The sequence below is a fragment of the Carcharodon carcharias genome, chromosome 27 (genome assembly GCF_017639515.1).
Source record: "Carcharodon carcharias isolate sCarCar2 chromosome 27, sCarCar2.pri, whole genome shotgun sequence".
Classification (NCBI taxonomy): domain Eukaryota; kingdom Metazoa; phylum Chordata; class Chondrichthyes; order Lamniformes; family Lamnidae; genus Carcharodon; species Carcharodon carcharias.
Genome location: NC_054493.1, coordinates 18,363,022 through 18,433,963, shown reverse-complemented (window position 1 = coordinate 18,433,963; position 70,942 = coordinate 18,363,022). Strand labels below are relative to the sequence as shown.

Below are 70,942 nucleotides of genomic sequence, written 5' to 3'. Positions count from 1 at the left end.
GAAAGTACTTGCTGTGATTATCCAGGGATGTTCTTCTGTATTTTACTCTATCTCCAACCAGGGATGATCACCCAGGTGACAATAGATCACTCAAATGTTATTGCTTGTTGTTTCCTGTGTCCCAGGTGTTGTTCAATATTGATTTAAGCTTCAGAGAAAACCGTGAAATTGTATGGCCAAAACCACTCAGAATCACTGGAGGATAATGTACGCCTGTGTGAGTGTGAATGTGGGTCTCTGTGTTTGAGTGTGTGGTTGTCTGTTATGGGTATATGTGTGCCTGTGTGCAGGTTTCTGTGTATGGGTGTCTGTGAGCGTATGTGCTGTTTCTTATTAACTGTAAAACAAACCTTCCCCTCTCTGAGCAGACAATGTTGGTTCTCCTAGAATCTCATTGAATGATTTGAATGGTACCATTCAGAGATTCTTCATCCAGAGTGAAGCTATAGGCTGACCATCTGCTGTGTAAAACCTGACATCTACACAACCAGGCCCCATTTCTCCTGGAACAACACAAGCTGACTGCTACTTTCCAGATCCCTTCCTTTCCCCTCACTATCATCCTCAGATAGTTCACAAATTCTTTGTGTACATCATCCTCCAACTCATCTATGGTCTCCACTTTACTTTAAAGACTTCCATCGCTCTTACCAACAGTTAGCAATGGGATAGCTGCTAACACAGAAATCAGTTCTGAAATACTGTCACTCTGATTTTAAGGCTTGCCGTAGGAGTACATGGAACCAGATCTTCCCACCTCACACCAATACATATTCCCATCTGAGTTCAACATTTTAATGCGATTGTCCAATCTAGGAAACAAGTTCTGAAGAAGAGTCACATGGACTCGAAACATTAACTCTGTCTTTCTCTCCACAGATGCTGTCAGGCCTGCTGAGTTTTTCTAGCAATTTTTGTTTTTGTTAAGGAAACATATATCATTTAACCCCTTTAAACCTGATTGAGCACCCACACTCCATGCACACAAACTACAAGAGATTGTCTTTGAGACCAGTTGTTGCTGTATATATATGAACAGTATGAACCTTCTCCCTAACCTGTCCTAACCCTTCTGTTGTTCGTTTATTGAAAACAAGGACACTCCTTGTTCTAAAGGTGACATTCCCTGTTTGCCCAGTTATTCCTTGAAGTCAGCCCTTGAATTAGTTCTGCATTGTTTCATCATGTTCCCACAGTTTACTAACAAATGCTTGCTCCACACCCACAGGGTTTCATCTGTTTAAAGCCACAAACAGGAAGGTCCAGTTTTCTCCTGGAGTTTGAGACAAATCAGCATCCAAAATGATGCAGAGTCTCAGCCAATGAGGTTGATCCGGGCTCAGCCCCGCCCCTCATTCATTCCGATTGGTCGGAGGACCAGCCGTTCACTCTCTCGCACGCGGCCCTCCAGCCCCGCCCCCTCTACCTATTGGTCCGGAGCTGCTGCCAATCAGCCGAGCAGTGTGAGCTAGAGCATGCGCACTGCCGATGATGGTGATGATTAACTGAGATGGCTGTATGGAAATTCTCAGCCGGTGAGTTATCGCCGGTTGGGTCATGAAGGAGGGAAGGAACCGGCGGGTGGGTTGGGAGGATTCACAAACACCTTATATAGGCTGCAAGTCCCCAATATGAAGCTCCTGTGTGGTATCTGAACTGGCTACAACTGCTCGGGCTTTTCCCCGAGACAGGCCCCGGTTAACGGCCGCCACCTTTATCGGGCACAATGTTGCAGCCGGGCGCCTGCGGAGACAATGACAGCCCCGCCCCTCATTCACTCCGATTGGTTGGAGGACCAGGCTGTCTCGCTCGGGCCTCCATCCCCTCTTCCTATTGGTCCGGTCCTCCCGTCAATCACTCCCCGGGCATTGTGAGCTGGAATAACCGTTATGAATAATTATTAGCTCCTGGTTTGCAGCTGCGGGGCTTCTCCCTCCCGGAAACTGGCCCAGGTTAACGGCCGCCATCCTGGGTCAGCGAGTGGAGGATGGTTCACATCAGAGGATGGGGGAGGGGCGACAATAAATAAGAGGTTACGCTTTGGGCTCAAATCTGATCTGTGCGAAGGAAGGAAACTCTGGGAGGTGGGCGGGGAGGATTCAGAAACACCCACTGAAGGCCCCAAATCCCCAATAAGAACCTGCTGGTCCTGCGTCTGCAGCTCGGGGTCTTCTTGCTTTCCGGTGACGCAACAAAGAGTGGGCGGGGCTTCAGGGTCCCGGTGACCAGGAGAGAAAATGATCGATTCATTGATGATATTCTCACTCTCCACACACACTTGAGAACAGAACCCAGCCAGAGTACAGAGAGGGATAAAACTGGGAGTGAGGAAAGGAATGGTGTGATGTGTTTGGGAGGATGACGAACTCTCATGGAGAAAATTAAGGGACAGCCTGCCATGGGAGTCCATACGAGTCAATGGTGGGATGCTGCCAGAGTTGGTGGGGCGAGGGTGGGGGTAATGGGGGAAATAGCTGCCGGAGATGTTCGAACACAGAAGCAGTAGACGATAGGGTACTGTAAGGGGTGCGACCAGAAAGATCCAATTTACAGGACAAACAGTGTTCCGGCACCAGGACAGTTGACTCTCAAATACGGAACAATGTTGTAAAATACTGTACAGTTGGTCACTCTGGGTTTTGGATTCCAGCACGGGGAGGAGGAAGACTGTGTAGTGTGAGGATTTACTGCTTTGCAGGAACAAGAGGATAGCATGTTCCATAGAAACTAGGTTTGTCTGTTCAGAATTTCCATCCTGTATTTGCACTGATGAGTTTTGTAAACTCCTTTTCCAGGGTATTAGAACGGGTGGAGTTACATTCAGGAAGCTCAAACCTAACATCACAGCATGGCCTGACAGTCACTCAGGACCTGAATAACATAAGCGTTTCAATGTGGAAGGAGAAATGTTTGTCTGTTCTGTCTGTGGGGAAATGTTTCAAACATTATGTGACTGGAAAATCACCAAGACACATACACCTGAGTGAGAGAGTTCCAGTGAATTGACTGTGGAAAGAGCTTTAACCAGTTACACAGCCTGAGGAAACATCAGATCATTCACAGTAGGGAGAAACTGTGCACCTGTTGTATATGTGGACAAGGATCAACCGATTGTCCAACTTGGAGAGACACAAAAAATACCGGTACCATGGAGAAACCGTGGAAATGTGAGGACTGTGGTAAAGGATTCACCTATTTATCCCGGTTGGAAATCCATCGACGCATTCACACTGGGGAGAAGCCGTTCAGCTGTTCTGTGTGTGGGAAGGGATTCACTCAGTCATCCGGCCTTCGGTCACACCAGCGAGTTCACACTGAGAAGAAACCGTTCAGCTGCACAACCTGTGGAGAAAGGTTCAAGTCTTCATCCATCCTCAATGAACACCAGCGGATTCACACGGGTGGGAGACCATTCACTTGCTTTGTGTGTGGGAAGGGATTCACTCAGGTATTTGCCCTCCAGTCACATCACCAAATGCACACGAAGGAGAATCCATTCAGCTGTACTTCCTGTGGAAAGAGTTTCAGGCAGTCAACTGACCTCAGTGAGCATCAACGCACTCACGTTGGGGAGAAGCCATTCTCCTGCTCCTTGTGTGGGAAGGGATTCTGTTGGTCATCTCAACTGCTGACACATCAGCGAGTTCACACTGGGGAGAGGCCATTCACCTGCTCCTTGTGTGGGGCGGGATTCACTCAGTCACAACACCTGCTGAGACACGAGCGGGTTCACAAGTGACTGAAGGAGCTGGGTTCTGCTGCTGTAATTGCTGCTGTGAATCACACCCAGGACTGATAGTCTGACAATATTAGGTTTGTTTCTGCTGATGTTAACAACCCTGGCTGGAGTTTAATATTCTGGAGATGTCACTGACTTTCAGGGTTGCAATGTCCGTTTTTAAAAGCACCATTTGTGGTCTTTCCCCTGAATATAAGAACTCTCCCCAGGAACTAGTTTACAATAACATTTTGGATTTTACTTCAATCCTAAATTGATATTTGATGTAAAATCTACAATTCAGTGTCAGAAAGGTTCCAGTGATTAACATTTCCAGTTATAAAGTGCTGATTAATCCTTGCTGACAATTCTTACTGACTTGCACATTCTGTCAGTGACACCTTCATCATGAAATTAAATTAATAAGGAACATTAAACAAAATAGTAAAACCTTTTACAGGCACATCAATAAAAGCTTCATCAATCAACACTGATACTGGTGAAGTTTGGAAGTCGCTGATTCAGTCATTTCTGACACAGCAGCAGTAACATTTGGTAAAGGTGGAACCCACAACAATGACTGGTTTGAGACCTACTCAGCAGAGATGATATCTGTCATTGAAGCAAAAAGCAAAGCCTACCTGATGCACAACATAAACCCAACAGCTAGAACACTGCATAACTTGAAAGTAGCCAAGATGATTGTGCAAAAAATAGGGAGATATGGTATAAATAAACACTGGATTAGCCTATGTCAAGAAATCTAAATTGCCTGTGACAATGGAAATCTATGTGCTTTGTATGATGGGATCAAAAGAGCGCTTGGTCCGACCATCACCAAAGTTGACCCCTGAAATCACAGATGGTGAAGTACTCACTGACAAAAGTAAACAGATGTCCCACTGGGCTGAACATTAGTGTGAGCTGTACCCCTGTGAAACAGACATCTCCCAGTCTGTTTGACTCTCTCCTGCAGCTTCCCATCATGTTTGAGTTGGATAAAGAACCCACATCATTTGAGCTTGACCAGACCCAATTATTCTTAGCAAGCAGAAAAGCACCTGGCAAGGATGGAATTCCAACCAAACTGCTCAGGTACAGGGAGTCCCAGATTTTGTGAGCACCTCCTACTGTGAAAGGTAGCATCTGTTCCACAGGACATGCATGATGCAGAAGTCATCACAATATACAAAAACAAAGGTGAGAGAGGAGATTGCAACAATTAGAGAGACATCTCACTCCTTAGCCTCACAGGGAAGACCTACAATACAGTCATGCTTAAACACTTTATCTTTTTGCAGACCGAGTGTATCCAGGATGACAGTGCAGTTTCTGTGCTGGCAGATCTACAGTGGAAAAGATCTTCTCCATGCACCAGCTACAAGAGAAGCATACAATTGGGATTTAAAATGCTGCCAGCTTCTGTGCTGAGAAAAGTGAAACGTTATAATTACTGAGTGAAAGTAAACCTTTTAGAGTGAATTATAATTTACTTGTAGAACTGTAAAAGGCACCGAAAAGTTGGATTCCCTAAAGATAAGCTTCAGCCTTTAAGTTATGATCTGGAACTTACAAGCTGTAGGGAGCTCCACTCTCTTTGACTCTTTTTGGTTTAAGAAGGTTGAAGCTTCAATGCTAACTTATTTAGTTTTAATTTTCTTCAGTTATATTACAGTCATTTGCAAAGGCATGTGATAAAAGCTCAACTCACCTTCTCTGGTTCAGAGGTCAGGAACTCCAGTTCGGAAATGCACGTCAGATGACCTGAGATGGAGCACCATTATTTTGGTGTGCCAGGGAGCAGGACACGGGAGGGGGAGAGGGAGAAGTTCCGAAACCAGGGAGAAATCCCCAAAAGTAGTCCCAGGTAAGGGATGAAGATCAGGGACAGGAATAGGTCCCCTTAAATGAGGTAAAGCAAAGGAGCAGATAAACAGGCTCAGAGTTAAATAAGGAGCTGCAGTGAGCAGACTTGTAGTGAAGTGAGCTTGAGAGAAGCCCTGAAGATCTGAGAAGGCAGCTGAAGGTCGGTGACTTGGGTACCTCTTTGAAGCAGTGGTGTTCTGCTTGACAAAGATCTGAAATTGTGCTTGGAATGTGATGCTTGAGCGTACTCAAGAATCCAGGGGAAAGGAATCTCGGGAGAGATTGAAACCTTGTGAGGTGGGACATTATTGAAACTGTCCGAGTGGGAATGACTTTTGGAAAGAATTCCAAGGTGAGATCTTCAGATGTGGAGATTGGAAACCCTCATGAGAAAGACAGTTTCAGTGGGATCGGTTGGCTCACAATGTGACAAATGTCTGGGTGGGTTCTGGAGCAATCCATGGGATCTGCTTTGGTTGTATCTGTCATTGAAAATTCAGAGTGCGTCAAGGAGAGAGGACAGGAATGTTAAGTTCTCTGATAAGAAAAATTGCAAGGCTATCGGGGACAGTAGTTAACTGAATAATCAGTTATCGAACTCAGTAAAGTGATCAGTTTAGCAGAGGTGCTTCTGGAAGGTGGAGTTTAGGGAACTCATTTGTTCACTTTGCAGTTGAACAAGCAATGAGTTTAGAGTGTGTTTTTTGGGTGTCTTGGGGAGAGACACAGGTTGCGTGATAAGCATCAAGTGAATGTTCAGGAATTCACCGGAAGAAAACTGTTTGCAACTGTGCCAGACCCAAGTGAGAAGCTTTTGTGTCAAGCTAGTGGTAACTCTTCACTGGTTTATGTGTCTGTAAATATATTTCTGGGGTAAAGGAAATAGCATCAATCTGAAGTGTCTTTTTTTGTTGGTATTGAGATCTTTCCAACCTTTTTGTCTGGTGTAATATAGTTCATTTTTTTCCTGTTTAGTAATTAGTTTATTTCTTGCATTAGAAGTTCATCAACAGACTCCTGTTGATGAACTTTGCTTCACAGTTTCTTCAAAAAAATTTAGGATCTGTCAAACCAGGATTCACTCTGGGATCTTATTGTCAAGTTTTAACATCAGCTGAGATTGTAACAGTAATCTGAAGAGAGAACAAAAGAGCTGTGAGAAATACCAAAAGAATTGGAGAAAAAATATGGTGTTTGGTTCATTCATCTTTGATCTGAAAAGAAAAGTTATGTAAAGTTGACACAATTGTGCACATTTGAGAACGTTTGCTCCAACTTTCCGCAAACAAGCGAAGACGTTAACTCCTGTCCCACTGAGACAGTTTGAACTGAAGACTTCACCTTTTAAAGATTTGGATTTATCCCACTTGCTACCTTTTAAGACAAAGTGCTTGATAACGGGAGATATGGGAGTTAGGTCTAAACTGAATTGTAAGTATTTCTATCTCTGATGTAAAAACACCATATTATGTGAATATTGAGTTGGACAGTAAAGTTCCTCCAGAGCTCATAAATGAGATAGAATGGTAATTAATGGGATGGTCCACTTCGAGTAAAAGATAGAGAAAATCATACCAACAAATGGAAATTGGAAGAACTCATCCTGGGTATAGGTCAATAAAATAGCTCAATTTTGTATCCACGTACATTTAAGTGGAGGAAAGGAAAGTGTAGATGCGACTAATAAATTGAAAGCCTTTTCTTGGAGATTTTAGTTTCCTTGCTTCTGAACTTTTCAAGGTAACTGCATTTAATTGTCTGGTCAGTATCTGAGGCATTGCACCATGCAGTGGGGAGATAAGTCAAGATCATCAGATACCCTCCTGATCTTTTGTTAAGATTACCTGAAAGTCAAGAATGGCTTGTATCAGACGGCATGTGTGGCATGATATTGGAATACTGGTGTGTGTGTCCCAATGTGATTTGTTACATGTGAAGTAATTAACATGTGGAAATGCATGGTGAACCTGCTCTGTGGAATGAGACCCAGACATGCCCAGGAACTCAACAACACAACAACATAAAGTGATTAATGTGGTTAGTAGAATGAGATTTTTTATGTTATCAGTGCTCCATAGAGAAACAGACTTTAAAACAATCAGGATAGAATTAAACACATTAAATTCACCCTCCTACTGTTAACATTGAGTGGTTCATTGTTACACTGGGTGATCTGCCCCCCATGCAGATAGTGTGAAATACAGGACAACATCCCTGGATAATCACTGCCTCTAATTTCCTCTTGATATTACCGATGAGGCTAATTTCCCCTAATGTTCATGTCTGGTTGATAAAGAGAATTCAAAGACAGATTACAAGGGGAAAGAATACAATGGAAATGTTTGCACTAGTGTGAAGCTTTGAAGCAACAAAAGGAAGAACATTCTTGAGCCTCGAGGTGGGGAATGTAGACAGAGGGAGGCCAGGTGAGGAAGATCTGAATAATTCTAATAACTTTATTAAACATTTCTCAAAGGTATGAAGCTGTAATAGAAGCAGGAGATCCTATTGAGGAAAAGATTAGACAGGAGTAGATCAATGATCTGAAAGGACAGATAATGTATGTTCTCAACACTGAGCCAGAGGGTCAAGGGATGAACTCAATACAAAGACTTCATTAAGTCTTTCAGAAAGAGATGAGGTTTTCAGGCACAAACTGTGAGAAAAGAAATTACATTATCTCTCAGACTCATTTAAAGAGGATTAAATCATTTCCAAGATGAGTCCATTAGATTGATCTTTTACCATTTTAATAAACAAAAACAGAAGATGTTAATATTTGTTATCAAGTTAGCAAGACCTTACTAAAACAAAAATGGTTCAGTACACAAAAGCTTGGGGCTTTTGACCTGGTCTAACTTTGACCAGGGTAACCAGATTAGAACAATGTGCTGATCGCACTCACAACTCTTTCTGATGATTCCTCCCGTGAATATCCAGTAATCTCATTGTCTCAGTATGTAGTCACTTGTGTAATAGAAATAAACATTAAACAACAACCCATTGTTTCCTACTTTCTAAGCTTGTTTGAAGAGGGTCTGGGTACAGATAATTGTGTAAGAACACAATGTATAATTAGCCTTTTAGGGGCCAACATCCTGTTACAATTTGAAATTAATCTAGAGATCTCTGAAAAGCAGTGGATCCATTATCAAATTTATTTCAACATAGAAAGCTGGTAAATGACTGATTGATTCTTTTCCCATGCACACAGCAGGTGACTAGCCTCTCCCATGTGAACTCGCTGGTGTAACAGCAGGCGAGATGACTAAGTGATTCCTTTCCAGCAGACAGGTTAAGTGAATGGCCTCTCCTTTGTGTGAACTTGCTGGTGTAACAGTAGGTTGGATGACTGAGTGAATCTCTTCCAGCAGATGGGGCAGGTGAATGGCCTCCCCTGTGTGAGTTTGCCAATGACTTTCCAGCTTGGATAATTGAGTTCCCGCAGTCCTCATATTTTCACAGATTCTCCATTTTGTAAGTCTTCTTGTGTCTCTCGAAGTTAGATACCCAGTTGAAACCTGGTCCACACACAAAACACATGTACAGTTTCTCTCTGCTTTGAATGGTGTGATGTTGTCCAGGCTGTGAATGGTTAAAGCTCTTTCCACAGCCAGTGCACTGGAACACTCTCACTTGGGTGTGTATCTTGGTGCTTTACTCCTTGTGATGAGAACCAACTCAATGTGCCATCTGCATCATTCCTCTCCTCCACTCCCAGTTTTCTCCCTCCTTCTACTCTGGCTGGGTTCAGTTCTCACTTGTGTGCAGACTGGAAATGAAATCAATGACAATAATTTTTTCTTCTGGTCACTGGGACCCTGAAGCCCCACCCACTCCCTGTTCCCTCACCAAGATGGCCACACATTTGCTGGGCTACTTCCTGAAGCAAGATGAGAGCCATCAACCTGGGCCTGTTCCCGGGAAAAAGCCCCAGAGTGGCAAATGTGGGCCCTGCAGGTTCTTATTCAGGTCTTGCGGCCTTCACCAGGTTTTTCTAAAACCTTGATCCCCTGCATGCCACCAGCTCACCTGCCTGAAGAGTGCATCTGGCACTTGCATGGTTCTGGTCAAAGCAACACAGGGCATGCTTCAGATACTGTCCAGCACTACACCTGCACACTGACTTGTGTGGAGTGAACAGGGCACATTTACTTCTGTGGGGATTGTTGGGCAAAAACCCTGACATTGAAAATCCCAAATAATAAATAATGGTTGATCTGTGATGCCATTAAGATGCACAAATTAATTAAATCAATAAAATTAATTTAAAAAGTCTCACATATTCAAGTTCACTGGAACTCTGACATGAATGAGATGAATAACAGCAGAATCCAACACCTGTAATCACAGATGAACTGGTGTCTCATTTCTTTCCATACATAGGATATTTAAACAGTCTCTCTCCATAAGGAATGTATTGTGAATTAACTACTTTAGTCTTTTAAAGCATTTCTCAAGGTGAGAGAATTTAATGTGCCTGTTCCAATGTGGAATTCACTCAGGGCAGGTACAACACGTGTTAGAAACAGAGTAAAGGTCCCTTTACACTTTCCCCATCAAATATTCCCAAGGTAGGTCCAACAAGTGTTAGAATTAGATAGTGAGCAAAGCTCCCTCTAAATTGTCCCGTCAAACACACCCAGGGCAAGTACAGCCCAGGCTAGCTCCAGATAAAAACTCCCACAATGTGTCACATCAAACAGTGCCACAGAGCAGGTACAGCACAGTTTTAATAAGAGAATAAAACTCTTTCTGCACTGTCCCATCAAACTCTCCCAGCCAATATTGAGCAGGGTTCAGGGAGGTGAGATCCCAGGCACTGCACTGATGTTCTATCCATCTGGTCCTCTCCTTGTCCCTTTAAAGGTGGAGAACTGGGACATCCTGTCTCCAAACACATCCCAGCCTGTTCATACTGAGAATCCCAGTGTGGAAAACTGGGACATCCTGTCTCCAAACACATCCCACCCTGTTCATACCGAGAATCCCAGGGTGGAGAACTGGAACATTCTGTCTGAAAACACATCCCACCCTGTTCATACAGGGGAATCCCAGGGTGGAGAACTGGAATGTGCTGGTATGTGTCCAGGACTAATTACTATTTGCAAGGTGAAGGTACATCAGCAGCAGGAGTTAGTGAAGAAGTTGATGGTAATAACCAGGCAGACTAACTCACCAGGGAAGCTGATCCAGTGGGGATTCCATGGGATCCACCCAAAATACAATCATTGGCACTGTGACCTGACTGAAGAGTTTAAGATTATGAAGGGGTTCAATAATCCAAATAGGGATTTCATGAGAAACTCCTTTACCCAGCAAGTGGTGAGAATGTGGAATTTGCTACCACAGCGAGTGGTTGAGGCGAATAGCGTGAATACATTTAAGCACAAGCTAGATACATAAATGAGGGAGAAAGGAATAAAAGGATATGCTGATGGGGGAAGTGAAGAGAGGTGGGAGGATGCTCATGTGCAGCATAAATACTGACAGACCAGTTGAACTGACCGGCCTGGCCCTGTGCTGTAGAGACAATGGAACAGGAACAAACGTATTTATTTTATATCTCCCTGTAGTGGTAGATACAGAGTCACCAAAGAAATTTGGGCCAGACTTAGCAAGGATCATGGCATTGTGAGCTCACTTAACAGAGTATGGAGCAGCCACAGCATCTTGATTACAACAAACATGTGACTTGTGAAAGCCCTTGTGTGGCCGGTGACAATGTACGAGTGTGAAAGCTGGACTATCAAGAAGAATGAGGAGGCTTGAATGAGAGCATTTGAAATGAAAGGCCTCAGACGGATATTCTGTGTGTCATGGACAGCGAGGAGGACAGACAAGTGGGTGCTCGAGAAAGCTGGTGTTAAGAGGAACTTGTTTGAGGCAGTGATATCAGGGAAGCTCACAGAGTTTGGACACGTGATGCGAACAGGAGGAGAGTGTTTGCAAAAAGAGGTAATGCAAAAACAAACACCTGGAAAATGTGCACAAGGAAGACCCAAGATGGAATAGATGGATAATATCAGAAGGTGGACTGACCTCTCAATGGGACAGGCAGTGGGGGCAGCAGAGAATAGAAATCAGTGGAGAAAGATTATTCATAGTGTGGCAACCCTCGAAACAAAGACAGGTGAAAACAAGATAAGACACCTGTAGGATAGGAAAAACACTATTTACTATCCAGGATAAAATAAATGTACTTCATCTGCCTTTGTTGATCATTTCACTGGAAACGTACACTCCCAGGCTCGAAAAGCATCAGTCCACTGGAAGGAAAATAATGAAACTGGCCAGTCCAGCAGAAAGAAACCCTCTGACCCTCCCACTTCACCAACTGTCAGAAGGAACATGGTTCAGTCCTGGATGTGATTAACAGCAGAATCCAACCCTTGTAATTACATGTGAACTCTGGTGTCTCAGCCAGTGGAATGAATCACTGAATCCCTTCCCACACTCAGAGCAGGCGAATGGTTTCTGCCCGAAGTGAACTTGCCAGTGTTTCAGCAAATTGGAAGACTGAGTGAATCCCTTCCCACACGCAGATCAGGTGAACGGCCTTTCCCTGTGTGAACTCGCTGGTGTGCCAGTAGGATGGATGAATGAGTGAATTCCTTCCCACACACGGAACAGGTGAACGGCCTCTCCCCAGTGTGAACTCTCTGGTGTCTCAGCCAGTGGAATGAATCACTGAATCCCTTCCCACACTCAGAGCAGGCGAATGGTTTCTGCCCGAAGTGAACTTGCCAGTGTTTCAGCAAATTGGAAGACTGAGTGAATCCCTTCCCACACGCAGATCAGGTGAACGGCCTTTCCCTGTGTGAACTCGCTGGTGTGCCAGTAGGATGGATGAATGAGTGAATTCCTTCCCACACACGGAACAGGTGAACGGCCTCTCCCCAGTGTGAACTCTCTGGTGTCTCAGCCAGTGGAATGAATCACTGAATCCCTTCCCACACTCAGAGCAGGCGAATGGTTTCTGCCCGAAGTGAACTTGCCAGTGTTTCAGCAAATTGGAAGACTGAGTGAATCCCTTCCCACACGCAGATCAGGTGAACGGCCTTTCCCTGTGTGAACTCGCTGGTGTGCCAGTAGGATGGATGAATGAGTGAATTCCTTCCCACACACGGAACAGGTGAACGGCCTCTCCCCAGTGTGAACTCTCTGGTGTCTCAGCAGGTGAAATGAATCACTGAATCCCTTCCCACACTCAGAGCAGGCGAATGGTTTCTGCCCGGAGTGAACTCGCCAGTGTTTCAGCAAATTGGAAGACTGAGTGAATCCCTTCCCACACGCAGAGCAGATGAATGGTCTCTCCCCGGTGTGACTGCATCGATGAGTTTCCAGCTCAGACGAGGTTCTGAATCCCTTCCCACAGTCTCCACATTTCCACGGTTTCTCCATGGTGCCGGTGTTCTTGTGTCTCTCCCGATTGGATAAATAGTTGAAGCTTCGTCCACACACACAACACGTGTACAGCGTCTTCCCACTGTGAATGGTGTGATGTTTCTCAGGCAGTGTAACTGGTTAGAGCTCTTTCCATAGTCAGCGCACTAGAACACTCTCACCTGGGTGTGAGACTTGGTGCTGCTCTGGTCAAACTGATGTTAAAATGGTCAATGGTATTCACATCCCAACGAATAAAGTGATGTCAGATCGTGATGTGACATTTGTTTTGCGATTTCTGTCTCCAAATCTCCCCTTCTAATATCCTGTAAAACGAATTTACAGAAAGTCATCATTGTCAGTACGGGATGTAAATTCAGAACAGACAATTCCAGTTTTTATGGATCATTCTTTCCTCTCTCGTTCCCCAAAAGCTGTAAATCTCTGCCCCACACCCTCTCCCTCCATTCTCACTCTGCTTTACCTAAGATACACCCTCTCAATTCTCCAGAAGGTGCTGCTTCAAGCTGATCGACAGATCAATACACACCGCTTTCTGTCCTCAGCACAGAGATCATAACATAAGAAATACGAGCAGGAGTAGGCCATTTGGCCCATCGAGCCTGCTCTTCCATTCAAAAGGATTATGGTTGATCTGATTGTGATCTTAACTCCAATTTCCTGCCTGTCACCCATGACCCTTGACTCTTGTCAATCAAAAGTCTGTATAACTCAGCCTTGAATATATTCAATGACTTGGCCTCCATTACTCTCTGGGGAAGAGAATTCCACAGAATAATGGCCCGCTGATGGAAGAAATTTCTCCTCAATTCCATGTTAAGTGAGAGACCCCTTATTTTGAGGCTTTGCTCCCCTAGTTCTAGAATCCCCCATGAGGGGAAACAGCCTCTTTTCATCGACCCTGTCAACCCCCCTCAGAATCTTATAGGTTTCAGTAAGATCACCTCTCATTCTTCTAAACTCCCATGAGTACAGGCCCAACCTTTCCTCATAAGACAACATCTTCATTCCAGGAACCAGCCTGGTGATCCTTCTCTGAACTGCTCCCAAGTTATTCTTGGGAATAGCTCCCCTTAATTAAGGACACCAAAACTGTACACAGTACTCCATGTATTGTGATCTGAAAGCTATTACAGAGACATAGCTTCAAGGTGGCAAAGGCTGGGACCTGAATATTCATGGGCACATGGTGTTTCAGAAGGACAGGAAGCTAGGAAAAGGTGATGGGTAGATCTGTCAGTTAAGGATGACATTAGTACAACAGAGACAGATGACCTTAGTTCTGGAGATCAAGATGTAGAATCAGATTGGGTAGTGTTAAGAAATAGTAAAGGTAGTGATAATAAATAGTAAAGGTAGGAAGTCACTTGTAGGAGTAGTTTATAAGCCCCCTAACAGTAACCACACTGTAGGACAGGGTGTGTAGAAGGAATAATGGTAGGTATTAATCCAGGTATTTTTATATTTATTTTTGTTTTGGATTTCCAGCATCCGCAGATTTTTGCTTTTAAGAAATAATAGGGGCTTGTGAGAAAGATACGGCAACAATCATGGGTGATTTTAACCTACATGTAGATTGGATGAATCCGAATGGCAAAGTTAACCTGGAAGATGAGTTCGTCGGGTGTTTTCGGAACAATTTCTTAGAGCAGCATGTGCTACAGACAATCAGAAAGCAGGCTATACTGGATCTGGTAATGTGTAATGGGAAGGGATTAATTAATGGCCTCATATTAAAGGTGCCCCAAGGTAGCAGTGATCATAATATGATTGAATTTTGTATTCAGTTCGAGGGAGAGAAGAAAGGGTCTAAGACTAGTGTTTTGAACTTAAATAAGGAAAATTATGAGGGTATGAAGACACAGCTGGCCAAAGCGAACTGGGAAATAAGACTAAGTGTTAAGTCAGTAGAGATGCAGTGGCAGAAATTTAAGGAGATATTTCATAATACTCAGAAAGATTCCATTGAGAAAAAAGACTCTAGGGGAAATATGTACCATACGTGGCTAACTAAGGCAGTTTAAGATAATATCAAATTGAAAGAAAAAGCGTACAATTATGTGAAGATTAGTGGCAGGTTAGAAGATTGGACAGAATATAGAAAAAGCAAAGAATGGATAAAAAATGAGGAAGAATTTAGAGTACAAGAGAAAGCTAGATGGAAATATGGAAGCAAATGTAAGAGTTTCTATGGGTATTCAAAAAGGAAAAGAGTAAGTAAAGTGAACATTGGTCCTCTACAGGACGAGTCTGGGAATTAATAATGGAAAATAAGGAAATAGAAGATGAATTGAACACATATCTTGCATCTTCACTGTAGAGGTGAAAGGAAGGGAGGGACTTAAAACAATTACAATCACCAGGGAAAAAGCACTGAGAAAATTATTAGAACTGAAAGTTGAAAGATCCCTGGGTCCTGATTGTCTTCACCTTCGGGTCCTAAAAGAAGTAGTTGCTCAGACAGTAGATGCATTTGTTTTAATTTTCCAAAATTCCCTAAATTCTGGAATGATCCCAACAGATTGGAAAATTCCTAAGGTAACACCTTCATTCAACACAGAGGGACAGAAAGCAGGAAATTACAGCCCAACAAGCTTAACATGTGTCACTGGGGAAATGCTAGAATCTATCATTAAGGTTATAGTGGGACACTTGGAAAATCTCAGTGCAATCAGGTAGAGTCAACAGGGCTTTGTGAAAGGGAAATTGGCTTGAGGAAGTAACAAGCAATGTGGATAAAGGAGAATCTGTGGATGTGATGTACTAGATTTCCAGGATTGACAAGGTGCCACATCAAAGGTTACTATACAAAATAAGCTCATGGTGTTCGGGATAACATATTAGCATGGATAGGGGATCGATTAGCTAACAGGAAACAGAGAGTTGGCATAAACGGATCATTTTCAGGTTGGCAAAATGTAACGAGTGAAGTGCCACAGGGATCAGTGTTGGGCTTCAACTATCTACAACCTATATTAATGGCTTGGATGATGGGGCTGAATGTATGATTGCTAAATCTGCTGATGACATACAGATAGATAGAGGCACAAGTTGCCAAAAATCATAAGGAGTCTGTAAAGTGATATAGACAGGTTAAGTGAGTGGGCAAAAACTTGGTAGATGGAGTATAATGTAGGAAAATGTGAACCTGTGCACTTTGGCAGGAAGAATAGAAAAGCAGCATATTATATAAACGGAGAGAGACTGCAGAACTCTGAGATGCAGAGGGATCCGGGTGTCCGGTATCTGAATAACAAAATGTTAGTGTGTAGGCACAGCAAGTGATTAGGAAGGCAAATTGAATGTTTTGGTTTGTTGCAAGGGGAATGGAATATAAAAGTTGGGATGTTTTGCCACAGTTGGACAGGTTGTTAGTAAGACCACATCTACAGCACTGTGTACAGTTTTGGTCTCCATATTCAAGAAAGGGGTATAAATGCGTTAGAAGCAGTTCAGAGAAGGTTCACTTGAATGATCCCTGAGATTGGGGTTATTTTACGAGGCAAGGTTGGACAGGCTGGTCCAGTATACATTGGAGATTAGAAGAATGAGAGGTGATCTTATTAAAACATATAAGGTCCTGAGGGGCCTTGACAGGATGGATGCTGAAATGATGTTTACCCTTGTGGGGGAGACTAGAAATAGGGGACATAGCTTAAAACTATTTAAGGCAGAGATGAGATTTTTTTTTCTCTCAAAGGGTCGTGAATCTTTGGAATTTGTTTCCCCAGAGAGCGGTGGAGAATGGGTCTAATCAATATTTTTAAGGTAAAAGTTATATAAACTCTTGACTAACAAGGGGGTGTAAAATTTCAGGGGAAGGCAGAATGTGAACTGGAGGTTACAGTCAGATCAGCCATGATCTTATTGAATGGTGGAGCAGGCTTGAAGGGCCGAATGGCCTATTCCTGCTCCTAATTCCCGCTCACCGAACAATCCCCGTCCACTCCCTCTTCCCTCACCAAGATGGCCGCCCATGTGCCTCGATCCCTGAACAAGCCCCGCCCTCCTCTCTCAAGATGGCGGCCTGTTCCCTGGATTACACGGCCCGTCACCGGTGAGGAAGCTCCGCCTCCCTGATCCGCCCTGACTCGCAATATGGCGGCCAGTAAGCCCGCTACCCGGCCTTGTTATCGCGGGGCCAATGGCCTGTTATTCAGGGCCTGGGGCCTACCCCAGAAGTTGATCCAGTTACCAGTCCAGCCGCGGTTTCCATTCCTACCCTGTGCTCACAAGCTCCTCCCGCCTCCCGAAACGTCCGCTCCTCCTGACTTTGTCACCATGACTGACACTGAGCATGCTCAGAGCGCGCGCACGCACGCACGCACACACACACACACACACACACACACGGCATCTGCGCACTGGACTCCTATAGTCATTGATAGGGGACTTTCTGAAGCGTGGGATGTTGTGGGTAAACACACCACCATTGACAGCTTGAACAGCGGACTGAAAATTAATGTCTCGGTATCCCAAGCGAGATCGGTGCCAAAGGCATAATACAACATAAGCGCCTATAATATGTAGAAAATCGAAAGCCTAGGCCTTCCATACCTGATACCAAGTCTGTTCAATGCACCTCGCCTCCCTCACCAATATCAGATTGGAAAAGGGTCAAAAAAGGTGATCAACAAGGACCAGTTCTCGCAGCACTGCTAATTGGACCTGAGAACAAGTAATTCAATGTCAAAATTTGCAGCTGATACCAAACTAGGGGCGTATATCTAAAACTGAGGAAAAATGTAACATACACGTTACAAAATTTCCAGCCTGGGCAGTGAAGTGGCAAGTGAACATTAACATAGATAAGTTGTGGCGATGCACTTTGATATGAAAAATACAAACATCACCTGCATCTGAGAAAATAAGAAAGTTACTGGTGCAGAAGAGCAAAGCAATCTCTGGATAGAAGTGAACAATTCATTAAAACCATCACTGCAAGTCAGCACATCAATTAAAAATGCTTACAAAAGAGTGGCATTTATTTCTAGAGGTACAGAATTCAGAAATAGTGAAATTATGTTCAATTTGTGATCCTGTGCACAGCTCTGGTTTCTGTTCTACTGAAAGGACAAAGAAGCACAGGTGAAAGTGCAAAATGATATGCAAGGACAAATCTCATAACTGAGATTTTGCAGTTTTTTGAAAGATTGAACAGGTTTGGGCTTTTATCTTTCAAAAAGAGAAGACTTTGAGGTGGTAGAGGTCTTTTAAATTATTAACTTGTAGGAGAATAAAATACTAGGTCCATATGTACAAGATGGTAACTAATAAATCCAACAGGCAAATAAGGAGAAACATCTTTACTCAGAGAATGGTTAGAATGTGAAATTCACTACCACAGGAGGTCGTTGAGGTGAAATAGCTTAGATGTTTTTAAAAGGAAAGGAGATGGTTACATGAGAGAAGAGAATAGAAAGATAAGCTGAAAGACTAAGATGAGGAAGATGGAATGGAAGGAGATTCATGTTGAAGATAATCACCCAGGCTAGTTGAAACAAATGGTCTGTTCCTGGACCCAATATTCCCTGTCCTCACCACCCAGCTTCTGATCAGCATGTTGCACATCCACCACTTGGACTGCACATGCTCAGAGTACAATCCAGTGCTGAGGAATCACATTGGGCTTCTGTAGTCATTGATGAGGCACATTCTCTCACATGGAAAACTATGGGTTGTAACAGTATCATTGAAAACCCAATTGGTGAACAGTAATTTTCACCAACAGATTGAGATGGGACCAAATGGCTTGTAATCCAATGAGGCAGAATTGGATCATTTCTCTGGTCTGTACAGTGTGGCCCAGGAGGTGGATTAATAGTCAGGCCCATGAAACCTCCCTCCACCATAAACTTTGTTACCCTCATTACCAGCTCTATCCCCCTCCCTGACCACAGTCTGAGGCTGAACCAGGCCAATTGCAACCTTAGTTTCCTATTTGACCCTGAGGTGAGGGCTGAGCTACGGACGATATATCCACTCCAACACTAAGATCACCTCCGTCCACCCCTGTAATATCAGTTGTTTCCATCCTGCCTCAGCACATTTGCTGCTGAAATCTTCATCCATGACTTTGTTACATCCAGAATCGACAATTCCAATCTTCTCCTAATTGGTCCCCTATCATCCACCCTGTATAAACTTACCCTCCTTCAATACTCTTCTGTGTGGTCAGCAGTTTAGTAGGAATAGGATCAATCAAGCAGAAGGTGGATCCCATGGACAAGAGGAGCTCTTGAGGGGATAAGGGGAGACAGGAGAGAAACTAAAGAAAGGTGTGAGTTTAGGGCTACAGCTGGGCCGATCTTGAGGCGCAGTTTTTCCTGGTGGGCTAGTGGGAGGGAGGGAAGAGGAAGTGGCAGCTGATCAGATTGTCTCAATCTTAGAGACAAAGAAGCACCATGAGCTCCTCACACTTGTTGGTGAGGAGGAAGAGACAGGGAAGAGGGAGAGACCTTAACAAGGCACTAATTTGTGAGAGAGATCAAAATGACTCATCATACTGTCTGTTAAAGCTGATTTATTTGACTTTTATCCAGAGTATTAACACATATATCAGGGATAGAGTTTATTATCATCAGCAGAAACAGATTCCAAAGCTATTTTTGTTTTGAGACAAGTGATGGAGAAATACCAGGAAGGTCAATACAACATGGAGATTGTTTTAAATAAAAGCAAAATACTATGATTGCTGGGAAACTGAAATAAAACCAGAAAATGGTGAAAAAACTCAGCAGGTCTAGCAGCATCAGTGGAAATAGAAAAACCAAGTTAATGTTTTGCGTCCATACAGATTTCCTTCCCTGAAGGACATTAGTGAACCAAAGACCCAATCTATGGACTGTTAGTTTGAGCCTAAGGAAGACAATCAGAGTGAAGATGTAAAGATGATGGGTGAAGACTTGGACAAAATGAGTAGCTTCAAATACCTGGGGTAACTTGGACAATATCAAGAAGAGAGGACAACGACTGGATACTAAAGAGATACAGATGCTGAGATGGATGTGTGGAGTGACAAGAAAGGACAGGATTAGAAACTAGTACATCAGGGGGTCCGTGAAGATTGTGGAAACATCAAAGAATGTAGCTGGGAAAAGATTGAAATGGTCTGGTCATTTGTCGTGGAGAGAGACAGGAAATGTGGTGAGGTGAGTGATGGACATGGGACTGTCAGGAAGAAGGAGAAGATGAAGGTCTAAGACCAGATGGAAAGATGTGGTGGCCAGAGACAGAAACGCAGTGGGATTGGAAGAGGAATGTGTGAGTGTCAGGAGGAGATAGAGAAGGTGATCAAGCAGCTTTGTGGTGACCCCAAGTAAAATGGGAGGAAGAGGAAGAAGAAAAAACATATCCCTGGATGTGGTTAACAGCAAAATCAAATCACAGTAGTTACTCATGAACTCGCTGATGTCTCAGCAGGTTGGACAAGTCAGTGAATCCCTTCCCACACTCAGAGCAGGTGAATGGCCTCCCCCCAGTGTGAATCCACTGGTGCCTCAGCAGGTTGGCTGACTGAGTGAATCCCTTCCCACATTCAGAGCAGGTGAACGGCCTCTCTCCAGTGTGCGCGCCCTGATGTTTCAGAAGGGTGGATAAATCAGAGAATCCCTTCCCGCACTCAGAGCAGGTGAATGGTCTCTTCCCAGTGTGAATTCGTTGGTGTACAGTAAGGTCAGCTGATCGCCTGAACCCAGTCCCACAGTGAGAGCACTTGAACGGTCTCTCCTCAGTGTGAACATGTTGGTGGGAGATCAATTCCCCGGAACTTTTATAGCACTTCCCACAATCTGGGCATTTAAAAGGTCTTTCATCAGTGTGAACTCGCTGGTGTATAAGCAAGTCAGATGACCGAGTGATTCCCTTCTCACTCTCTGAGCAGGTGAATGGTCTCTCCCCAGTGTGAGTGAGCTTGTGTAAATGCAGGCTGCCGGATGGAGTGAATCCTTTCCCGCACTCGGAGCAGGTGAATATCCTCTCCCCAGTATGAACCTGCCAGTGAGCCAACAGTTTGGATAATTGAATGAATCCCTTCCCACACACAGAACAGGTCAATGGTCTCTCCCCAGTGTGAACTCACTAGTGTGTCATCAGGTGGGATGACCGAGTGAATCCCTTCCCACACACAGAACAGGTGAATGGTCTCTCCCCAGTTTGATCACGCTGGTGTGTCAACAGATAGGATGACTGAGTGAATCCCTTCCCACACTCGGAGCAGGTGAATGGCCTCTCCCCAGTGTGAACTCGCCGGTGTGTCAGCAGGGTGGCTGACCGAGTGAATCCCTTCCCACACCAGAGCAGGTAAATGGTCTCTCCCCAGTGTGAATTCACTGGTGAATCTGCAGGGCAGATGAATGAGTGAATCCCTTCCCACAGTCCTCACATTTCCATGGTTTCTCCCTCATGTGATTGTGCTTGTGTCTCGACAGGCCAGATGATCGGCTGAAGCTTCGTCCACACACAGAACACATGTACGGTTTCTCTCCATTGTGAATGGTGCTTTTCCCTTCCATATTCAAAATGTGATAATATAATATAATATAATAACATAAATTGGGCAACTCCATCAGATCCTGATGTGATGTTTGGTTTCAGTTTCCCTCCCCTTCTAATACCCTGTGAAATTTAAAACAGAAAAAAAAGAGTGACAGAGAACCCACAAAAACACAAAGACAGACTGTGAAATTGTGCTGAATGAATTTATGGGACTTGCAATCGGAAAAAAAGACCATGAAAGCTGAAGGGCTGTCATAAAAACCCAACTGCTTCATTAATGTCCTTCAGGGAAGGGAAACTGTCACCCGGTCTGGACCTAACTGGGACTTTGGACACAATTGGAGGAAAAAGAGAAAGAGCGAGAGAGAGAGAGAGAGAGAGTGCAAGAAAGATAGTGTGAGCAAAAGAGAGAGCACGAACGAGTGTGAGAGCACAAGCACGAGAGGGAGAAAGAGATATAGAAAGAGAGGTAGAGAGAGGGAGAAAGAGAAAGAGAGACAGAGCGAGAGGCAGCGAATGACAGAGAGTCCTTTTATAAATCTACAGTTTGGCCAAAAGGTGACAGAACCTCCCAAACCGTCAAGCTTAACCACCTGGAAGGACCAGGGTAGAAGGTGTATGTGAACACCATCGCCTGCAAGTTCCCCTTCAATTCAGACACCATCCTGACTTGTCTAACATCCACTCCTGGGTGAACAGAAATTTTCTTCAACTAAATACTGGGAACATGACTGCCATTGTCTTCAGTCCCTGCTGCAAACTCCACTCCATAACCACTGACTCCATCCCTCTCCCCAGAAACTGTCTGAAGTTGAACCAGACTGTTCACAAGATTGCTGTCATCTTTTACCCCGAACTGAGCTTCTGACCACCGATCAGCGTCATCACCAAGATCGCCTATTTCCACCTCAGTAACATTGCTTGGCTCTTTCCTAGTCTCAGCTCATCTGCTTCTGAAACTCTCCTCTATTCCTTTGTTACCTCTAGACTTACCCATTCATATCTCTGTAATCTCCTCCAGTCACATAACCCTTTGAGATAACTGCACTCATCTAATTGCAGCATCATGAACATTCCACATTTTAATCATATCAGCAATGGTGGCCATTGTTTCAATTGCCTAGGCCTAAGCTCTGGAATTTCCTTCTTAAACTTCTCCACTTCTTTACCTCATTAACTAAGCTTTTGGTCGCCTGCTCTAATATCACCTTATGTGACTCGGTGTCTAATGTTGCTTTGTAACATTTCAGTGAATGGCTTGGAAAGTTTTATTGTGTTAAAGACACAATATAAATCATTGTCATGGATTTGGACATATATCACCATTCCTTCATCACCATTGGGTGAATAACCTGTAACTACTGACCGAACAGCATTGTGGGAGCACCTTTACCATACCATCTGTAGCGGTTCAAGAAGATCAAACATCATCTTCTCCACAGGTAACTGGGGATTGACAATATCTGCTGCTGGTCTTGTTAGTGTCACCCAAATTCCACAAACTTTTAAAATATGTATATGTAAAATAGATTGAAGCATCTAAAGAAATGCTCGTTCCTAAATGTCCATTTAGCAACCAGTTCTTCCCTGGAATTTTCCTCCCTTGACAGTTTCACAACTAAAATCGTTGGTCCCAACTAGCTTCCAAAGTCCTTGAGGTTAAACCCAGAAGCTTCTCCTCCATCTCCACTCCAGCTCAAATTGATGCAACAAAACAAAGGGAATTGGATAAGATCCTGGAGAGAAAACAAAACTACTGGGCTATGAGGAAAGGGCAGGGGAGTGGGACTAACTGATCTGTACTTGCAGAGAGCCAGCATGGGTACGATGGACTAAATGGCCTCCTTCAGTATTGTAACCATTCAATGATTCTGTGAAAAAGGACCCATTCTGGGGGCCGGGGATCAACCTTTGCACAAACACGCAGCCCATTACCAATCAGTTCTTAACTGGTCTATCTGTGTCTCTAGACTCAGTTCTGAGGGAACGTTTATAGCACTTCCCGCAGTCTGGGCATTCAAAAGGTCTCTCAGCAGTGTGAACTTACAAGGAACATAAAACCTTCTACAAGCATGTAAGGAGAAAAAGATTAGTGAAGACAAATGTAGGTCGCTTACAGGCCAAAATCTGTTGATTGGTAAGGGGATCAAAGGTTACAGGAAGAAGGCGGGAGAATGGGGTCGAGAAACTTATCAGCCATGATTGAATGGCGGAGCAGACTCGATGGGCTGAATGGCCTAATTTCTGTTCCTATATCTTATGGTCTTATGGAAATCGGAGAATTTATAATAGAGAACAAGGATATGGCAGTGCAATTAAACAACTACGCTAGTTCTGTCTTCATGGAGGAAGACACAAATAGCTTCCAAGAAATACTAGGGAACCAAAGGTCTAATGAGAAGGAGGAATTGAAGGAAATTAGCATTACTTAAAAAAAAAATTGCTGGAGAAATTAATGGGACTGAAAGCTGATAAATCCCCAGGGCCTGATAATCTATATCCCAGGGTACTAAAGGAGGTGGCCATGGAAATAGTGGATGCGTTGGTTGTCATCTTCCAAAATTCTGTAGATTCTGGAATAGTCCCAGCAGATTGGAAGGTAGCAAATGTAACCCCACGATTTTAGAAAAAGGAAGGAGGGAAGAAACAGGGAAATACAGACCAGTCAGCCTAACATCTGTGGTAGGGAAGATGCTAGAATTTATTATAAAGGATGTGATAACAGGATATTTAGAAAATATCAACAGGATTAGACAAAGTCAATATGGATTTATGAAAGGGTAATCATGTTTGACAAACCTCCTGGTGTTTTTTGAGGACATGATTAGCAGAAAAGGTAAGGGAGAACCAGTGGATGTGGTGTATTTGGATTTTCAGAAAGGTTAAAGTCCCATGTAAGAGGTTAGTGTGCAAAATTTAAGCACATGGGATTGGGGGTAATATATTGGTATGGATTGAGAAATGGTTAGCAGATAGGAAACAGCAGGAATAAATGGTCTTATTTGGAATAGCAGGCAGTGACAAGTGGGGTACCGCAGGGATCAGTGCTTGGGCCCCAGCTATTTACAGTATATATCAATGATTTGGAGGAGCGAAACAAATATAATATTTCCAAGTTTGCTGACCACACAAAACTAGGTGGAAATGTGAGTGGTGAGGGGGGTGTCAAGAGGCTTCAAGGTGATTTAGACAAGTCGAATGAGTGGGCAAATACAAAGCAGATGCAGTATAACATGGATAAGTGAAGTTATTCACTTTGGTAGGAAAAACAATGGCAGAGTATTACTTAAATGGTGGTACATTGGGAAATGTTGATGTACAAAGGGACCTGGGTGTCCTTGTACACCAATCACTGAAAACAAGCATGCAGGTGCAGCGAGCTGTTAAGGCAAATGGTATGCTGGCCTTCATTGGGAGAGGACTTGAGTACAGGAACAAGGATGTCTTACTGCAGCTATACAGGGCCTTGGTAAGATCACACCTGGAGTATTGTGTGAAGTTTTGTCTCCTTACCTAACAAAGGATATACTTGCCATAGAGGGGGTGCAGCAAAGGTTGACCCGACTGATTCCTGGGATGGCAGGATTGTCATATGAGGACAGGTTGAGCCGACAAAGCCTGTATTTATTGGAGTTTAGAAGAATGAGAGTGGGTCTCATTGAAACGTATAAAATTCTGACAGGGCTGGACAAACTGGATGCCGGGATGACATTTCCTCTGCCTGGGGGCGGGATCTAGATCAAGAGGTCACAATCTCAGGATACGGGGTAGGCCATTTAGGATTGAGATAAGGAGAAACTTTTTCACTCAAAGGGTGGTCAACTGTGAAGCTCCCTATCACAGGGGGCTGTGGTGGCAAAGTCGCTGAATATATTTAAGAAGGAAACGGACAGATTTCTAGACTCTAAAGGCATCAAGGAGTATGGGGTGAGAGTGAGAATATGGCGGGAGATAGAGGATCAGCCATGATCATATTGAATGGCGGAGCAGGCTCCAAAAACTAATGGCCTATTCCTGCTTCCATTTCCTATGTCTCAATGAAGCCTCTCACCTGACAGCTCACAATGCCCTGCTGATTGACGGCAGAACCGGACCAATAGGAAATGTGAGGGCGGGGCTGTCGGCGCGTCGAAGCGGCTGGTCCTCCAACCAATCGGAATGAATAAGGGGCGGGGCTGGGCTGAATGAAGCATGCGCAGTGCGTTTAATGGCGATAGGGGAAAAGCTTCTTTCTCAGATTCGCATTCGGTAAAGGCGAAGAGGGTGGGATGGCGGGGTGGAGCGATGGCGCAAGCCGGCCGGTGGTTGAATAGGCTTCGTAAATGTTATGTAAATCGTAAACCTCGATAAACAACCAACCAATAACCGGGACCGTGACGCTCTTTTGTACAGAGCAGGGCCGCCGCTTTCTCCCAGTCCCAGACCCGGATTAACGGCCGCCATCTTTATTGGGGGCAATTTGCAGCAGGGCGCGTGCGCGGCCTCCATCTTTGTAGGGGGCAATGTTATTGAAATTTTTCCAATGACAAAGTGTGAACAATTGTCCATCAAGCTGCTTCATATTTGAGTTACAATGTCTTATTGATGAGGCAGAACAATGATATATGTCCAAGTCAATGACAATCATTTGTGTTTATATTGTGCCCTAAACAGTATAAAACTTTCCAATGCATTTAACATAAATGTTACAAAGTAACATTTGCCACAGCCATATAAGGAGATATTAGGGCAGGTGACCAAAAGCTTTGTCAAAGAGATAGGTTTTAAGGAATATCTTAAAGGAGGAAAATGACGTGGAGAGGGAGAGAGGTTTAAGAAGGAAATTCCAGAGCTTGTGGCCTAGGCAATGGAAGGAACAGTCACTGATGGCAATTAAAATTGGGAATGCTCAAGAGGTTGGATTTAGATGAGTGCAGAGATCTTGGAGATTGTGTGGCTGGTGGTGGAGATTGTGGAGATAGGAATGATCATAACCATGGAGGAAAACAAGGATGAGAACTTTATCCTTTTGTCTATGACATCTTTGGAAATCTCTTCTTTGCCTCCACCTATCACTGGCCCTCTATCCAGTTCTACCTGTCCCACCCCACTCAACCAGCTTATAATTCACCTCATTTCTATTTCTCCTTAGTTCTGATGAAGAGTCATACGGACTTGAAACATTAACTGTATTCCTCTCCGCAGATGCTGTCAGACCTGCTGAATTTTTCCAGCTATTTTTGTTTTTGTTTGAGAATTTTAAAAGTTGGTGCTTTTTAACTGGGAGCCTTTGTAGGTCAGTGAGCACAGTGGCAGTGGGTGAACAAGACAGTGCGACTAAACACACAAGCAACAAAGCTTTGAATGACCTCAAGATTACGGGGGTGGAGGGGGACGGTTTAATGTTGAAGGTCGACTGGGAGTGTGTTAGGATAGTTTGGCCTTGCAGTAACAAAGGAATCGATAATAGTTTCTGCAGGAGATAAAATGAGACTAAGGTGGAGCCAGGCCATATTACTGAGGTAGAAATAGGCGGCCTTGGTGATGATGTGGATATGTGGTTGGAAGGTCATCTGGGAGTCATATATGACACCATGGTTGTGAACAATCTGGTTCAGCTTCAGAGGAAATTTCTGCGCATCCCATACTTGACGTCAGACAAGTCAAGATGGTGCGTGACTTGGTTGGGAACTTGGAGGTGCTGGTGTTCACATACCCTGGTCTGTCTAGGTGGTTGAATCTGATGGTTTGGGTGATTCTGTCAATGTTCTTGTGAAATTATAGATATCAAATTTTTCTCCTTCACCACCTGCCTCTCCCACCTCTCTTTCTCTCACACACACCCTCTCTCCACCCATAGAACCAGAGTCTTGTTTAGGCCCACACCAGATTCCCACCCTGAAGGACATTAGTGAACCAGCTGAGTTTTTATGACAATCCAGCAGTTTTCATGGTCAATTTTTCCTGGTGCCGGCCCCAAAAATTACCAGATTCATTCAGCTCAATTTCACAACCTGCCTTTGTGTCTTCTGGGTTCTGTCTCACTCTCTTTTCCTGTTTTATATCAATTTCACAGGATATTGGAAGGGAAGGATTTGCAGTCAGGAAGTTGAAACCAAACATCACATTGGGATCTGACAGAGTCACCCAATTTATCATAACCAGAATATCATCGGAATTTGAACATGGAAGGGAAAAGCACCATTCACAGTGGAGAGAAACCGTACACGTGTTCTGTGTGTGGACGAGGCTTCAGCCGATCATCTAACCTATCAAAACACAAATGCAGCCACAACAGGGAGAAACTGTGGAAATGTGGAGACTGTGGGAAGGGATATAATTATCCAGTTCAGCTGGAAAGTCACAGGCGCTCTCACACTGGGGAGAGGCCATTCACCTGCTCTGACTGTGGGATAGGTTTCACTCGATCATGCCACCTGACAAGACACCAACGAGTTCATACTGGGGAGAGGCCGTTCACCTGCTCCGAGTGTGGGAAGGGATTCACTCAGTCATCCAACCTGCTGACACACCGGCGCATTCACACTGACGAGACACGTTTTAAATGTCCAGACTGTGGGAAGTGCTTCAGAAGTTCTGGGGACTTGATGTCCCATCAAAATGTTCACACTGATGAGAGACCGTTCAGGTGCTCTCACTGCGGGACTGGGTTCAGATGGTCATCTCAACTCACTGTACACCAACGACTTCACACTGGAGAGAGACCATTCACCTGCCCCGAGTGTGGGAAGGGATTCACTCGGTCATCCCACCTGGTGACACACCGGCGCATTCACACTGGGGAGACACCGTTTACCTGCTCCGATTGTGGGAAGGGATTCACGCAGTTATCCACCTTGCTGATACATCAGCAAGTTCACACTGGGAAGAGGCCGTTCATCTGCTCCAAGTGCGGGAAGGGATTCACTCGGACATCCGACCTGCTGACACATCAGCAAGTTCACACTGGGGAGTGGCCATTCTCTTGCCACGTGTGTGGGAAGGGATTCACTCGGTCCTCCAGGTTGCTGATACACCAGCGAGGTCACACTGGGGAGAGACCTTTTAAATGCCCAGACTGCGGGAAGTGCTATAAAAGTTCTGGGGTCTTGATGTCCCATCAACGTGTTCACACTGACGAGAGACCGTTCAGGTGCTCTCACTGTGGGACTGGGTTCAGGAGGTCATCTCACCTCACTGAGCACCAGCGAGTTCACACTGGGGAGAGACCATTCACCTGCTCTGAGTGTGGGAAGGGATTCACTCAGTCATCCACCCTGCTTACACACCAGCGAGTTCACAAGTAAGTATAGTGATTAGATTTTGCTGCTAATCACATCCAGGACTAAATTGGGCTCTTTTTCTGCTGATGTTAATAAACTCCAGCCTAGTTATAGGTGTTAATATTCTGGATATAATTAAAATAAATCAGCTTTGTGTTAAACACACAGTGTGCCGAGTGTCTTTAATATCTATAACACAAGTTAATTCCTTTGAAGTGCTCTCCCTTTCCTGTCTCCTCCGTTCTCAAACTCCAACTCACCGGGCTCCTTAGCACCTTCTGAACCCACGACCGCTACCACCTAGAAGGACAAGGCAAGCAGATAGCAGATAGATGGGAACATCATCACCTGGAAGTTCCCCTCCAAGCCACTTACCATCCTGACTTGGAAATATATTGCCATTCCTTCACTGTCGCTGGGTCAAAATCCTGGAACCTCCTCCCTAACAGCACAGTGGGTGTACCTTAAAAAGGCAGCTCACCCTCACCTTCTCAAGGGAAATTAGGGATGAGCAATAAATGCTGGCATCGACTGTGATGCCCACGTCCAATGATTGAATTAGAAAAAAACAAGTGTGAGGAGCTCATGGAGTTTCTTTGTCACTATGGTTAAGACAATCCTATCAACTGCCTCTGCTGCTTTCCTCCCTTCCACTAACACACCAGACTGAACTGCCTCTCAAGCTGCTCCTTCTCCTAGCCCTGAACTCACATATTTCTTATGTTTATCTGCCGTCTCTCCTCATGCCCTCTCAGAGCTCATCTTGTCTATGAGAACCACCTCCTGCTCCATTGACCCTATTCTCACTAATCTGCTGATCTTCCAACTTCCCCATTTTCACTGACATTGTTAATGGTTCTCTCTCTTCAGGTCCTGCCCCTCTGTCCTTCAAATCTGCCATCATCATCCCCTCCTCAATAAAACCAACCCTTGACCACAACATATTTACAAACTTCCACCCCATCTCCAACTTCCTTTTTGCATCCAGTCTTTGTCATTTCCCAAATCCATGCCCATCTTTCCAGGAATTCCATTTTTGAATCCCCCCAATATGATTGTTGCCCCTGTCACAGTGTTGAAGGAGCTCTTAGAATCACAACCTACATTCCATGTCACCAAGATGAACTCTCCCTCCTTGTCCTTCTCAGCCTCTCTGCAGTCATTGTCACCATGAACCAAACCATCCTCCCCCAATACCCCTCCATTGGTGCCCAGCTAGATGGGACATCACACTCCTGATTCCTTTCTTATCAAATTGTAGCCAGAGACTCACCTGCAGTAGCTGTGATTATTTGAATAAAACTGTTACAGACTCACTCACTCAATAGGCGATCAGGTATCACTGCACTTTGATATAAAAATGTTCCATTATCACCCTCACTGGCCTGCATAGGAGGGCTGCTTTGGGGTGCATCAGAGTGCTTCAGCTGGAGTTTGATGAGAGAGGGACTTTTAAGGGTTAATTCGATCTAAAGTATAATCTTTCTTTAATTTAGCAACTAACTAAAAGTTGTTCTTTGGGTTGGGAGAAGTTGAGTTTTAGTCCAGCTTTAAAACAGAGGTTATACAGGCTCTGCTTGCAGCTGTAGCTAGTTAATTAGTTAACTGGCTTAAACGTTTTCAGAAGCTAGATTCAGGCAGCATAAAAGCAAGCCATTGGTAAGAGAGGGACTTTTAAGGATTAATTTCTATCTAAAGTCTAACCATTCTTTAAATTTTTTATTCATTTATGGGATGTGGGAATCGCTGGCTAGGCCAGCATTTATTGCCCATCCCTAGTTGCCCTTGAGAAGGTGGCGGTGAACTGCCTTCTTGAACCACTGTCATCTACATGGTGTAGGTACACCCACAGTTCTGTTAGGGAGGAATTCCAGGATTTTTATCCAGCAACAGTGAAGGAATGGCAACATATTTCCAAGTTAGGATGGTGAGTGGCTTGGAGGGGAACTTCCAGGCGGTGGTGTTCCCCTCTGTCTGCTGCCCTTGTCCTTCTAAGTATTGCTAAAAGTTATTCTTTGGGTTGGGAGAAAGTGACTGTTAGTCCAGCTTTAAAACCAAACTTATACAGGCTCTACTTGCAGCTGCAGCTAGTCCATTAGTTAACTGGCTTATACAGTTAAGTCATGGCAGGGCAGCTCGGCCAAGTGGAATGCTCCTCCTGTGCAATGTGGGAAGTCAGGGACACTTCCAGTCTCCAGGTGACCAAGTATGTAGGAAATGTCTCCAGTTGCAGCTACTCAAAATCCACGTTTCAGAGCTGGAGCTGTGGCTGGAGTCACTGTGGAGACAAAGCAAAGAAGAGATCTTCGTGGATAGCACATACAGCAAGGTGGTCATACCGCAGGTAAAGAGTACACAGGCAGAAAGTGATTGGGTGACTGCCAGACAGAGTAAAAGCATTAGGCAGGTAGTGCAGGGGTCCCTGGGTCCAAGCAAAGGGGATGCAATGGCGTAGTGGTATTGTCGCTGGGCGAATAATCCAGACACCCAGGGTAATGCTCTGGGGACCTGGGTTTGAATCCCGCCATGGAATTTGAATTTGATAAACAATCTAGAATTTAAAAAGTCTAAAAACCATTGTCGATTGTTGTGAAAACCCATTTGGTTCACTAATGTCCCTTTAGGGAAGAAAATCTGTCATCCTTACCTGGTCTGGCCTACATGTGACTCCAGTCCCACAGCAATGTGGTTGACTCTTAAATGTCCTCTGAACAAGGGCAATTAGGGATGGGCAATAAATGTTGACCCAGCCAGCGATGCCCACATCCGATGAATTAATTAAAAGATGTCAGTGGCATCATGAGTGGCTCAGCTGCAAAAGGTGGGGACAGCGCAAAAGAAATATTGACAGGGGATTCAATCATAAGGGGAACAGATAGACTTTTCTGCGGCCACAGACGTGACGCCAGGATGGTATGTTGTCTCCCTGGTGCCAGCATCAAGGATGTCACTGAGTGGCTGCAGGACATTCTGAAGGGATGGGTGAACAGCCAGAGGTCATGGTCCATATAGGTACCGATGATGTAGGGAAAAAGAGGGATGAGGTCCTGAAAGCAGAATATAGGGAGCTAGGAAATAAAAAGCGATTCCCCTGGAATCAGGATTACTCCAAGTGCTACGTGCTAGAAAGATCAGGAAAAGGAGAATATATCAGATTAATTCATGGCTGGAGAGATGGTGCAGGAGGGAGGGATTTAGATTGCTGAGACATTGGAACTGATTCTGGGGAAGATAGGACCTGTACAAGGTAGATGGGTTGCACCCCAGAAGGACTGCAACAAATATCCTCGCTGGGGTGTATGCTAGTACTGTGGGGGAGGGTTTAAACTAGACTGGCAGGGGGATGGGAAACTGAGTGGGGAGACACAAGAGAGGGAAACAAAGATTGGAATGAGAGACAGAAAAGTAGAAAGCAAAAGTGGAAGGCAGAGGAAACAAGGGCTAACAGTAAATAGAGCCACAGTACAAAAAAATGTGTAAAAATGTTAAAAAGTCTAAAGCACAGAACATTCGCAATAAAGTAGATGGATTAACAGTGCAAGTAGATGTAAACGGATACAATATGATTGTGATTACAGAGACATGGCTGCAGGGTGACCAAGGCTGAGAACTGAATGTCCAAGCATACTCGATATTAAGGACAGACAGGAAAAATGGAAAGGAGGTGGTGTGGCATTGTTAGTTAAGGACAAATTCAGTGTGATAATGAGAGAGGAAATTGGCTCAGAAAATCTAGATGTAGAATCAGTCTGGTTGGAGCTAAGAAGGAACAATGGGAAGAAAACATTATTGGGTGTTGTCTGTAGGCTTCCAAACAGTAGTGATCAGGTGGGGGACAGTATTAAACAGGAAATTAGAGATGCATGTAACAAGGGCGCTATGGTATTCAGGGGTGACTTTAAACTGCATATGGATTGGGCAAACCAAATTAGCAATATTACTGTGGTGGATGAATTCCTGGAGTGTACAAGCTTTTTTTTAGATTTGAATGTCGAGGAACCGACTAGGGAACAAGCTATTCTACATTTGGTATTGCGCAATGAAGGAGAGTCATACACGGACTCAAAATGTTAACTCTGTTTCTCTCTCTCCTCAGGCACTGTCAGACCTGCTGAGTTTTTCCAGCATTTCCTGTTTATATTTCAGACACCCAGCATCTGCAGTATTTTGCTTTTACGCTAGCATCATGAGGAAATCTTTTCAGTAACAAGTGGTAAGAATTTGGAATTCACCATCGGATGGATACAGATTCAAGAGTGACCTTCAGAAGGGAATTGGATAAATTCTTGAAAGAGAAATGATGCTGGGATGGAGTAAAGAATGGGGGAATGGGACTAACTGGGTCGCTTGCCGAATTTGTCAGCACAGATTCGATAAGCCAAATGGCCTCTTTCTCTGCTGTGGTTTGATGACATTCTGTCATCTATAATAATGGAACGATTCATAATAAACATATAATAGAATCTCATAGAGCACGGATGGTGGCCATTCAGCCCATTGTGCCTGTCCTGTCTCTGAAAATGTTACCAATCTGTCGCACTCCCCTGCCCTTTTCCAATCGCCCTCCAAATCTTTACTTACTAAGTTGAAATTCAAATCACTTTTCAAAGTTATTAATGAATCTGCTTCTACCAGTCATTCAGACAATGACTTCAGTCTTCCCAATGTTTAATTTGAAGAAATTTCTGCACGTCCACCACCAGATATCAAACAGTCTGATAATTTACCAAGAGTGGAGAAGTCGAGAGAGGTGGTAGTGAGGCAGAGCTGGGAGCTGTCAGTGTAAATGTGAGAACTGACAGGGTTTTCAGACGATGTCATTGTGTGGAGCAGGTTAATGAGAAATAAGAGGAGACTAAGGCTGGATCCTTTGGGGACACCAGAGGTAACTCTGGGATTGGAAAGGGAAGACATTGCAAGTGAGTCTCTGGCTGTGACTAGTTAGAGAAGAATGCAACCAGGAGAGAGCGGCCCCACCCAGCTGGACGACAGGGGAGAGGTGAAGGTGCAGAATGATGTGGTCAAAATTGTCAAAGGCTACAGACAGGTCGAAGACGAGAAGGGAGAGTCACAGTCACACAGGATGTCATTTGTGACTTTGTTAAGAGTTGTTTCAGCACTATGAAGAGGCAAAAACCTGATTGGAGGGATTCAAACATGGAGTTCTGGGAAAAATGGGCACAGATTTGGGAGGTGACAACGTGTTCAAGGACTTTGGAGAGGAAAGGGAGGCTGGAGATGGGGCAATAGTTTGGAAAGACAGTGGGGTCAAGGATTTGTTTTTTGAGAAGAATGTAATGATGGGAAATCTGAAGGAGAGAGGGACAGTACCTGAGAGAGAAAACTATTAATATAGTCAGTGGACATTGGGAAGTTGAGTGATCAGCAGTTAGTGGGAGCAGGGTCGATGGAGCAGGAGGTGGGTTTCATAGGCAAGATGAGCTCTGAGAGGGCATGAGGGGAGATGGGAGGGAAACGACAGAAAGATGTGAGTTCAGGGCTTGGGTAATGGGGAACTTTAGGGAGAGCGAGTAGAAGGGAGGGAAGCAGCAGAGGCAGTTGATTGGATTGTCTCAATCTTAGTGACAAAGAAGCTCCATGAGATCCTCACACTTGGCGGAGGTGAAGATGGAGAGGGGAAAGGGAGAGCCCTTCAAAAGGAACTAACTTGTGTTAGTGATATTAAAAAGATTCAACACACTGTGTCTTTAACACAGAACTAATTTATTTGACTTTTCACCCGATCAGACCCTGCAAGTGGGCTGTAGTTTATAACATCAGCAGAAATAGACCCCAATGAACATGATTCAGTCCAAGATGTGATGAACAGCAAAATCCCATCACTGTCGTTTCTTGTGAATTCGCTGGTGTCTCAGCAGGTGGGGTGAATGAGTGAATCTCTTCCCACACTGGGCACAGGTGAATGGCTTCTCCCCAGTGTGAACCCGCTGGTGTGTCAGCAGGTGGGGTGAATGAGTGAATCTCTTTCCACAAGTGGAGCAGGTGAACGGCCTCTCCCCAGTGTAAATTCGCTGGTGTACAATGAGTTGAGATGATCGCCTGAACCCAGTCCCGCAGTGAGAGCATTTAAATGGTCTCTTGTCTGTGTGAACACACTGATGGTACATCAGCTCCCAGAAACTTTTAAAGCACTTCCCACAGTCTGGGCATTTAAAAGGTCTCTTGTCAGAGTGAACTCGCTGGTGGCTCAATAGGTTGGATGAAAGAGTAAATCCCTTCCCACACGTGGAGCAGGTGAACGGCCTTTCCCTAGTGTGACTGCACCGATGCATTTCCAACTCAGATGGGAATCTGAATCCCTTCCCACAGTCCCCACATTTCCGTGGTTTCTCCCTGGTGTGGCTGCGCTTGTGTCTTGACAGGTCAGATGATTGGTTGAAGCCTCGTCCACACAGAGAACACGTGTACGGTTTCTCTGCGATGTGAACGATGCTTTCTCTTTCCATGTTCAAAATCAAATGATATTCAGGTTATGATAAATCAGGCGAATGTCAGATTCTGCTGTGATGTTTTGTTTCTGTTTCCCGACTGCAAATCCTCCCCTTCTAATCCCCTGTGAAACTGATTTAAAACAGAAAAAAGGGAGTGAGAGAGAACCCACAAAAACAGGTTGTGAAACTGAGCTGAATGAATCTAGTAATTTGTGGGGCCGGCACTAGGAAAAAGTGACCATGAAAACTGCTGGATTGTCATAAAAACCCAACTGGTTCACTAATGTCCTTCAGGGAAGGGAACCTGCCACCCAGTCTGGGCCTATACAAGACACTGGCCTCCATGGGAGGAGAGAGAGAGATGGAAGATGCAGGGGCTGAAGATGTGTTTAATACATCTTCAGCTCAACCAGAACTTTGGCAGAATCTCCCAAACCCTCAACCTCCTCCACCTAGAAGGACGAAGGTAACAGGTGTCAATGAACAAAACAAAAACAAAAACAGAATTACCTGGAAAAACTCAGCAGGTCTGGCAGCATCGGCGGAGAAGAAAAGAGTTGACGTTTCGAGTCCTCATGACCCTTCGACAGAACTTGAGTTCGAGTCCAAGAAAGAGTTGAAATAAAAACCAGCTTATATTTCAACTCTTTCTTGGACTCGAACTCAAGTTCTGTCGAAGGGTCAAGAGGACTCGAAACGTCAACTCTTTTCTTCTCCGCCGATGCTGCCAGACCTGCTGAGTTTTTCCAGGTAATTCTGTTTTTGTTTTGGATTTCCAGCATTCGCAGTTTTTTTGTTTTTAACCCAGGTGTCAATGAACACCTGTCCAACTCACACACCGTCCTGACTTGTCTGACATCCAGTACTGGATGAGCAGAAATTCCCTCCATTTAAACTTTGGGAAGATGAAAGCCATTGTCTCCACTCCCTAACCAGCTCTCTGAGGCTGAACCAGAATATTCACAATCTTGTTGTCATATTTCAGCCCAAACTGAGCTTCTGACTGCAGATCACTAAAACCACCCATTTCCACCTCAGTAACATCGCCCAGCTGTGCCCCTGCCTCAGAGCACAGCCCGGCCCTCATTCCAGCGCTATGGATTCCCGTTCTCATTGACAGGGGACTTTCTGACCCATGGGATTCTGGGTAAACCAGCCGCCATCGAGACCAATCTGTAAAAGGGCATTTTTTTCCCCATTGGTAAAACAGAAGATCCATGGATGAGGGGGGATATTGGACAGGAAGCACAATGAGAGGCTCGGACACTTTATTAAATACTTACAGCAGAAGCACATTAATCTGGTCGGAAATCACTTCCTCACAAGCAGCCAGCGGAGTGGAGCCTCCGAAGATTCCGGTCCCTTTCCCATCAGTATTTACAGGAGCTGGGACACGGAAAAGAGTCTCAGTAAAATCAGGGATTTATTTGTTCGCGATTTTACAATGGGTCTGGGCTCACACTCGATGTTTATGCAGCCTGTGATTCCGTGAGTTTATTTACTCTCCCCCTCCAGACCCTCTGGGCTCTCTGTTGTTGGACTCTCTATTGTTTTTCAATGTCCTCCTGGCCTTGTTGTACCTGATCCAATAAAAACCCTCACACAGGGAACCGCTTTAGACATGTTCTGACTTTTCACCTCAGTCTTATTGTGCTAAATGATCTCATTGACCGTTCTCTTTCTCTCGATCAGTCCATCCACCATTTCTTTTCTGGATTTCACTCCTTCTTGTTGTTCCAGGATTTCATCTCTCTGCCTTTTATTTCTTTTACTGAAGATTCCTGTCCATTGCTGCCTCACAGCCTCGTCCTGTTCCCACATATTCTCCATGTCTAAGTGCTTCCCAGTGGCCGTGCCAGCCGTGGCCCCTATTCCAGCCCAGTCACTGATCCCTCGCTTCCCTCCATCCTTTTTACTGGTGTCACTATCACAGGCATGATCGCAGTGTTTTCCCAAAACTGCCTTAACACAGGGGTCTTGGCTACCAGGTGGTCATAGTCCACCCATCTCTCTCCCTGCATTCTGACTTCTGAAATCCCTGGATAATTCCCTTATCATCCAAACATCAAGGTCCTTGTAGATAGGATGACATAACCGTGGGGACGAGTGTGTGGTATTCAGGGCACATAGTACAGGAACTATTTTAAATCTTGTATCATTCTGTAGGCTTTGTGAGTACGAGTGATGATTAAACCATTTATGGAACCAATTTCGTGTGGCAGGACAGATTGAGGGGGTATCAGTGAAGCATTTGGAGTCTTGGGCTTCATAAATAGAGGTACTGAGTACAAAAACAGGGAAATGCACCAACAGAGAGTTGTTCTGATCGGGAACTCTCTCCCTGAAAAGGTGCTAGAACCTGATTCTATGTTTAGCCTCCACCCACTCGTCCTAGATTCCCCAACCAGTGGAAATAGTTTCTCTCTATCTATCCTGTCAGTTCCAATTAATATCCCAAAAACTTTCATCAAATCAGCTCTTAATCTTATAAATTCCAGGGATTACAACCCTCACAGTGAGGTGATTTATTTTATCAGGAGGAATAGGGAGAGGGAAAATATTATTCATGGCACAGCTCTAAAGAGTGTGCAGGGACAGAGGGACCTGGGGCTTCATGGCTTTGATCTCTGAAGGTGACAGAATGTATTAAGAGAGTGGTTAGCAAAGCCGATTGGATCTTGAGCTTCATAAATAGTGATATTGAGAACAAAAACAAGGAAGTTATGTTGAATTCTTTATGAAGCTCTGGTAAGGCCACAATTTGAGAACTGCATCCAGTTCTGGTCACCTCACTTTAGGGAGGATGTGAAGGTCATTGAGAAGGTGCAGAGGAGCTTTACCAGAATGGTTCCTGCAAAGGAGGTTGAGGGGAAATTGGTAGAGGTGTATGAGATTATGACAGGTTTAGATATGGTGGACAAAGAAAAGCTATTCCCATCAGCTGATCATACAAAGACTCAAGGGCAGAGGTTTAAGATTTTGGGTAAAAGGTGCGGGAGATGTGAGGAAGAATATTTTTACACAGTGAGTGGTAATGAGCTGGAGGTTACTGCCTATGAGGGGGGTGGAAATGGACATGGTAAGTAATTTCAAAAGCAAAGTGGACAGAAGCATGAGGGAAATAAACTTGCAAGGATATGGGGATAGAGCAGGGGAATGAGACTGATTGGATTGCTCTACATAGCTGGCATGGACTCAATGAGCCTAATGGCCTCCTCTGTGCCATAATGACTCTGTGACACTTTTGCGTAATCTCATTCTGTAATTTAACCCTTGGAGCTCAGATCACTCAGGTAAATATGTGCTACACTCCCTCCAAGGCCATTCTATCCTTTCTGATGTTTGTTGCCCAGAACTGAACACTGTTCTTCAGGTGTGCTATAACTAGGGTTTGTGTGTCTCAGTAGTTTTCCAGTCACACCTGAAATCTTCTCAGAAGAGGCCCATCAGCCCATCAAGTCTACACCAATAATGAGAAACACCTGACCTACCTAATCCCATTTACCAGCACTTGGCCCATAGCCTTGAATGTTGGTCAAGATGTCAAGGACCATTGGTCCCTAATGGGCCCTACTCTTTCCCTGGTTATCCTCTTCCCACTGGCATTGAAAAAAAAATTTAGATCCCTGCAGTTAAATCTTTCAGACACCGAATTGTAGATTTTTCACTAAATATCAATTTAAGATTGTAGTAAAAGTTCATAATTTTATTGTCAAGGGGTTTCTACTGAAAGTTTTTGAAATTAAGAGGAAGGATCACAGATGGTGCTTTTAAAAAGGGACACTGCAGTCCTGAAAATCAGTGACATCTCCAGAATATTAAACTCCAGCCAGTTATAGGGTGGTTAATATCAGCAGAAACAAAATATTGCCAGACTATGAATACTAAACAATCTTACAAGCAGCAAGAACAGCAGGATCCAACCCCCGCAGTCACTTATGAACTTGCTGATGTCTCAGGAGGCATCGTGACTGAGTGAATCCCTTCCCACACACCGAGAGTTGAATAACCTCTTCTCAGTGTGAGTGCGTTGGTGGGTCAGCAGATTGAAAGACTTTGCAAATCCCTTCCCACACAGCGAGCAAGTGAACGGCCTCTCCCCAGTGTGAACTCGCTGGTGTGCGGTGAGGTTGGATGATCGACTGAATCCTTTCCCACATACGGAGCATGTGAATGGTCTCTCTGCAGTGTGAGTGCGTTGGTGAGCAGTGAGGTTGGATGACTGCCTGAAACGCTTCCCACAGGAAGTGCAGCTAAATGGCTTCTCCCCAGTGTGAATTCGCTGGTGTCTCAGCAGGTTGGGTAAAACTGTGAATCCCTTCCCACACTCGGAGCAGATGAATGGTCTCTCCCCAGTGTGAACTCGCTGGTGTAAAATGAGGGAGGATGCTTGTCTGAAACTCTTTCCACAGGAAGTGCAACTGAATGGCTTCTCTTCAATGTGAATTCGCTGGTGTGACAGCAGGTGGGATGACCCAGTGAATCCTTTCCCACACACAGAGCAAGTGAACAGCCTCTCTCCAGTGTGAACTCGCTGGTGTGTCAGCAGGTGGAATGACTGAGTAAATCCCTTCCCACACTCGGAGCAGGTGAATGGCCTCTCCCCAGTGTGAGTGCGTTGGTGTACAGTAAGTGCAGAAGAGTGCCTGAACCTCTTTCCACAGGAAGTGCAGCTGAATAGCTTCTCCTCAGTGTGAATACGTTGGTGTGACCAAAGGCCAGATGACTGAGTAAATCCCTCCCCACACACAGAGCAGGTGAATGGCCTTTCCCCTGTGTGACTGTGTCGATGGTTTTCCAGCAGGGATGGATAATTGAATCCTTTCCCACAGTCCTCACATTTCCACGGTTTCTCCATAGTGTGGGTGTCCTTGTGTCTCTCCAGGTTGAATGATCAGTTGAAGCCTTGTCCAGACACAGAACATGTGTATGGTTTCTCCTCACTGTGAACGATGTGATGCTTTTTCAGGCTGTTTAACTGGTTAAAGCTCTTCCCACAGTCAGTTCACTGAGACACTCTCACTCAGGTGTAAGTGTGTGTCTCGGTGTTTTTCCAGTCACACTGAAGTTCAAAATATTTTCCCACAGACACAACAGAGAAACATTTCTCCTTCCACATTCAAAGTCTGAGGATATTCAGGTCCTGGTGAATCGAGTGACTCTGTCAGAAGATGTTTGGTTTGAGTTTCACATCTGCAAATCCTTCCCTTCTAATACCCGGGACAACGAGTTTATAAAAGTCATCACTGTCTGTCCGGGATATAAATTCAGAGCAGACAATTCTAGTTTTAATGGAATATTGTTTTCTCTCTTGTTCCCCCAAAGCTGTAAATCCCCGTCCCACACACTCTCCCTCCTCCCTGGGCTGAAATCCAAACCCATCTCCACCATTTCTTTCCTCCACTCCCAGTTTTCTCCCTCCCTCTCCTCTGCCTGGGTTCAGTTCTCCAGCTCCTGTCTGCAGACTGACAATAAAATCAATGAATTAATCATTTTCCCTCCTGGTCACAGACACTCTCAAGCCCATTCCACCCTCCATTGCATCATCAAGGTGGCCATACATGCGTCTGCTCCCAGATGAACCAAGATGACGGCCGTTAACCTGGGCCTGCTCCTGGGAAGAAGCCCCAGAGCTGCAAACGCAGGACCTGCAGGCTCTTATTGGGGGTTTGGGGTCTCCAATGAGTGTTTCTGAATCCTCCACGCCCACCTCCCAGGGTTTCCTTCCTTCCCAGAGATCAGAGTCCTCACTGATTTCAATTGCTGAACACCCTCTCCCTGGCAGGACTGTACTGAGTTTCCATACATACAAACATTGGAATTAGGAGCAACAATAGGCCATTCGGCCCTTCTAACCTGCTCCACCATTTGATAAGATCATGGCTGATCTGATCGTGGCCTCAACTCTATTTTCCTATTTATCCCCAAGAACCTACGACTCATTTGTCAATCGAGAATCTATATCACTCAGCCTTGAATATATTCAATGACCCAGCCCCCCTGGTCTCAGGGGAAGAGAATTCCACAGCCTATTAACTTGCTGCCAAGGGGGGGGTGTGGTGGCAATGAACGTGGTGAATGATCTCAAAAGGAAATTGGATAAACACTTGAGGGAAATAAATCTGCAAGAATACACGGATAGAGCAGGGAAATGGGATGGGCTGGATTGCTCTGGAGAGCTGGCATGGACTCAATGGGCTGAATGGCCTCCTCTATGCCATAACGTCTCCATGACTCTTTGTGCAATCTCGCCCTGTAACTTAACCCTTGGGGATTGGATATTATTCAGGTAAATCTGTGCTACACTCCCTCCAAGGCCATTCTATCCTTCCTAAGGTTTGTGGCCGAGAGCTGAACACAGTTCTCCAGGTGTGCTCTAACTAGCGTTTGTGTGTCTCAGTGCTTTTCCAGTCACACTGCTTCAGGATCACAGAATAGTTACAGCACAGAAGGAGGCTGTTCGGCCCTTTGTGTCTGTTCTGGCTCCCTAAAGGAGATATCCGCTGTGTGCCACTCCTCTGCCTTCTCCCTGTAGCCCCTCACATTCTTCTTTTTCAAACAATACAATCATTTCCTTTCGAATGCCTCGATGGAATCTGCCTCCATCACAGTCCAAACACTGGCTGTGCGATAAAGTTTTTCTCATATGACCATTGCTTCTTTCCCCAATTCCTTCAATCTGTGTCCTCTGAATCTCCATCCTCCCACCAATGACAGCAGCTTTTCCCTGTTCACTCTGTCCAGGCCCCTCATGACTTTGAATACCTCTATCAAATCTCCTCTCAACCTTCTCTTCTCCAAGGAGAACAGTCCGGACTTCTCTAATTTATATTTGTAACTGGTCCCAGGGATGAGGGACTTCATTCTCATGAATCTTTTCTGCACTCTCTCTAATGCCTTTACATCCTTCCCAAAGTGTGGTGCCCAGAAATAGACACAATACCCCAGTTGAGGCCGAACCAGTCTTGTATCCAAGTTTAACATAACAACTTTGCTCTTGTACTCAATGTCCCCATTAATAAACCCCAGGATACTGTGTGCTTTATAAACTGCTTTCTCAACCTGCCCTGCCACCTTCAACATATACACATATACATCCAGGTCTCTCTGCTCCTATACCCACTTTAGACTTGTATTCTTTCTTTTCTATTGTCTCCCAGCATTCTTCTGACCAAAATGAATCACGTCACACTTCTCTGCATTACATTTCATCTGCTACTTGTCCATCCTGTCTACTAGCCTGTCTACGTCCTTTTGAAGTTCCACACAATCATCCTCACAGTTCACAATGCTTCCAAGTTTTGTAATGTTTGTGAATTTTGAAACTGAGCCCTGTATACCAAGGTGTAGATCATTAATAATTCTTCAGGAATAGCAGAGGTCTTAATGCTGATCCCTTGGGAACTCCACTATAAACCTTCATCCAGTCTGAAAAACAACCATTAACCACGGCTCTTTGTTTCCAGGCACTCAGCCAATTCCGTATCCATGTTGTTACTGTCCCTTTGATCACATGAGCTATAACTTTTCTCACAAGTCTGTTGTGCGGCACTTTATCAAATGCCTTTTGGAAGTCCATCTACACCACATAAACAGAATTACCCTCATCACCCCTCTCTGATGCCTCATCAAAAAACTCAAGCAAGTTAGATAAGCCGGTTCTGAGAAAGAGTCATATCGGACTCGAAACATTAACTCTGTTTCTCTCTCTACAGATGCTGCCTGACTTGCAGAGTTTTTACAGAACTTTCTGTTTTTATTTTAGATAAACATGATTTATCGTTATTTATTTTGTCCTGAATTATCGTTTCTAGAAGCTTCCACACCACAGAAGTTAAACTGATAGACCTGTAGTTGCTGAGCTTATCTTTTGACCAGTTCTGAACAAGGGTGGAACCTTTGGAATTCTCCAGTCCTCTGACATCACCTGAGTATAAGGAAGATTGCAAAGTTCTGGCCAGTGCCTCCGCAATTCCCAATCTCACTTCCCTCAATATCCGTGGATGCAAACCATCCTGGTACATTGTCCATTTTAAGTACAGACAGACTATCCAATATGTCATCAATTTTAAACCCTTCAGGGGTCTCAACTACCTCCTCTTTCACCATGACCTGTGCAATGTCTTTTTCTTTAGTAAATACAGGTGCAAAGTATTAATTTAATACATCAGCCATGCCCCCTGCCTCCATGTGTAAATCCCTTTTGTGGTTCCAAATGAGCCCCACCCATCCCTTCATCATCCTTTGTATGTCTATAGAAGACATTTTAATTTCTTTCTATGTTAGCCATCAATCTCTTTTCATACTCTCTCTTTGCTTCTCTTAATTGCTTTTCCAATCCTGCTCTGAATCTTTCTTATTCAGTTTGGTTCTATTTTACACCTGACATCTGCAATGAAGAACACTTTTTCTTCTTCATCTTAATCTCTGTTGTTTTTGTCATAGTGAGTGCTCTGGATTTCTTTCTCCTATATTTTGCCTCGTGGGAATGTACCTTGACTGTATCCAAACTATCTCTTTTTTCAAGGCAGCCAATTTTTCAGTTCCAGTTTCACCTGCCAACCTTTGATTCCAACTTAACTGGGTCAGATCCATTCTTACCCCACTGAAGTTCATTATTCGCATGCTTACCTGAAATCTTTGCCTACAGACAAGCTGTTTCACTTCTACATTCAAACTTTGGTGATATTCAGGTTCTGATGAATCGAATGACTCTGTCAGATGTTTGGTTTGAGTTTCCCGTCTGTCAATCCTCCACTGCCAGTGTCCTGTAAATTTACAATAACCATCACTATAAATCCAGGATGGAAACTGAGAAGAGACAAACATTTCTCTTGATTTGAGTTTCCTGTGTGTAAATCCTCCCCTTCTAACCCACTGTAAAGATAGTTTCCAAAATCCATCCCTGTCAGTCCAGGAAAGAAATTCATAATATTCTCTCCTCCTGCTGACAGAGACATAGATGACCGCGCATGCGCCCCTCTGAACAAGATGGCGGCCGTTAATCCGGGTCTCTCACCGAGGAACGCGGATCGGGGCAACTGCCGCCCACCGATACCAGCAAGGAACGAGTAGCTGGTTATTCTGGCTTCAGAACGGCTCAAGGTGTTATGAAACCTGCCTGTCTACCCGCCGGCTGCATCTGTCCCTCAATTCCGCCCTTTATCTTACCGGCTGCGAACCTGACAAACAAGCAGCTTTCCTTCGCCCTGCATCACATTGCGCATGCTCCAAACTCGAGGCGGGATTGCACCTGCGCACTGATGTCCAGTTCCAGCAGCCACACTGCGCATGCTCCCATCACAATGCCTGGGTGATTGATGGCAGCTCTGGACCAATAGAAACAGGTGGCAGGACCAAAGGGGAGCGCCTGGCCCTCCAGCCAATTGGAGTGAATGAGGGGGCGGGGCTGAGCCCGGATCTCCCTGATTGGCTGAAACTCTGCATTATTTTGGAAGTTGATTTGTCTCAAACTCCAGGAGAAAACTGGACCTTTCTGTTTGTGGCTTTAAATAGATGAAACCCTGCGGGTGAGGAGCAAATATTTCAACATTTGTTACTGAAATGTGGGAACATGGTGAAACAAGGCACAAACTTAAAGGAATAACTGGGCAGACAGGGAATTCACCATTAGAACAAGGGGAGTCCTTGGTTTCAATAAATGAACCGGCAGGAGGGTTAGGACAGGTCAGGATAAGGTTAATATTCAGAACAACACAGAATGTAAAGGAAAAACTGATCTCAAAGACAATTTGTTGTAACGTGTGTGGAGGGAATGTGCTGAACCAGGTTTAAAGAGGTTAAACATGTTTTCCATATCGCACAGTCACAAAGCTTCAAAGATGAGACATGAAAGCCCTCGACGTTAATCATGACAAGTGGGAAGCTAACTGATGATTGATGCAATTGGAAACACCAGCTGTGGGCAGAAGTCCACCACCACAGCGACATGTTGTTCCAGAAACTCCAACACAGACAATCAAGGTGTCAGCAGAGGTCATCCCGCAACACGAGTAAGGAAAACCTTATACGAGACATTTTGCCTTTACAGAATCGGTTTGTTCAGCCATCAGATGAAGTGCAGCAGATCATCTCATCTGATCTCACCAAAGTTCTGAGGCTGCATTCCCATCATCTCTCACAGATGGATAGATGCTAAACATATGGGCCAATCACATTAAAATCTGGAACTCAGATGGGAATATGGATTGGTGTTAGGTGGGAAGGTCTGGATCAATGTCTTACTCCAGGAAGCTTTAAAATCAGAATGACAGCATTTCAGAAATTATTCCTGTGATATCAGTGATCCCATTCGTATCTGTTAGTAAGACTGATGGAAGTATTTAGTGGAGACAGTAGCATGCTGGAGGATGATGTACACAAGTGTTTTCTGAACTGAGGATAATAGTGAGGGGAAAGGAAGGGATCTTGAAAAAAAAACAGACGCTCCATGTTGTTACAAAGGAAGTTGGACCTTCCACTTGGGTAGACACAACACACACACAAAAACCCAAATGGATACACTTCCTATCGATCAGGTGGACCCCTTATATTGATGGTCTCGTTGAAGGTCAGGCCACAGAGCAGAATGTATGAAAAGATGGCTCCAAACTCCCTGTAAATCTAACCCTCTGATTTCGGTTTTGTAGCCATCTTTCCATCCATCTGCTGCCTGGCCCTTCACTCCACACAGCCTGATCTTGGTCACCTTGTACGCACTGTTATGGGTGACAAGCAGGTTACAAAACAGAAAACAGAGAGAAGAGGTTAAGGGTAGTGACTCAGTTGGTAAAAGGTGGGAATTGATGTTCTACTGTTATTCAAATTTATATAAATGATTTGGACTCAGAAATCAGAAACCCAACTTTAAAATTTGGGAGCAGAATTACAGTAAATCACAGATAAGAATTCCCAGTTAACAAAACTTTGTTGTACAGTTCATTAGATCTTTAATTCAGTAGCAGAGTGTACAATGACATGAGGAAGTGATGAACTGATTTATTTATTAATTAATTGATTACCAAATTGGGAAGTACAGTTAATACTGAGGAAGACTGCAACAAAATCCTGGGATCTAACACACACATCAATATAGCAGGGAATTCTTGGAAATATGGTGTAGGTCCTTCTTTATCTGGAGATCAAGTGTCTGTTGTATAATTGTCCTGGGGTTAAAAGGATCCTGTGAATTCCTCCTTGTGTTATTTTAATACAGACTTTACACTATTTACTTTTAGCTACGTTTTACTATGTTAAAGGTGCTATGTCACTACCAGTTGTTGTTGACATTGGCTTAAAGTAGTGGACTCAGGACTGTCACCAATAAACCTTAAAAACTTCACAGAATAATCACCACAGTCATTTTTAAACTGGAGACTTATTCCTGCCATTTCAGTTTCAGTCAGGAACAGAGCACAGTTTTACACCAATCTCTGATTTAACAGCATGTTTCCAGACTGCCTGACTCAGGTTGTACAACCGCAGTTGTAAAGGAGCCTTCTGCTCTCTGCCTAGCAGCTTTGAAACACATTGGTTACAAAACAGAAATCAGAGGGTTAGATTTACAGGGAGTTTGTATTTTTCCATCCATTTTTCTATGTGGCCTTGGACTCCACAGCCTGACCTTGGTCATCTTTAGGCTGTATGTACTGCACAGAAGTGGCTGTGACACATTTCTCACACACCTCAGGATTAATCCACATGTGGGTTTTGCTGTCAGTAAAGAAATATGAGAAAGACCAAAGTGTCATTTGTCCCTCTCAGTGTGACCCTGAAGGACTGTGTCCAGGCTGAAGTTCTGTTCCTGCCGTATGATCTTCCCCCAGATTGTCCTTTGAGCTTCAGCCAGGTGATGTTAAACACTCAGGTGGGAAAGACAAAATTGTACAACAATGTGTGAAAAACAAAGTTTGACATGCTATGTGACATTTATCCAGAATATTAAACAGCAGCCCATTGATATGGTTTATTTACTTATAGATGAACATACGGATTAGGAGCAGGAGTAGGCCACTCGGCCCCTCGGGCTTGTTCTGCCATTCAATAAGATCATGGCTGATCTGATTGTAATCTCAACTACACATTCCTGCCGACCCCAATAATCTTTCACCCCCTTGCTTATCAAGAATCTATCTACCTCTGCCTTAAATATATTCAAAGACTCTGTCTCAACTGCCTTTTGAGGAAGAGAATTCCAAAGTCTCACAACCCTATGAGAGAAAAAATAATTCCTCATCTCTGACTTAAATGGGCGACCCCTTAAACAGTGGCCCCTAGTTCAAGATTCTCTCAGAAGAGAAAACATCCTTTCCACATCCATCTTGACAAGACCCCTCATGATCTTATGTGTTTCAATCAAGTTGCCTCTTACCCTTCTAAACTCCAGCAGGTACAAGCCTATTCTGTCCAACCTTTCCTCATAAGACAACCCGCACATTCCTGGTATTGATCAACTAAACCTTTGCTGAACTGCTTCCAATGCATTTACATCTTTCCTTAAATAAAGAGACCAATACTACACACAGTACTCCAGATGTGGGTGCACCAGTGCTCTGTATAACTGAAGCATAACCTCTCTACTCTTGTACTCAATTTCCCTTGCAATGAACGATAACATTCTTTCAGCTTTGCTAATTACTTGCTGTACTTGCTAACCTTTTGCGATTCATGCACTAGGACACCCAGATCCCTCTGAATCTCAGAGCTCTGCAATCTCTCACCATTTAAATAATATGCTTCATTTTTATTCATCCTGCCAAAATGGACAATGTCACATTTTCCCACATTATACTCCATTTGCCAGATTTTTGCCCACTCACTGAACCTATTTGTATCCTTTTGTAGTCTCCTTATGTCCTCTTCACAATTTATTTTCCTACCTATGTGTCATCAGCAAATTTAGCAACCGTACCATCGGTTCCTTCATCCAAATCATTTATATAAATTATAAAGAGTTGAGATCCCAGCAGTGATCCTTGTGGCACACCACTCATCACATCCTGATCAGAAAAAGATCCATTTATGTCTACTCTCTGCTTCCTGTTAGCTAGCTAATCTTCTATTCATGTCAATATCTTACCCCATACACCATGAGATTTCATTTTCCGCAATAACCTTTAATGAGGCACCTTATCAAATGCCTTCTGGAAATATAGGTACAGTACATCCACCAGTTCTCCTCTATCCACAGCACTCGTTACTTCTTCAAAGAGCCCCAATAAATTGTTTAAGCATGATTTCCCTCTCACAAAACCTTGTTGGCTCTGCCTGATTAAACTTGAAGTTATCTAAGTGCCCTGTAATAACGCTTCTAACATTTTCCCTATGACAGATGTTAAGCTAACTGGCCTATAGTTTCCTGCTCTCTGTCTCCCTCCCTTTTTGAATAAAGGAATTACATTTCCTATTTTCCTATCTGATTTTCCTATCCTTCCCCGAATCTAGCGAATTTTGGAAAATTAAAACCAATGCATCAACTATCTCACTAGCCACTTCTTTTAAGACCCTAGGATGAAATCCTTCAAGACCCGGGGACTTGTCATCCCGCAGCTCCAACAATTTGCTCAGTACCACTTCCCTGGTGATTGCAATTTTCTCGAGCTCCTCCCTCCCTTTCAATTCCTGATTTATAGCCATTCCTGGCATGTTACTTGTATCCTCTGTAGTGAAGACGATGCAAAATACCTGTTCAATTCATCTGCCATCTCCTTATTTTCCATTATTAACTCCCCAGATTCACTTTCTATAGGAGCAACCTTCACTTTGTTAACTCTTTTCATTTTTAGATATCAATATTTACTTTTACTATCTGTCTTTATATTTCTACCTCACTTTCTCTCATACTCGACTTTTTCTCTCTTTATTAATCTTTCAATCATTCTTTTCCTTTTTAAAATTCTGTCCAGTCTTCTGAGCTACCACCCATCTTTGCACAATTATAATTCAGCAGAAACAAACTTCAGCTATCAGAATGAAAGAATTCAATCCTGAACAGGATTAACAGCAACAGTAACCACAGATTTCAATCTCCATAGTCACTTGTGAACTTGCTGATGTGTCAGCAGGGTGGATGACTGAGTGAATCTCTTCCCACACACAGAGCAGGTGAATGGCCTCTCCCCAGTGTGAACTCGCTGGTGTGTCAGCAGATCCTTTTCACTTTTAAAGGTCTTCTCACACTCAGAACATTTAAAAGGTCTCTGATCAGTATGAACAAGTTGATGTGTCAGAAGGTGGGATGACCGAATGAATCCCTTTCCACACATGGAACATGTGAATGGCCTCTCGCCAGTGTGAACTCGCTGATGTGTCAACAGGTCAGATGAATTGGTGTATCCCTTCCCACACATGGAGCAGGCGAATGGCCTCTCCCCAGTGTGAATTCGCTGGTGTGTCAGTAGTTTGGATGGCCGATTAAATCCCTTGCCACAGATAAAGCAGGTGTATGGACTTTCCCCAGTGTGAATTCTCTGGTGATTCAGAAGCCTAGATAATCGATTAAATCCCTCTCCACACAAGGAACAGATGAACGGACTCTCCCTCGTGTGAATGCGCTGGTGTGTCAGCAGGTAGGATGACTGACTGAATCCCTTGCCACACACGGAGCAGGTGAACGGCCTCTCTCCACTGTGAGTTTGCTGGTGCCTCTGAAAGTTTGATGAATGACCGATTGTCTTCCCACACACAGAGCAGATGACTGAACTCTGCTCAGTGTGAGTGTGCTGGTGTCTCATCAGGTTGGATGAACTAGTAAATCCCTTCCCACACACGGAGCAGGTGAACGGCCTCTCCCCAGTGTGACTGCGTTGATGAATTTCCAGCTTTGATGGGGAACCAAATCCCTTCCCACAGTCTCCACATTTCCACGGTTTCTCCATGGTGCCGGTGTCCTCGTGGCTGTCCATGTTGGATGGTCAGACCAAACTTCGTACACAGTTTATCCTCGCTGTGAATGATTAGATTTTTTTTCAGGCTGTGCAATTGGTTAAAACATTTCTCCTTCTACATTCAAGGTTCAATGATATCCAGCACCTGATGTATTGAGTGAATCTGTCAGACTTTGATGTGATTTTTGGTTTGAGTTTCCTGTCAGCAAATTTTCCTGTTCACTTCTTTGAGCTGCAGTAGTCCATGTGGTGTTGGCGCTGTTAGGAAGGGAGTTCCAGGATTTCAACCCAGCGACAGTGAAGGAATGGCAATATATTCCCAAGTCTGACTTATGATGGAAGAAAGGTTATTGATAAAGCAGCTGAAGATGGTTGGGCCTAGGATACCGTCCTGAGGAATTCCTGCAGCGATGTCCTGGGTTTGAGGTAACAAAGAATAAAAAATAAACTGATAAATGTTAAATAATGTTGTTGATAAAAGAGATACTCAGTTAATTTTTCAGAGATGACTGATTCCCCAGGGGTTCACTCTGACTCCCCTGACTGACTGACTCAGGGTCCAGTCCTCAATCCCCCCGATTGGTGACTGAACTCGCTGCTCCCTTCGCTCCTCCGGCCTCTGAGCTCCTCTTGCTGTTGTTTCCCAGGACAGTCAATGCCCGCTGTCCAACATGACCCTGTCAGATGGAGTTCAGGGGCTCAGAGGAAGAAAAGAAAATGAGGCGGTGGATCTGAGTTGGGAAAAACAAGGAGAGAAACAGGATTCAATGGAGAAACTGAGCGGGGGGCGAGCGGAGCCTCAGGAACAGCGAGTGCGGCTCTCAGAGGCCGAATGAGAGCGGCCGGACCCGGCGGCCCTGCGGTGATCTCCCGGGGATGGGGGTCGGGGGTCGAGGTTGCCCATTAAAGCGATGCTGCAGCCCCTCCCCCATCCTGGCCGCCGCTTCCCGGTTTCTTCTCCCGTTTCCACCGAGTCCGACTCACAACAAAGGAGCCGCCCAGAATGCCCCGCGGCTGGCCCTGGGGAGCATGCGCACTCTCAGCGCCCAGGGAAAGGAGCGAGTTGGATAGAGCGATTTCTGGGGCGCGGGGGATTGTGGGAACCACGGCCGCCATTAGCATAAGACTCAAACAATGGTTCCACCAGAGAAGGAGGACAATTGGCCGATCTTATCATCTAGCGTCACTTAGCTGATCACACTGTCCCGCCTTTTTTCATAACCTTGCAATTGATTATTGATACAGGGTCTAGGTTAAAGAAACTGAGACAGGGTCTAGTGTAGGGATGACTGAGACAGGGCTCAGGTTAATCTCAACTGAGACAGGGTCCAGTGCAGTGATTACTGATACAGCAAGAGGAGTAAAATAAACCAAGACCTGATCTAGTGCAGTAATGAAAAGGATGGTGCCTAGTGGAATATTAAGCAAGACATGGTCTGACTCTAGTGCAGTAATAACTGAGATATATTATGATATGGCCCACTGTAATGTAACAGACAGAGGGCCCAAATTACAGTGGCGCAGTTGACTGCAGTAGCTTTGACAGGGCCTAGTGTAGTGCAAATAGTGGGCTGGACTTAGATGACAATAACTGAGCCACGGTCAAGGTAAGTTAAAAGCAAAACAAGGCCGAGTGCATTATAAACAGGGACAGGGTCTAGTGCAGTAATCAGTACACTGGGTCTAGTGTACTATAACCCAGGATAGGGTCTAGTACAGTTCAAAATAATATTAAGAAATATTTGCATTTATATAGCTCATTTCATGATCACCAAATGTGTCAAAACACTTTATACCTAATTAAGTACTTTCAAATTGTTAGTCATGTTACTAACGCAGGGCCTCGTGTAATACAGGTAGATATAATTAGAGACACGGTCAAATAACTGAGACAGGGTCTAATGAAACAGAAACAGAAACATGGTCTAGTTTGTAACAACTGAGACAGCATCAAGGGCACAAATAACAGAGTCATGTAAAATATAAGTAGAGACTTAGTCAAATCTAGTGATAATCAGAGAGGATCAACTGCAGTAATGTCTTGAATATAGCTTCAAATAGTAATCAACACCTATTCAGGCCCTAATCAGGCTTCAGGTGATTGACAGTTAACTGTCACACAGTCAGATGAGTCAGCTACCTGAGCAACCTTTTAACTAGACTACTGAACTCAGAGAAATTAAAGAGAAAGACTTACCAGTTCAATTCCCACTGTGCAGCACATTGCCAATACCCATATGATGACAGAAGGTTGCTTTTGTGACTGGAAGCCAGTGTCCAGTGGCGTACCACAGGGATCTGTGCTGGGTCCCCTATTATTCATCATTTATATAAATGACATAGATGACTACGTGGGGGGTAGGATTAGTAAATTTTCGGATGACACAAAGATTGGCTGGGTGATTAACAGTGAGGTTGAGTGTCTTGGACTACAGGAAGATATAGACGGGATGGTCAAATGGGCAGATAAGTGGCAAATGGAATTTAACCCTGAAAAGTGTGAGGTGATACACTTTGGAAGGAGTAATTTGACAGGGAGGCCACAGCTGGAGTAGTGTGTGCAGTTCTGGTCGCCACATTATAGGAAAAATGTGATTGCACTGGACGGGGTGCAGAGGAGATTCACCAGGATGTTGACTGGGATGAAACATTTAAGTTATGAAGAGAGGTTGGATAGACTTGGTTGTTTTAGTTGGAGCAGAGAAGACTGAGAGGCAACCTGATTGAGATGCACAAGATTATGAGGGGCATGGACAGGGTGGATAGGGAGCAGCTGATACCCTTAGTTGAAGGGTCAGTCATGAGGGGGCACAAGTTCATGGTGAGAGGCAGGAGGTTTAGTGGGGGATGTGAGGAAAAACCTTTTTACCCAGAGGGTGGTGACTGTCTGGAATGCGCTGCCTGGGAGGGTGGTGGAGGCAGGTAGCCTCACATCCTTTAAAAAGTACCTGCATGAGCACTTGGCACATCATAACATTCAAGACTATGGGCCAAGTGCTGGTAAATGGGATTAGGTAGGTAGGTTAGGTGTTTCTCACGTACACGTAAAGACTCGATGGGCCGAAGAGGCTCTTCTGCACTGTGAGATTCTCTGATTCTATTAGGACATCCTTCAACCTTCTTTTCTCAGAAGTGAAGAGATCCTGCCTGTCAATCCTTTCTTCATAGGAAGGATGTGATTGCACTGGAGGGGATGCAGAGGAGATTCACCAGGATGTTGCCTGGGATGAAACATTTAAGTTATGAAGAGAGGTTGGATAGACTTGGTTGTTTTCGTTGGAGCAGAGAAGACTGAGGGGTGACCTGATTGAGGTGTACAAGATTATGAGGGGCATGGACAGGGTGGATAGGGAGCATCTGTTCCCCTTAGTTGAAGCGTCAGTCACAAGGGGGCATAAGTTCAAGGTGTATGTTGTCTACATGGATTTTAGTAAGGCCTTTGACAAGGTCCCACATGGGAGGTTAGTTCAGAAGGTTCAGACACTTGGTATCCATGGAGAGGTTGTAAACTGGATTCAAAATTGGCTGTGTGGGAAAAGACAGAGAGTGGTAGTGGATGATTACTTCTCAGACTGGAGGTCTGTGACTAGTGGTGTGCCTCAGGGATCTGTGCTGGGACCATTGTTGTTTGGATGATTTGGATGATAATGTGGTAAATTGGATCAGCAAGTTTGCTGATGACACTAAGATTGGAGGCGTTGTGGACAGCAAGGAAGGCATTCAAAGCTTGCAGAGGGATCTGGACCAACTGGAAAAATGGGCCAGAAAATGGTAGATGGAATTCAATGCGGAAAAGTGTGAGGTGTTGCATTTTGGAAGGACAAACCAAGGTAGGACATACACAGTAAATGGTAGGGCACTGAGGAGTGCGGAGGAACAAAGGGATCTGGGAGTTCAGATACATAATTCCCTGAAAGTGGCGTCACAGGTAGACAGGGTTGTAAAGAAAGCTTTTGGCATACTGGCCTTCATAAATCAAAGTATTGAGTATAGGAGTTGGGATGTTATGGTGAGGTTGGATAAGACATTGGTGAGGCCAACTTTGGAGTATTGTGTGCAGTTCTGGTCGTCTAACTTCAGGAAGGATATCAGTAAGATTGAGAGAGTGCAAAGAAGATTTACTAGGATGTTGCCGGGTCTTAAGGAGTTGAGTTACAGGGAAAGATTAAACAGGTTAGGACTTTATTCCTTGGAGCGTAGAAGAATGAGGGGAGATTTGATAGAAGTTTACAAAATTATGAGGGGTATAGACAGAGTAAATGCAAGTAGGCTCTTTCCACTTAGATTAGGAGAGATAAACACGAGAGGACATGGCTTTAGGGTGAAAGGGGAAAGGTTTAGGGGGAACATTAGGGGGAACTTCTTCACTCAGAATGGTGAGAATGTGGAACAAGCTACCATCTGATGTAAATACGGGCTCACTCTTAAGTTTTAAGAATAAATTGGATAGATACATGGATGGGAGAGGTCTGGAGGGTTATGGACTAGGTGCAGGTCAATGGGACTAGCGGAATAATATTTCGGCACAGACTAGAAGGGCCAAATGGCCTGTTTTCTGTGTTGTAGTGTTCTATGGTTCTGACCAAAATCTGCTACATCACATTTATCTGGGTTCAATTTCATTTCCCATTCTCCCTATCTCTGTTCTAACAAGCTGCAGCTACACTGGAGATATTTATATTTAACTTGTTCACTACATTCGTGATGACTCTGCTCAAACAGTAACCACAAGGATATCGGTGCATTGCTCTGAGTGTGTGTACAAGGCTGTGTCACTATCACACACAGATACCATTTCCTTGGTTCACATCGCCATACAAAGACTAGCTCTTTACACATCTCCTTTCTACACAATTGCAGCAGACATGAATGAGGATGTGAGGCTCATTAATACACCCAAATTTCATAACAGCAAAGGTTCCACTGGGACAAAGGTTCAGGCATTTTCCATTATAGGCAAAACACAGAGAAAAGAAAGACTTGCATTTATATAGCACCTTTCACCACCTCAGGGAGTCCCAAAGTGCTTTACATCAGGGAAATCCTTTTGAAGTACAGTCACTGTTGTAATTTAGGAAACACATCACAATCAATTTGTGCACAGCAAGCTCCCACACACAGCAACATGATAATGACTAGATCATCTGTGTTTGTCACATTGGCTGAGGGATGAATATTGGCTGGGGCATGAGGAATAACTCCCCTGCCCTTCTTCAAATTAAAGGCCAGTGGATCTTTCACATCCACCCGAGCAGCCAGGTGGGGGCCTTGGTGTAATATTCTCAGTTGAAAGACAGCATCTCTGACAGTGAGGCACTCCCTCAGTACTGCACTGGAGAGTCAACCTCAGTTTTTGTGCTGAGTGGCTGAAGTGGAACTTGATCCCACAACCTTCTGCTTGAGAGATGAGAATGTTACCCACTGAGCCACGGCTGACCCAGCAATACAGCCGCACGCTGGCACCTTAACATTGTCTCATCAGCCACAGTGTTTCATTAAATACATTTACTGAGTGGATTTCAATTTAAGCCAGGTTTGCAGACATGATGCTCCATTCACACATCGAAGGTGAGAGAGATGCTGTGGGACACACACCAAGTTCAGGAGCTGAAACTGATTAACAGGTTGAGTTTTGTGTTTAGTGATCCTTACAGATGCCTTCCCTGGATCCCAAGGCTAAGAAAGACACTCTGGAAGGCATGGGGAGCTGGGACTTTTCCGTGAGAGTAACTGAAGGTCTGAGAACTAAATACTCTAGAGGTAGAAAGGAGAAAAAGTTCAGTCCTGGATGTAATTCTCAGCAGCAAAATCAAGAAAATCCAACTTTGCCGGTGACCTGTGAACTTGCTGGTGTCTCAGCAGGTGGTGTGAACAAGTAAATCCCTTCCCACACTCGGAGCAGGTGAATGGCCTCTCCCCAGTGTGAATTCGCTGGTGTGTCAGCAGGGTGCCTGAGTGAGCAAATCCCTTCCCACACTTGGAGCAGGTGAACGGCCTCTCCCCAGTGTGAATTCGCTGGTGTAAAGTGAGTTGAGATGATTTCCTGAACCCAGTCCTGCAGTGAGGGCACCTGAATGGTCTTTTCTCAGTGTGAACGCGTTGATGGTACATCAGTTCTCCTGAGGTTTTATAGCACTTCCCGCAGTCAGAGCATTTAAAAGGTCTCTCCTCAGTATGAATGCGCTGGTGTCTCAGCAGGTGGGATGACTGAGTGAATCTCTTCCCACACTCGGAGCAAAGGAATGTCCTCTCCCCACTGTGAACTCGCCGGTGTCTCAGCAGGTTGGCTAACAGAGTGAATCCCTTCCCACACTCAGAGCAGGTGAATGGCCTCTCCCCAGTGTGAGTGCGTTGATGTCTCACTAGATCAGATGACCGAGTGAATCTCTTCCCACACTCGGCACAGAGGAATGACCTCTCCCCAGAGTGAGTGCGCTGGTGTTTCACCAGATCAGATGAATGTGCAAATGTCTTCCCACACTCGGAGCAGAGGAAGGGCCTCTCCCCAGTGTGAATACGCTGGTGTCTCAGCAGGTCATTGCTTCTTGTAAAGGTCTTCTCACATTCAGAACATTTAAAAGTTCTCTTATCAGAGTGAACACGTTGGAGGGTGGATTCAGGAACTTTCTTGTCATACGTGGAATAGATGAACGGCCTCTCCCCAGTGTGACCTCGCTGGTGTCTCACCAGGTGGGATGACCGTGTGAATCTCTGCCCACAGTCAGAGCAGGTGAACGGTCTCTCCCCTGTGTGAATTCGCTGGTGTGTCAGAAGGTGGAATGATCGAGTAAATGTCTTACCACAGTCAGAGCAGGTGAACGGCCTCTCCCCGGTGTGAACCCGTTGGTGTGCCAGAAGGTTGGATGACCGAGTGAATCCATTCCCACACATGGAGCAGATGAAGGGTCTCTCCCCATTGTGAACACCCTCGTGCTTCAGAAGTTGGACTGAATGGGTGAAGCTCTCCCCACACACAGAGCAAGTGAATGGCCTGTCGCTGGTGTGAGTGCGCTGGTGTCTCAGCAGTTCACTGTGTCTTTTAAAGGTCTTCTCACACTCTGAGCATTTAAAAGGTCTCTTATCGGAGTGAACAAGCTGGTGCTCAGTGTAATGGGAGGACTGAGCGAATCTCTTCCCACACTGGGAGCAGCTGAATGGCCTGTCCTTGGTGTGAACTTGCTGTTGCTCAGTGAGATGCACTGACTCACTGAACGACTCCCCACAGTGAGAGCAGCTGAACGGCCTCTCATGTGTGTGAAGGAGCTGGTGCTCCGCAAGGCGGGAGGACAGCCTGAACCTCTTCCCACAGTGGGAGCAGCTGAACAGTCTCTCATCAGTATGAACTTGCTGGTGTAGGACCAGTTCCTCAGAGGTTTCAAGGCTTTTCCCAGAGTCAGAGCATTGAAGAGGCTTCTCATCAAAGTGATCGAGCTGGTGTGCCAGCAGGTTGGATGAACACATGAAATTCTTCCCACACCCGGAGCAGGTGAACAGCCTCTCACTATTGTGAGCTCGCTGTCGTGTCAGCATGCTTACCAGCTGTATCAATCCCTTCCCACAGGAGCAGGTGAACAGTCTCTCACCGGTTTCCAACTGAGACGGTCAATTAAATCCTTCAGAAATACAAATCTTCAGATCCAGATGAATTGAGAGACCGTCAGATTTTGATGTAAAGTTTGGTTTACTTTTCCTGACTGCAAATCTTTCTCTTCTTTTTTCTGTAAAATAAGTTTACAAAGAATTACATGGAACATACATTACACAAACAGGCTAATCGGTCTATCTAGTATGTCTTGGAGTTTCTACTCCACAGGTGTCTCCTCCTATTCTGCCGATCTCATCTCAGCCTTTCAATTTATCTTTCTAATCCCTTTCTTCTCTTGTTCTCATCTAGTTTACTTTTGAAAGCATCTCAGGGATTTGTCTCAACCACTTCCTGTAGTAGCGAGTTCCACATTCTAACAACTGTCCGAGGACAGAAATATCTCCCGTTTTCCTCTTGGATTTATTACTAACAAAAAGTGTAAATATTCTGTCCACATCTGTCCAACCCAATCAGAACTTTAAAGAGCTATGTCAGAAGAGTTTGCTGTGTGTAAATCCTCCCTTTCTAACCCGCTGTAAAAGAAGTTTCCAAAATCCATCCCTGTCAGTCCAGGATAGAAATGCACAACATTCTCTTCTCCTGCTGACAGGGATTGGGATGTCCGCGCATGCGCTCTGTTCCACTTTGCCCCCTGTAAAGATGGCGGCCGTTAACTGCGGCCTGTGACTGACAACCGCGGCCCGCAGCTACCTCCCCGTTCGCTGCGACGTCGGGAGCTCTAGCTCCTTATTCCGACATTGAGGCCGCCAGTGGGTATTTATCAAGCCTCCCCGCCCACTCTACCGCCTCCAATCCTCCCCATCTACCGGCTTCATTTATATCGCCTGGATTCGATATCTGTCAACAGCTTCGACCATTTCCTGGTGCGGCCTCGACTGCGCATGCTCGAGTCACACCCGGTAGTGCGCCTCCGCAAGAAGATCCTGCTACGAGGATAAGGCACGTTCTGCGCCGCCGCGAATGCTGGGTAAGACTCCGGTCATTGAAACATGATATTGTTGAATAGAAAATTATGTTTTGTGATCGACTGGAGTCACAGGGCGAAAATATAATATTATTAAATCAATTAATACGGCAACCAAAGTGCACGGGTCCTCCACCATATTCCCATCCTGGGTGTAATTAATAAAAATTAATGCTTTAACAGTTAGATGGAAACTCACTGGACTGTCAGTGCGTGGAGTTTTCCCAAGACACAAAACACTTAAGCTGCCTTTTGCTAGTCAGAATGCACTAATTGTGAATCAAGTCATTTGAACTTTCAAAGTTGGTGGATTGAGAGGTGAGAAAACTAAGTAATTCCTTTCTCATTCGTGAAATATGTGAAAGGTCTCTCTGCACTCTGACTGTGCTGCTGTGTCAGTAAATGGGATGACCAACTGAATACCTTTCCACCTTCAGCTGGTGATGATACTTTCTTGCTGTGAACTTACCCATCACTTTACGCTCAGATGGGAATCTCAAACCCTTCTTGAAATGATAGAAGCAAAATACTGCAGATGCTATAAATTTGAAACAAAAACAAAAAATGCTGGGAAAACTCAGCTGTTTTCCCAATGTGGTCTCTTCTACATCAGAGAGATCAAGCGCAGATTGGGTGACTGCTCTGCAGAACACCCCTGGTCTGTCCTCAAGCATGAACCAGACCTTCCGGTCACTTGCCATTTCAACACCCCATCCTGTTCTCATGCCCACATCTCCGTCCTTGGCCTGCTGCAATGTTCCAGTGAAGCCTAACGCAAACTGGAGGAACAGCACCTCATCTTCTGATTAGGCACTTTACAGCCTTCTGAACTTAACATTGAGTTCAACAACTTCAGACTGTGAACTCTCTCCTCCATTCTCACCCCTTTTTTCTAATCCCCTTTTTTCTACATTCAGTTTTTTTTCCACGTTTTTATTTTCATTTGTATTCATTTATCCATTGTTTTATCCCCCTTTTTATATCCCCCTTCTATCCCATTTTCTATCCTTTTTTCCCACCCCACCACACACCACCCCCTCCCCAAACCCTATCCCCTACAGGGCCATCTGTTACTTGTTCCATGTTGTTCTTTCACACAGTGCTACCCTTGTTCTGCTATTATCACATTCTGCTTTCTTATCTTTATGCCACTATCAGCAACTTTTTTTTAGCGCTAACCACTACAATTAACACTCCTTTTGTCCTTTAGTTCATGACATCTTTGTCAATCCCTCCTTTGTCCCCACCTATCCCTGGCCTTCTATCCAGCTCCACCTGCCCCACCCCCTTTAACAGTATAAATGTAATCACATTTCCACTTTTCTTCAGCTCTGAAGAAGGGTCATACGGACTTGAAACGTTGACTCTGTTTCTCTCCCCACAGATGCTGCCGGGCCTGCTGAGTTTTCCCAACATTTCCTGTCTTCCTGCAATGAGTTCCACATTCTCAGCCCTCTCCAGTTAAGGAAAAGCAAAATATTGCAGATGTTGGAAATCAGAAATAAAGCAGAAAATGCTGGAGTTTTCAGCAGATCTGCTTGTGTCTGTGGAGAAAGAGACATAGTTTACGTTTCAGGTCTGTGACTGTTCATCAGAACCGCACTGTGTCTGTGCATCACTCTGTTCTTCAATCCACTGAAACTGCCAGTGAAAACTGCCATCCACTTCACAGGAAGTGCAAGGGACAAGTTTGTACGTGTGACCTAATGTACAATGTATGATGACATTTTTAAAAAGAGCCCATGTACCAATAGATATTTACACTGATTAACCAACCCTCTTAACCCTGAAGTCTGCTTAAATAATTCACCTCTTTAACAAAGACAGGACCATACAGCTCACACACACTCTGTCTCCAGATTTCTGGCTAAACGAGCTCCCCTGCCATTTTATAGATCTCTCTCTCTCTCTCTTTCTCTCTTTTATTCTGATCATATTGAACAAACATGGACCAGCCTTTGAACTGCCATTTCTTGAGGTGTCCTGGCAATTTCTAAAGTCCAGAATTTAATAACCTTAACGGTACAATTTTAATCTTCCCCAAAGTAAAAATGACCTCTAAAATATTGATATGAAGCATGAACAAGATGGTTATGAAAATATTTCTATGACTTCATTGTTTCAGTGCTTCAAAATGGTGATTGTTCAATGAAATGTTTGTAAAAGGTAATGGTGGAGAAGGATTGAGAATTTTCAGTGTGGGACAGAAGTGAAATGAATCAACAAATAAGGAACACATTTCCAACCAGAGTAGAAATAGATGACAGATACAGAATGGCTCTCCCACCTTTAGTTTCTTCAGTAGTTCTATTACCCTAACTTTTGCCTTGCATCATCATCCTTTTGTTATTCAATACCTCCTACCTTCAACCTTGTTATTCAATACCTCCGATTACAAACCTCCTCTTCAGTTATTTACCCCTCCCCCATTCTCTGACTGTGCATTTGTTTAAAAAATTTATTGTGTGTCTTTTTTCCAATTCTGATGGAAGTTTAGTGTCTTGAACCAATAACTGTTTCTCTCTCCACAGACTCAGTCTGACCCACTCAGTAAGCCCAGCATTTCCTTTTGTGAATTGGACTGAGAGATGTATTGTCAGCTCCCCTGGTTGGGAATGTTTGACACTAATTTCCATAGTGCAGTGTGCAGAATGTTTGCTTTACGCATAAAATTCCTGCTTTGAGCCAACGTGGAAACTTTGTGTTTCAATTGCAAAGGGCAGATGATCAGGCCACTGGACTAATAATCCAGAAGTGCGAACTCAGGTTCAAATCCCACCATGGAAGTGGGTGGAATTTAAATTCAGTTCATCAATAAGTCTGAAATTGAAGACTAGTCTCAGAAATGGTGACTATGAAGCTATCATCAATTGTCATAAAAGCCCACCTGGTTCTCGAATTTCCTTTAGAGGAGGAAATCTGCTGTTCTTACCTGGTCTGACCTACATGTGACTCCAGGCCCACAGTGATGTGGTTGACTTTTAACTGCCTTCTAAAATGGTCGATCAAGCCACTAAGTTCAATGGAAATTAGGCTTTGGTTATAACTGCTGGTCTTGACAGTGACCCCCACATCCCATCAAAGTATATAAAAACATGATCAATTAACATTTTATTCCATTTGTTTTTGAACAGCATGACAATAACTGTTGCCTCATTCTTTAATGGCTCCTTCTTTAACTTCTTTAAACAGGTCACGGTAAGTGAGAGAAAACTGATCCACAGTGACCCAAAAACAGAATACTGCGGAGGCTGCAAATTTGAACTCAAAAGATATTGTTGGAAACACTCCGCAGGTCAAACAGCCTCTGTGGAGAGGACAACAGCATCAATGCTTAAGGTGAGTGAACCTTTATCAAAAGTTGAAGAATTTAGAGATATTATAGTTTACAAACAAGTACAAAGTCAAGGATAAGAGGTGAAGAGGAGGAATGAATATTGTTGATGGAAGGCAGGAGTTATTAAATGATAAAGGGGGGGATAATGCGAGACAAAATTCTGTGATGAGACAATAAACTTATGGGACAAGTGAACAAATAAAAGACAGATCCAGAATAGACATAAATAGTAATAGCAGAACCATTACCAGCACCTACCTTCTGAAAAAATGGGAGTGATGATTATGATCAGTGCAGGAGGCTGAGGACTGAGAGGTCAAACCGGGCATGGGGCAGAGAATTAAAATAGCAAATGACCAGATGCTCAGGAATATATTTGAAAATTGAATTGTGATTTTCCACAAAGCAGTTGCCCAATATTGGTTTAGTCACCTTAGTGTGGAGGGGATCACATCATAATCAGTGAATACATGATCCTAAATTGAAAGAAGTGCAAGTAATTTGCTGTATCACTTGGAAACTGTATTTGGGGCCTAGAATGTGGGAACTGAAGGGGTGAAAGGGTGATTGTTGCATCTACACTGGAATAATGCCAAAACTGCAAGGTTATACCTGTCAAGAAAGATTGAACAAGCTAGAGATGTTTTCCCTGGTAAAGAGTGACAGATGACCTGATCGAGCTTTTCAGATTATAAAAGGGGTTGACAGGGAAGACAAGTGGAAGATGTTTCCAGTTGTAGATGGATGAGAATAAATATAAGTTCATCATCAATAAAACTAATGTGCAATTCGGGAGAAACTTCTTCAACAGGAGATAAAAACAGAAAATGCTTCAAATCCTCACCATGTCTGGCAGCATCTATGGATTGGGAAACATGATTAACATTTCATTGAAAGGTTGCAGACCTGAAATGTAAATATTTCCCCTCTGCAGATGTTATCAGGTCTACTTGAAATTTCAGAATTGTCTGTTTTTATTCCCAATTTACAGCATTGACAGTATTTTTTTACTGGGAGCATGTTGAGAATCTGGAATTCATCACAGGAAGGGTTTGGGATACTCATCTGAGCTGGAAACTGATGGGTCAATTCACACCCATGAATGGATTGTTCACCAGCTGAATGTGGAAATGGATTCATTCAGTTATTCCATTTATTGACACAGCAGCACAGTCACTCTGGAGAGAGCCCACTCAGATACTACACTTGTGCAATGGGATTTATTCAGTTTGCCCACCTGTTCACACCCCAGCTTTAAAAGTTCAAAGGATTTTATCCACTTGTCTCTTACAGGCAAGACATGGTTTAAATGTTCCATGAATGGGGAAGAAAAATTACTTGCTCACCCACCAGCTGCTGAGACTCCAGTGAATTCACACCTAACTGTAGTGGTTTGTTCTGTTGTTAATTATACCCAGGACAGAATTATGATGGAGGGCCAATTTGTTTGCTGTTTCAATTAATTTAATAGTTTTATATCTTGGCCCCATGGCTCCATCGTAGTCCGATCACAAATCATAATTTTCTATTCAACAATATCGTGTTTTAATGGTACGGATCTTACCCAGCATCCATGACGATACAGAATGTGCCCTATACTCACCATAGGAAATCATGGCGCAGGCGCTACGGTGGATTGTGAATGGCGCATGCGCATTTAGTTCCCGTGGGGGCGCGCGCACTCTGTGTTGGAGCGACAGTGAGGCGGTCGTCTCGATTCCGCAACCGGTGCACAACGGCTGATTATAGGTGGGTAATGGAGGAGGCGGAATGGGTGAGAAGGCCTCATAAACACCCAGTGGATGCCTGGGAACAAAATTAAGAATCTACCAATCCCGCATTTAGTCCAAGTGGGGCAGCAGCCGCGGGGCTGTACCTGATGACAGGCGCGCGTTAACGGCCGCCATCTTTATAGGGAGCAATGTCCAGCGGGGCGCATGCGCAGTCATCTTTGCCCCTGTCAGCAGGAGGAAAGAATATTGTGAATTTCTATCCTGGGGTGACAGGGATGGATTTTGGAAACTCCTTTCACAGGGGGTTAGAAGGGAAGGATTTACTTTTAGGTGGTGGAGGTTGATGGTTTAGAAGGATTTGTCAAAGTTCTGATCAGGTTGATGATACATAAAATCTCCCGCCCCCCCCCCTCCCTGTCTCCTTACCCCTATCGAGGCCAGGGCCTTGTGTAGGTTCAGACTGGCAGATTGTCCTAATCCGAATATCATATAATTTTGAACCTGGAAGGAAAAAGCAGCATTTACAACAGGGAGAAATTGTATATATGTGCTTTCTGTGGATAAGAATCATCTAGCCAATCATCTAACTTGTCGAGCCACAAGCGCAGTCACACCGGGGAGAAACTGTATAAATGTAACTGTGGGAAACTTCTAGCTTAGTTGTAGAAATATAAAATCCCTCTCCTTCGCCACACCCTCTCTCCCTGTCTCTCAATCTTCCCACAGAGTCTTGTGTAGGGAAACTGGATGGTAGGTTCCCTTCCCTGAAGGACATTAGTGAACCAGTTGGAGTTTTACGACAATCCAGCAGTTTTCATGGTCACTTTTTCCTAGTGCCAGCCCCACAAATTACCAGATTCATTCAGCTCAAGTTCACACCCTGCCTTTATGTTTTAATGGGTTGTCTCTTACTCCCCTTTTCTGTTTTAAATCATTTTTACAGGATATTAGAAGGTGAGAACTTGCAGTTGCGAAACTCAAACTCAACATCACATGAGGATCTAATGCAGTCACCCAATTTATTATAACCTGAATATCATTAGATTTTGAACTCGGAAGTTGGAACCATACATTTGTTCAAAGTGTGCACGAGGCTTCAACCGATCATCTGGCTGAAGTGTGGGAAGGGATTCACTTTGTCATGCAACCTGTTGGTTCACCAGAGAATTCACACTGACAAGAGACCTTTTAAATGCCAGACTGCAGGAAGTGCTATATAAGTTCTGGGGAACTAATGCATCATCAACATGTTCACACTGATGAGAGACTGTTCAGGTGCTCTCACTGCAGGACTGGGTTCAAGCAATTATCTGACCTCACACTGGAGAGAGGCCGTTCACCTGCACAGAGCGGGGAAAGGGATTCCCTTGGTCATTATGCTTGCTAACACACCAACGAGTTCACACTGAATAGAGGCCATTCACCTGCTCCGTATGTAAGAAGGGGTTTTCTCACTCATCCACCCTGCTGAGACACCAGCGAGTTCACAAGTATCTACTCTGATTGGACTTTGCTGTTAATCCATTTGTCCATTGGTGTCTGTTTCTGATGTTAATGAAGCCCAGCCCAGTTACAGTGATTAATATTCTGGACAAAAGTCAAATCAGCTTTTTGTTGAGTGCACAGTGTGTTGGATTTTGTTAATATCTCTAACTCAAGTTTCTTTTGAAGGGCCCTCCCTCTCCCCTGTCTGCTTCATCCTCACCTCCAAAATGACCAAGAAGCCTTGAGTTCTTTAAGGATGTAATAAGCAGGGTGGATAAAGGGGAACCAGTAGATGGAGTGTGTTTGGATTTCCAAAAGACCTTCAATGAGTTGTCACGTTAAAAGTTACTGCACAAGATTAGAGTTCATGGTGTTGGGGGTGATATATTAGCATGGATAGAGGACTGGCTAACTAACAGGAAAGATCGATTTGGGATAAATGGGCCATTTTCCAGTTGGCAATCTGTAACTAGTGGAGTGCCACAGGGATCAGTGTTGGGGCCTCAACTACCTAGGATCTATACTAATGACTTGGCTGAAGGGGCCAATTGTATTGTAGCTAAATTTTCTAATGATACAAAGATAGGTAGGAAAGCAAGTTGTGAGGAAGATGCAAAGAGTCTGCAAAAGGATATAGATAGGCTAAGTGAGTAGGCAAAAATTGGCAGATGGAGTATAATGTGGTAAAATGTGAGGATGTCCACTTTGAAAGGAAGAATAGAAAAGCAAAATATTATTGAAATAGAGAGAGGCTGCAGTACAGAAGGATCTAGATGTCCTTGTACATGAATCACAAAAAGTTAACATTCAGGTACAGCAAGTGATTAGGAAGGCAAATGGGATGTTGGCCTTTATTGCAAGGAGGATGGGGTATAAAAGTAGGATAATCTTGCTAATATTGTACAAGGAATTGATAGGACTGCATCTGGAGTACTGTGTTTGGTCCCCTTACTCAAGGAGGGATATACTTGCACTGGAAGCAGTTCAGAGAAGGTTCACTGGGCTGATTCCTGGGGTGAAGGTGTTGTCTCATGAGGAAAGGTTGGGCCTGTATCCATTGGAGCTGAGCAGAATGAGAGGTGACCTTATTGAGACATACAAGATTCTGAGGGGTCTTGACAGGGTAGATGCTAAGAATATGTTTCCTCTTGTGAGGGAATTGAGAATTAAGGGACACTGCTTTCTATCTCACTACCAAGCTCATAGCCTTATGTTTGTATCATCTGCAAATTTGTTATTCACATCCCGACGTTTAAGTCTGAATCAATGGTATAAACCATGAATAAAGGACCCAGTACTGAGCCCTGTGAAACCCCACTGGAAACAGCCTTCCAATCATAAAAAAACACCCATCGACTGTCATTCATCATTTCCTGCCATTGAGCCTATTTTGATTCCAACTTGCATCTTGCTCTGGGGTTCCTTGACTTTTTATTTTTCTGCTCAGCCTGCCATGCGAGACGTTGTAGATGTAGGTGTTTCCACTTGTGGGTGAATCCAAAACCAGGGGCCAGAAGTACAAGATAGTTACTGATAAATCCAATAGGGAAATAAGGAGAAATGTGTTTACTCAGAGTGGTTCGAAAGTGACTCACTACCACAAGGAGCAGTTGTGGCAAAAAGCTGAGATAATTTCAAAAGGAAACTAGATGAGTACATGAGAGAAAAAGGAATAGAAAAATAAAGTGAAAAACTGAGTTGAGGTAGATGGAATGAGAAGCATGTGGAGTATAAAGACCAGCAGAGACTAGTTGGGCCAAATGGCCTGTTTCTATTCTGTATATTCTGTGTAATTCTAGGTAAACTTTTTTTTTAACAGGGTGTTAGGAGGGGAAGATATACAGATGGGAAACTAAAACCAATTATCAAGATCTGACAGAGTCACTTGATTCATCAGGACCTGAATATCATTGGTCTCTGAACATGGAAGGAGAAACGTTTGTCCATGTGAAGGGATTTCAAACATCAGTGTGACTGGAAAAGCAGCAAGACGCACACACTCGATTGAGAGTGTTCCAGTACACAGCCTGAAAAGAATCACACAATTCACAGTAAGGAGAAAATGTACAAGTGTTGTGTGTGTGGATGAGGCTTCAATTGATCTTCCAAGTTGGAGAGACAGAAGGACACCAGCCCCATGGAGAAACCATGGAAATGTGGGGACTGTGGGAAAGGATTCAAATACTAATTGCGGCTGGAAACTCATCGACACATTCACACTGGGGAGAGACCATTCCCCTGCTCCTTGTGTGGGAAGGGATTCACTCGGTCATCTGACCTTCTGAGACACCAACTCACGCACACTGAGGAGAGGCCGTTCACCTGCTCCATGTGTGGGAAAGGATTCATTAATTCATCAGACCTTCGGACACACCAGCGAGTTCACACTGGAGAGAGGCCGTTCACCTGCTCCGCCTGTGGGAAGGGATTCACTCAGTCAGCCCACCTGCTGGCCCACCAGAGAGTTCACACTGGGGAGAGGCCATTCACCTGCTCTGAGTGTGGGAAGGGATTCATTCATTCATCCGACTTTTTGATACACCAGCGAGTTCACACTGGGGAGAAGCCGTTCACCTGCTCCATGTGTGGCAAAAGATTCTCCCGATTATCCCTGCTCAAGGCACACCAACTGGTTCACACTGATCAGAGACCTTTTAGATGTTCTGACTGCGAGAAGAGCTTTAAAAGCAGGTGTAAATTGCTGGCACACCAATGTACGCACACTGGGGAGAGGCTGTTCACTGGCACCGAGTGTGGGAAGGGATTCGTTCATTCATCCGACTTTTTGATACACCAGCGAGTTCACACTGAGGAGAAGCCATTCACCTGCTCCGTGTGTGGCGAGTTCAGAATTGACTGCAGGGGTTGGATTCTGCTGTTGTTAATCACATCCAGGACTGAACCCTGTTCATTCTGAAAGTTGGTATTTCTTTCTTGTTGTTAATAACTGAACTGAAGTTTAATATTCTGGTTATATATCAAATAAATCAGCTTTGTTTTAAATACATTGTTGTAGATTTTTGTCTTTCCCACCTGAGTGTTTAACGTCACCTGGCTGGAACTCAGAAAGGACAATCTGGGGGACGATCATACGGCAGGAACAGAAATTCAGCCTGGACACAGTCCAGGAACACCATGACCATCCATATGTTGTCCCTGTTGGATAAAATCAAACACAGTATTTATTCTCCATATGGCTATCTGACCTTTTCAGTTTTTACTATTTACACTGATCTCCATGGTACACAGATATTGTGTTTCCTTCTCTTGCTACTGAATACTCAATCTAAGACTTGTTTTTCCCAATTTATGTAGACCATCATATGGACTTTCCCAAGTAACCCACCCAGGCTCCCCCTGTTTAACAATGCTTTTAATATCACTTCATCTCCAACTGAGCAGTTAATGTAACAGGTGGGGCATTTCTCCCTGGAGCTGTTGAGATGGGCAGCACTATCTTCTCCACTGCCTGTGGCAGGGAGGATGTGGAGGTTTTGGAGAAACTGGTCCTTATTCTGTTGAGTAGCAATGGGGAGTGGGACCCCAGCAGGGGGTGGGGGGGGGAGCGGTTACAATCTGGATTGGCCAAGCTGAAATAGGCTGTGACCGGGTGAGTGAACAGGAGTGGAGTGAAAGGTCATTGAGATACCAGGCAAGGCAGTGACACAGTCACTGGCCTTGACCATATCATCAGCTCCCTTCATGACAACTTTTTTCAGTGTCATTTCTCCAGAGTGATTTAAGATCTCGGCCATTGCACAGGGCTCTGGGTGGTAGGGGGTTTGGAAATGTGGTTCCACACGCACGACGACAGAGCTGCTGTATTACTTCTGCCATAAAATAAGAAACATTATCAATCTCTATCCTTTTCAGAAAGCCCCATCTGGTTCCCAAAAGATTTTAGCTGTAGTGACTGCATCATTTTTAAAGACAGAGAAAGCTTCAATCCAGCAGGGGAGTTTTAAAAGCAGGTACCAGTTGCTGACACACCATTCACACTGGGCAGAGGCTGTTCACCTGCTCCAAGTAGGGGAAGGGATTAATTCATTCAACCGACTTTCTGATACACCAGCGAGTTCAAACCGGGGAGAGGCCATTCAACATATCGATAACTACCAGGGTATACCAGTCCCTTGTTTTTACTGTGGGCAGTGGGCCTGTATAATTAATCTGCAGTGTTTCCCAGAGGACATCATTCAGATGGCTGTGTCCAATGGGATCATTTATTTCACAGGTCTGGATTAATTTGGACACAGCCTCAGGTGGTGATGGCCATCCTGATGCATCCTCAGCCACCGATAGTAATTATGTAACATATCGAGGACTTGAAAAAGCAAAAGTGCCCCAATTTGATCCATAGAAAAAATTAATTCTTTTCAAGGCATCGAGGTGTGACCCAAGTCCAACAAGGCCATCTAGGCCATCCTTGTGATGAGTGAGTCCTTACTTGCTGTGAGGGATGAGGGAAAGTCTTTGCTATGGTGTACAGCCTCTTTGACCACAGTCACATCAGGGTCAGGGTCCTGACAAGCTTTTAAATCAGGTTTGACTAGAGTCTGTTGTACCGGTGCCAACGATTGTGATTTGGGTGGATCCCATGGAATCCCCTCTGGTGCAGGTTTTCTGGTGAATCAGTCTGCCTGCTTACTACCATCAACCTCCTCACTAACTGCTGCTGCTGATGTCCCTTCACCTTGCAAATATCAACTTATCCTGGACACTTACCAGCAATATTGTGGACAATGCCAGTGGTTTTGTTGTTGGACTGGTAATCCAGAGACCCAGGGAAATGCTCTGGAGGCCCTGGTTCAAATCCTGCCATGGCAGATGGTGGAATTTCAATTCAATAAAAATCTGGAAATAAAGCCTAATGATGGCCGTGAAACCATTGTTGATTGTTGTAAAAACGCATCAGGTTCACTAATGTCCTTGAGGGAAGAAAATCTGTTGTCCTTACCTGGTCTGGCCTACATGTGACTCCAGACCCACAGCAATGTGGTTGACTCTTACATGCCCTCTGAAATGGCCTAGCAAGCAACTCAGTTGTAACAACCACTACAAAGTCACAAAAAAGGAATGAAACGAGACGGAACACCCAGCATCGACGTAGGCACTGGAAATGGCAATGTCTTCCTTACTAACATCTGGAGGCTAGTGCCAAAATTGGGAGAGCTGTCTCACAGACTAATCAAGCAACAGCCTGACAGAGTCATCCTCACAGAATCATTTCTTGCAGATAATGTCCCAGACACCACCATCACCATCCCTAGGTATGTCCTGTCCCACCGGCAGGACAGGCCCAGTAGAGGTAGTCAGGAGGGAGTTGCCCTGGGAGTCCTCAACATCGACTTTGGAGCCCATGAAGTCTTATGACATCAGGTCAAACATGTGCAAGCAAACCTCCTGCTGATTACCACGTACAGCCCTCCCTCAGCTGATGAATCAGTGCTCCTCCATGTTGAACACCGCTTTAACAAAGCACTGAGGTCAGTAAGGGTGCAGAATGTACTCTGAGTGGGGGACTTCAATGTGCATTACCAAGAGTGCTTCGGTAACACCACTACTGGCCGAGGCCTAAATGATATACCTGCTAGATTGGGTCTGCGGCAGGTGGTGAGAGAACAAGAGTAAAAAAAAACCTGGCCTCACCCTCACCAACCTGCCTGCTGCAAATACATCTGTCCACTCTATCGATAGGAGTGATCACTGCAGAGTCATTGTGGAGACGAAG

At 44.5% G+C, this 70,942-nt stretch overlaps 5 protein-coding genes across 9 annotated transcripts; 2 read left to right on the top strand and 3 right to left on the bottom strand.

Moving 5' to 3' along the window:
* The first annotated feature begins 1,437 nt into the window (after window positions 1–1,437).
* LOC121270567 (oocyte zinc finger protein XlCOF20-like) lies at window positions 1,438–6,963 on the top strand. 2 transcript variants are annotated; one of them, XR_005941574.1, is made up of 3 exons: window positions 1,438–1,535; window positions 2,796–3,401; window positions 5,020–6,963. XR_005941574.1 is itself a non-coding variant. In XM_041175935.1 (3 exons), the coding sequence occupies exons 2-3, from the start codon at window positions 3,149–3,151 to the stop codon at window positions 5,173–5,175; spliced, it is 456 nt and encodes a 151-aa protein (XP_041031869.1). In that variant the 5' UTR covers window positions 1,438–1,535; window positions 2,796–3,148; the 3' UTR covers window positions 5,176–6,963. The 2 variants fall into 2 exon arrangements, 1 of the variants encoding a protein (XP_041031869.1); XM_041175935.1 differs by having other exon boundaries at window positions 2,796–3,448.
* Window positions 6,964–25,695: 18,732 nt separating this feature from the next.
* LOC121270570 (gastrula zinc finger protein XlCGF57.1-like) lies at window positions 25,696–68,196 on the top strand. Its single transcript, XM_041175938.1, has 3 exons — window positions 25,696–25,735; window positions 27,543–28,760; window positions 67,423–68,196. Exons 2-3 carry the CDS (start codon window positions 27,652–27,654, stop codon window positions 68,126–68,128), a joined length of 1,815 nt encoding a protein of 604 aa, XP_041031872.1. The 5' UTR covers window positions 25,696–25,735; window positions 27,543–27,651; the 3' UTR covers window positions 68,129–68,196.
* Window positions 30,742–40,226, bottom strand: LOC121270562 (zinc finger protein 239-like). 4 transcript variants are annotated; one of them, XR_005941572.1, is made up of 3 exons: window positions 39,100–40,226; window positions 36,485–36,587; window positions 30,742–31,027 (listed from the first exon to the last, which is right to left on the bottom strand). XR_005941572.1 is itself a non-coding variant. In XM_041175930.1 (3 exons), exon 3 carries the CDS (start codon window positions 35,214–35,216, stop codon window positions 34,590–34,592), a length of 627 nt encoding a protein of 208 aa, XP_041031864.1. In that variant the 5' UTR covers window positions 35,217–35,331; window positions 36,485–36,587; window positions 39,100–39,123; the 3' UTR covers window positions 34,471–34,589. The 4 variants fall into 4 exon arrangements, 1 of the variants encoding a protein (XP_041031864.1); XM_041175930.1 differs by lacking the exon at window positions 30,742–31,027 and adding an exon at window positions 34,471–35,331 and having other exon boundaries at window positions 39,100–39,123; XR_005941571.1 differs by lacking the exon at window positions 30,742–31,027 and adding an exon at window positions 35,292–35,331.
* LOC121270563 (zinc finger protein 436-like) lies at window positions 48,866–50,410 on the bottom strand. The gene has a single exon (XM_041175931.1). The coding sequence runs from the start codon at window positions 50,102–50,104 to the stop codon at window positions 49,235–49,237; it is 870 nt and encodes a 289-aa protein (XP_041031865.1). The 5' UTR covers window positions 50,105–50,410; the 3' UTR covers window positions 48,866–49,234.
* LOC121270557 (zinc finger protein 420-like) lies at window positions 54,577–58,555 on the bottom strand. Its single transcript, XM_041175921.1, has 2 exons — window positions 58,499–58,555; window positions 54,577–57,804 (listed from the first exon to the last, which is right to left on the bottom strand). Exon 2 carries the CDS (start codon window positions 57,614–57,616, stop codon window positions 55,865–55,867), a length of 1,752 nt encoding a protein of 583 aa, XP_041031855.1. The 5' UTR covers window positions 57,617–57,804; window positions 58,499–58,555; the 3' UTR covers window positions 54,577–55,864.
* Window positions 68,197–70,942: the final 2,746 nt, after the last annotated feature.

Coding starts and splice junctions, on each gene's coding strand:
- LOC121270567 (XM_041175935.1), top strand. CDS start 3,149: ATGGAGAAACCGTGGAAATGTGAGGACTGTGGTAAAGGATTCACCTAT. Junction 3,449..5,019: donor GTGGGAAGGGATTCACTCAG/GTATTTGCCCTC, acceptor ATCTTTTTGCAG/ACCGAGTGTATCCAGGATGA.
- LOC121270570 (XM_041175938.1), top strand. CDS start 27,652: ATGGAAGGGAAAAGCACCATTCACAGTGGAGAGAAACCGTACACGTGT. Junction 28,761..67,422: donor ACCCTGCTTACACACCAGCG/AGTTCACAAGTA, acceptor AACTCATCGACA/CATTCACACTGGGGAGAGAC.
- LOC121270562 (XM_041175930.1), bottom strand. CDS start 35,216: ATGGAAAGAGAAAGCATCGTTCACATCGCAGAGAAACCGTACACGTGT.
- LOC121270563 (XM_041175931.1), bottom strand. CDS start 50,104: ATGGACAGCCACGAGGACACCGGCACCATGGAGAAACCGTGGAAATGT.
- LOC121270557 (XM_041175921.1), bottom strand. CDS start 57,616: ATGCTGACACGACAGCGAGCTCACAATAGTGAGAGGCTGTTCACCTGC.